We start from the raw sequence: 51,235 nt of genomic DNA, 5'->3' as shown, positions 1-51,235 counted from the left end.
TCATATGGCATTTCGACCTAGCAACAATCAATGGACACTTGACCACCTCTCATTGGATTTGATTGCATAGCATCCAATCTCATTGGCCTTGATTTCCTAAGACATGATCTCATTGGTTATAATATAGTTGGTCAATAGTGAGTGCCATGTCCAACCACTTGATCCCATTGTTTATAATATAATTCTACAATATGTTTTCCTAGCATGCCACCTTATATCATTGATTTATGATTTTCATTGCCACCTAGCAACAAAGTGAGTCGACCCATGTGCCACTTTTGACACTTACCATTTTCACATTGAGACAACAATTTCTCATCAATATCGGGGAATCAACCATTTCTCCCATCAACAAATTTCACATTAGTGGCGATTGCCCAATTGCATATTATTGATTTGGCCAATATCTACTTTTACTTCCACACATATTACTTGAAGCTTAGCAACAAAATGAGCTTACTTTCATAACTCGTGACCCCCCCATCCAACGAATGATATTCTCATCTACATCTATAATCCTATGAAATTTATTGGTAACTCACAATAAGCATGGCAACAATAAACTAACATTATTTGACCACCTGTTAGTGGGTATGGTTTCCCATCTACATGTAGATGTCACCAATATCACAATACAATATGTTTTCATGTTAATACTTAATAGAAAGCATCCATATCACTTAGCTAAAGTTAGTTGACAATCCAAAGCAAGAGTGCAGAAGATATTTTGGGCAATGTTTTGATGCCAATTGACAAAGTGGGAACAAGAACTTATATGCAATGCTGATTTTGGAGTACCACATGTGGTAGAAGAGGAAGAAGCAAGTACACACCACTAGCATGCATCACTCGTGAGATTGTGAGTATTGAAGGGGGATGATGCAAAATATGTTGCGCAAGATCCATGAAGCACAAAGAATAGGAGTCATTTTTAGTTAGTATACTAGGAGAATTATTAACCCTTTAAAATACTAATGGATCAACACATGAGTATTCCAAAGACAATATCATTGCCTTGAGGCAATGCTAACAAATTGCACAAGTTACAAACAACGAGGAGAGTACACCCCAAAATAAATGGTTTTACAAAACCTCACATCCCAACACGTGAAAAGGAACTATAATATACTAGGATTGACATTGCACCATATATAGACCATATATAGACTATGAACCAAAATGGATCAAAGATGAGAGGTAAGTAAACAATAATAAACTTGGAGAACATACTCCAGATGATCGTAGTCTTAAATGCAAAACATGGACAAACACTTTCTTGACCAATGTTTTAATGTTGGTGGACTAACAAACAATCAATAAGGAGAATGGAATTGGAGATGAACACCACCACAAGATTGAATTTTAGCATATCTATTTCAAAATGACGAGCTCTTGAGACATGGTCATATGTGATTTAAGTGTTCCTAATGAACAAAGACTAAAAGGCCTATAGAAAATAGGCGGTGACAAGCTCTTGAAACATGATCATATGCAATTTAAGTTTTCCTAATGAACAAAGACTCAAAGGGCTATCAAAAATAGGTGGTGCAAAAGGAATATTGCTTGATTTGGACTATATGACAAACCTCAAGCACTCTTGGTAAACCCTAGTTAAGCATATGTCTATCGACATAACATAATCAAGGATATTATTTCATTCAAGAGTTCATACTACTTAGAAGTTTGTGGTCCTCTTAATTATCATCAATTTTTATTTCATTTATATACATTACTATACTCCTAGTAGGCATCGACCACAATGTAAAATTACGCATAAGGGTTCCATACCAAGACATCAATAGCAAGAATAGACAATAGAAGTCAAAAGGCATTCATGTTTACCAAGCCGATATACAATTATTATCCATGGGGAATTTTGTACACTTACCATTCTTTTGTAGGTTTTCGACTCATGTCGACTAGTTATTACTAAAACAAAGTCGACAAAATTGAAAAGATACTCAACTTTCACTCGAAGAAAATACCGTATTTTTGAGTGCTTTCACAAAACCCTAAAGTTTTAGCGAAGGCCCATGTTCTTAGTTGTAAGGGATTCCCTTTATGTGAAGTGTACTTAATCTTATAGAAGAAAAGCTAAAAAAAGTATTTCTATAGGAAAAGTTTCACCATGTGTTGCTCACATATGTTATATTGCGTATTGACTTGCATACTTTTATTGTTTTAAGTGTATTTACAAAGCCCATTGTCGAAAGTTATCCTTACCATATACGGAATATATAAGTATTAAAGGTTGTGACCGCCACCACGTCACCTTTGTTCTCGGTACAATATTCGAAGAGGCAAACATGAGAGTTTTATGGTTCCATTGTTGAAAGGATGTGAAAATATGCCTAACAGTCATCATTCTATAATAATTGTTGTCATTGTATGTGCACATGCCACCCAAGCTTGGATATCCTCTCTTGGAAGAAGATAAATTCAAAATGTCCTATCATTCCTTCATCAGGGATATATAGTTCTACACTCTCTTATGTATACATGTATCAAGTCTTCATCTCACTATGATTTTTTTTTCATGTCCAATTGATGTCACAAGAACATGCACATCATTACTCAAGCATTGAGGACACCAAGATAGTGATGATTATTTGCTTCTTAAGGAACAACGAAGAACAAATGCTTTCCATATTCCAATTTACCAATCCAGCGCTAACTCATGTGTGTAAAGGGCATTGGAATACAATAAAAGATTCTCATTTGGTGATTTGCCATCTACACCCAAGTATATTTCTCATCCAAAGCCTAGCCTTCAACTATTATATTAACGCATCTTCTTGTATCGCAAGAAAAACGTGCAACAAGTAGTGCCAATTGAAAATTCATCTTATTTATTGCACACTTGCGATATCAAACTAAACCAGAAAAGAGCTTCACAAGTCGTTACATTACTCATTGTGAAAAAAGGACCTATGTAAGTAGGAACAAATTATTTATTATATGTTCATGTTTGTTCAAAAATACCATACACTTGAATGTGCTAAGATTAATGTTCACTTTATGTTTGTGGTTTGTAAAGAACTTTCAACCCCGTAAACATTGGACACAATTGTGATATAGATCATAGACTTCCCTATTACCAAACATGAAAAAATAAATCAATAATTTTGCACCTTTTTAAGTGTAGCATTTATACAGAGACTACTTACGGGCCACTCATGGGATAATAGTTATGTGCATTATGAGTGCCATGTTCAGATTTCATGTGTTTGAAAAGAAGCAATTGATGCTTCTAGACTCACGTTATTCATGATCTAATGTTCCAAAATACATATTGCATATTTCAATTATCTATACAAACCGGTCATCAAATTGTGATGAGAGATAAAATGTTTACGTTCTTGTATTTTGAATTCCTAAATTTGAGGATAAATTTCGAATACTTTAGCAATGAAACTATATAACGTCATTGCTCATGTAGAGACATCAAATTATCGTTGAAGAATCCACACCTTGGATTCTTTATTGCTTGCTTTAGTAGATATTATATTGGATTCTTAGTTTAGTGTTGCTTTTCAGATTTCTATAATACCTTATTTGACCACTACATCTTTTCATAAAATGTTGAGTTGTTGTTTCTTATATATGTTCTTTTATTCCATACCCAACTTGTTTTTTGTGACAATTGGGAGATAAGAACCTGAGAGAATGAATAGGTGGTTTCATTACATTCAGTAAGCTAGTTGGAGAGACATGAACATACATTCCAACTAGTGTGGGCGCAAATATAAACGCGAAATGTAGGGAGGAGAAAAGGCTAGAGAGAGATGAAATGAAGCATCAAATCCCACATCTAGTATCACAACTGACGACATTGACAATCTTGTGCATGATGTTTAATATACGTATCAAAATATATAACGTGGATTATGAATATGTAGAATATGAGATTTTTTTATTAATGTGAATAACAAAAGGTATAACATTATCTAGAGTGACCATGATAATGAAGTATAGGTATAAACATGCATCGAAATGTATAAGATGCCTTAATCAATATCATTAGTCCAATGGTCGGAGTTCACACCTAATAGAATACACAATGTAGCATTTTCTTTACATCACTCATTGTAGGAGAGTCCATTATGACATTGGGAACAACCCTCTAACAACTTGAAAACTATTATCACATATGTAATTAGGTCAACACTATTTGCGTGACATGTTTGAACTATAATATATTCCACACTCCAAATGACGATAGAAGAATTGCGTGATGAATGTAGTGTCATGAAGAAGGTTCAAATGTAGCCAATATATACATTGCAATTTGCAATATCTCATTGAATAGACAAGGACCTAAATTGTAAGATTATACCATACATTCAAACATATGTGAAGTTCAAGGTCATGCACGTAAAGGTTATGGTTTCAAAATGCCCTTTTAAGGTCTAATTATCCTAATATAGTTACTTTGATCATACATTTGACATATGCCTTGCTAGAAAAGTGTAATTGTGACCTCCCACTAATTATATCAATCATGTCATCAAAAGTATGTGATGAAGAGCACTAAATCTCTATGATGATGTATTGTTAAGCTGAACATAGGCATATGTAGCTCTAAATGATTGAGTTTATGTTCAAACATTGAATTCAATGTGTTGTGCTAATGTTGCATTTGACATTATGCAACCCCACATACTGACTTCCGAGCATATGAAGTCCAATAAGTATACTCCACCCACATTGCATGTTGTGTTCAATCACACATCTTACTCTACCAATTGGGACACTATAATATGACCCAAACAATAGATGTGAATATTTTATGCCTAGACCAAGAATTAATGAACGATGTTGACCTAAGAACTTGGTTTTTATTCTTTACAAAAGTAATGCCAATACCATATGTTAATGAGGTTAATTTTAAAAGACCCGCCGCTTTATATTTAGGAGGAGCACATGTGAAACAATTAACAAACAATAACTTGGTGCATCAATAAACTCGAGATCTTGTGTTTGAAGTTGGGTGTGTGGATAATGGTATCACAGGTCATCGTAAGGATGTAAGGTTCAACGTGCATATGTTAAAAACATTTATCACAAGTATTTGGCAATTGAGGGTGACATAATATTGCTACAATTATTTTTTTAAATGGTGGGATGTGAACTTGACCCTAATTTTCATATCGTTGTGTCAATATGGCTAATAAAAATCATACAACATTTCCTAGATGAAGGTAACCTCAATCTTGCAAAAAATGCCTCATCAAAGTATCAAAGATGTCAACAATGACATTAATTAGCAAATACGGCAAACTAAATTGCACATTCTAGATTACATTCACTCTGAAGACATTGCAACACTTTGTGTCCCAAATTATTGTCAAGTTTTGTAACATTTCTTATTGTGAAACTTATTCTCTATCACCTCCTTGTGGTTTGATCTTTGTGAGTGTTCATCTATCAACACACATGAAGACAAGTGTCTGTCATAATAGGAAATATATGTATTTGAAAAGAATCGCCAATTGAGAAAAACACAGTATATGGCAATATACTTCTGAAGGTTTGCAAAGAACAATAAGATCCAAGATTTACCCGAAATGAATTGATAAATTCCGAGCATGATATGAGGGAATTTCCTTCTTGTATTCATCATTACAATATTCTACCTCATTGAACTCCCAAAGTTTAGAGTAGTATCTTTGTAATTGTTGTGCTCACCTACAATTCTTTTCAATCTAGATTATTGCTCAAGTCCTTCACTATGAATGTTCTTGTCCCTTTCCCAAAGAAAGTTGGGAACTCTAGGCCGAATACAATTTCAATCAAAAGTTACACATAAGAACTAAAAGGCACAACAACAATCTTTGACACTTGGAGTATACCCCAAAGTCTTACATATAATTCACATTCTCGTATAGCCTCCTCGTTGCATGATAATGGACACGCAACTCACATTTCAAAGCATTTACTCCCAATAACGTTCAAAAGGTTTTCAAAACTCTATTAGACAAAAGGTTTTCAAAATTCTATTAGACGGTATCAAGATCCTTTGTGTAACATGGCAAAATGCCATAGACATAAATAAGCAACCCTCTAAAAATGCATATTCATGTGCATACATTCATAAATGCATTGAACTTAACGACCATAAAAGATAAACTCAACATATAACTTCATACTAGCATTAAGCAAAAAACACACTAAAAGTAGAATATAGTTCCTAAATATGCTTCATATATGTTGGTTTATGTTAATGCTCTAGTGGAATACTAGACCATTAGCATAAGCCAAGATATGATATTTTGCATGATCGTCATAAGAGCCTTTTAACAAATCACTACCAGATATAACACACATTTTGAGCCGATAAGAGTCAAAGGTTGCGTACCAGAATGCACAATTGGTTGCCTAACAATTGATGCCACAATTGTGTGAATGGAGATTGTTTTGAACTTTTTACTATAAATATAATAAACATAACACTTAATTCTATGTGTGGATGGAGATTGTTACGAACTTTTACTATAACTATAAATGCCAAATTTGAACATTTTCACCAAATTCAGAAAGGTGCGCAATAAACAATCAGTCCATGTTATTATTAGTTGGGTTTACCCTCCACTGAAGAAACTTTTTTTGACATCAAAGTCAAGACATTGATGTCAAAACATTATACGTGTCAAACATCTTTCCACATGTCTAACAATAGGTTATTTAATGGTGCTTGCATTACCATTGTTTAAGTGTATAATGAATACATAAAACATATGAATTGTTACCCAAGTAGCAACTTTATCACACGTAATACATATCTCTATGTCAACTTGATTATACTACTCCAACCTGTAAATTTCATATGTAGCACTAACATGTTGCACTTCTTAAATTACTTAGACTAATCATCTTTCTAGATTGTGAAGGATCCTTCCTTTTTTTAAGTCTAACATAATTAATTTGCCCATATCATTGCTAGTCAAATCATGTCTTATTTCATGTCAATTATTATCTATCTATCTCATCTTTGAAGTTATGTATACACCCACTACTAATTCATTGCCTCCGTTCGTGCTGAGAAGCCAACATATTTTAAACCCACGCGGAAAGATTACAAAAAGTATTTCTATATATATGTCTCCAAAAAAGATTGGGCTTACAAGGACAAATATTTTTAAGCAACATTTTGATGAACGTTACCATTCTTGGACTTCACATCGTCCACGAACACTCATTGTTTGCCTATTGATAGGAACTACAATTGGACAAAAAAAATAATGCAACATTTCAATGAATGTTACCATTCTTGGACTTCAAATCGTCGCACTCATTGTTTGCCTGGTGATAGGAACTACTATTCTACAATATTGTTGTCTAATTTTCAAACATTTGGCCCTTACTATTGAGGGCAGACTCAATCTGCATCGCTTTGATTTGATGAATTGCCTTCCCAGGGTTAAGATGTTTTGGGCATGTGGCTGCACAATTCATTATAAATTTGCAACGATATGTCGCCCAAAAATCGAATAGTGAATCCAACCTTTCCTTTGTGTAGTTGTCCCTACTGTTCACAACATAGATGAGAAGGTACATTAATGAATATAAATTGATAAATCTAATTGACTGACATGAATTGAAGTGCAATTTGTAGTGAAATGATTAAATATTTCCCTTACCTATCTTGAATCCATCGAGAAGCATTGATCAAAGTTGCTGGCCCTAGAAATCGATCCGAATTCCACCAATATGATGGGCAAGCAGAACTACAACAAAAGCACATATACATTCGTACAAACCATTTAGTTTTCCACGTTGTAGTATGGATTGATTGGACTCCTTCCCATATGAGGGCTTCTTAGTTTTCAACCATGGTTCGATAAGCCCTAAGCCAAACCATTTCACACTTTAGAATACTAGAAATGTAAGAACATAAAAAACTTGATTAGGTAATAGAAACACACTCACATTTTAAACCTAAGTTTAGATTTTTAAAATAGTTATCCCCAATGATAACTTACTTGTATTGTTGATAAAGATGGGTTAAATCAACCACTAAATCTTTGACGACGTAGAGATGGGGAAGTGGCCTCACTACTTGTGGTTTTGTTATGTTTGGATTGATCATACATAGACATGCAAGAGTGTTTACTCCATTGATGTTCATTGAACATGAGCCACAAACCCCTTCTCGACAAGCGTCGAAATGTTAACGAAGCATCATGCTCAGACTTTATCTTGTGAAGAGCATCAAGTACCTGATATTGAATGTATCACAAAATATGTAAATATCAATTACTAATGCCAAGGTCATTATAATAGCAAACACAAATGATTGAAAGGGTTTTTCCTAATTTATTACCAAAACAAACAATTCATAACCCAAACATTTGTTTTAATGCTAGCTAAACATATATGAGTAAACATGGTTCCTTCATGATGTGACATAACATGGTTCCTTCATGGCATGAAATAGACATGTACATACCCATTGAGGGAAACAAATTACATCGGCGAATCTCTCAATCCCTAATAGTAGCCACGATCCATCTGGCCATTTGGCGTAAAACGAAACTATGGTCAAAATGTAAATCTTATGAGAATTATAGCACTGAAATGGCAATGGGGCTCCAACAGCCATCCAAGGGATTCTCTTGGCTTTATAGCAACGTTTATAATAATTGCTATCCTATATGCGCAACATGTAAACTTATCATTTCCCCATATTTGGGAACATGAAAAACAGTTATAGCAAGTAAATTATGTTATATCATCGAACGAATGCGTTTTGAAGCACATATTTGGTCAAAATGTACTTTGTAATATAATATCATCAACAATCCTCTCAATTGGTAATTCATATTTGGGAATAGTCATATGTACGAGGAAAGAGATGCATGGATATTATTTAGCCACCAAAAAACATATAAATTTAGAAAACAAGAGTCATAAAATCCTCTCTTACAAGTTACAACTAGATGAGAGTCCATGTATTTTATCAAATGCCTTACAAAATTAAGAGAAAGATTCTACACCTTGAAATATAATTAATTGACTCAAAATGATGACAAGCTTACCATTGGTCCACATTCACTTACGTCGATTTGGAATGATTGCATGTAAGGTTTGCTTGGGGTCTCGGGATTCCATTGGTAAACTTGGAATTCCTTTACTCTCTTCTAAGAGAGAAGAGAAAGGGTAGATCAGGACACGTCACAGATATTGGCCACCTCTTCCATGTCAGGGCTCACTTTTCTTGAGAATCCTCTAACCAAGGTATGACATTTTATTAAGTTCGATTGCGCACATTGCCAATGCCAACAAGATTTGACGTATACTAGATTATTATTACTTATAGGAGGTTGAAGGAGCATTGCAGACATGTTTACCGATCGCCGAATCAAGGCAACGACATTATTGTTGCAAGGGGGCACCATAGTATGGTATGAATGATTAGGGATGAAATTAATCATTAAATGCTATATGTTAAGAAGCTTGTAATTAATGAGTGAAATGAGAAGGATTAACAATTAACAATATGATGTGAGTAGAGAGACAAGAGAGAAGGGGGAGGGAAATAGTGATTCATGTAACCCATGCATTAGGTATTTAATTTTCATTAATTTGACACGTGGTAGTTAGGAAAAAAAACATGTCATTAGCCTGGTATTTGCTTTTTTAAGAGAAACGCACATTTTTTGTTGTTTTGATTTTTATCTTCTTTCATCATTTGTTTTAACATCTATATATAAAGCTCTAGAGATGGTTTGTGTTTCCTGGTGGGTTCTCGGCTCAAATCCACAAAGTTTTGAAGGAGCATGCTTGCTTACTTCCGGAAACCACCAAGCACATTCGTTATGAACGATGATCGTTAACTTTTATATAGCATGTTTGCGAACGAATATTGGATTCGAGAGAAGTACGCACTCCTTTGATTCATGTTGGTTGATCTGATGTGGATGGAGGTGGTATGTAATGTAAACACAACAACGGGGATTATTGTGACCCAAACTATAGGCACTTGTTTCTATTTCCACAATGCTACAATTATAAAGGTTTCTAGTTTGCTCCTCGACATTCTACATTTCGTAAAACATTTTTTTTTATGCCCATGATTGAACAAAGGCACGAAAACTCCAATAATTGATGATGATCCATAAAAACAAGAAGCCTTACTACTCTAGCTTGCTACATGTGTGACACATGTCCCATTGTTCAATCTAGGAGTCGGCAACAACTAGGTTCAAGCCTCAACTGAGCCATTAAACCGTTTATCAAAATGGTTTGGTGGTTCGGTTCAGCTCGGTTTAGGCTTGAGCTTCACAAACCGGTTTGGCCGAATAGAATCGGATATGCCCAAACCAGTTAAGGCTAAACCTGTTTAGAAAGGAACCGGTTTGGTTCAAGTTTGAAAGCTTCCAAACCGATTAAGGTTTAATCGGTTTGGTTTGGAAAAGGCCAAGCCAGTTACGGCGAAACCGTTGCCGATTCTTGGTTCACTCGATAAAAGACTATGCCATTGATTCTAAGGGTGAATCTTGCCCGCCCGTTACCCCCGCCCAGCCGAACGACCCACAGGGATCGAAAACCCTAATTGCAAACCTAAATCAGATCAAAACCCTAAATAAAATCACAAAACAAAAAAAAACCCTAAAACATAATTGAACAAAAGTATAAGGCCTTGGTCTCAGACACAGAGATTCAGACACCCATCACACACAGAGAAACAGGGTCACAGAGAAACAGAGAAACAGAGAGACAGAGAAACAGAGACGGGGATTGAGATAGAGCGCTATGGCGGGAGGTAAGATGAAGAAGACTAGACCGCAGAGGCACGTGGGCATGGGCGGCATTGAGTTCCAGAAGTCCAAGGGGCAGCACATCCTGAAGAACCCCCTGGTTGTGCAGAGCATCGTCCAGAAATCAGGCCTGAAATCCACGGACATTGTCCTGGAGATCGGCCCCGGCACAGGTAACTTGACCGTGAAGCTTCTCGACATCGCCAAGAGAGTGATCGCTGTGGAGATCGACCCTCGCATGGTCCTCGAGCTTCAGAGGCGTGTCCAGGGAACTCCCTCCGCTCATAAGCTACAGGTAAAGCTTCAGAGGGAGGCGCTCTTCTCTGTCTCTTATCTCTCTTTTCCTGTTCTTTTGCCACTTCTCTAGATAGATTATGGTGATGGAAACATGCCCTATGATATCTAGAATAGAATGCGATAAATAGTCTGAGCATAGTCCAGGTATAGACCTGCCTGCTACAGGGATCAAACTTGGTTCTTCTCATGGGCTAGCTTCAGTGGGAGGATTAAACCTGGGCCCTCTCAAATTTATACCTTTGGTGCCTGTGGAAAGAGGGAGAGAGTGAGGGTTTTAATGTCCCCAGAATCTTAGAAACCTAATGTTTTTAGAGATTCTTGAATTTGGTATGCCTTCTATTATCCGCATCGGCAGTAGAGTATGGCCATCATCAGTGGCAAAATGGCTTGTACTGTGATGGTTTTGCCCCATAGATATGTGCACGTCTTTTGTTTTCTGGTTCCCATGGTATTTTTACTCTTGTCTTGATCAGGTTATCCAAGGCGATATTCTGAAGACAGAATTACCATATTTCGATGTATGTGTCGCCAACATCCCTTACCAGATATCATCTCCGATCACATTCAAGCTTCTGTCACATAGGCCGGTGTTCCGTTGTGCTGTTATCATGTTCCAACGAGAGTTTGCAATGCGTCTTGTGGCCAAGCCCGGTGACTCTCACTATTGCCGACTCTCTGTGAACACACAAATTCTGTCTCGAGTCTTTCATCTTCTCAAGGTGAACAAGAATAACTTCAGGCCTCCTCCAAAGGTAGATTCTTCAGTTGTCCGCATTGAACCACGGAACCCTCTTCCTCCTATCAGCTTCAAGGAGTGGGATGGCTTGATTCGTCTATGCTTTAGCCGCAAGAACAAGACTTTGGGTGCAATTTTCAGACAGAAGAATGTACTTGCTCTGATTGAGAAGAATTTCAAGACCTTTCAAGCTTTAAAAGGGTCTACCCAATCAAGTGACATCGATGATGCCATGATGCTAGCTGATAATAATATTGGTGATGATATGATGGATGTAGGGGAAGATCGAGAGGATGAATTTGTGGAAGATAGAGAGATGGAATTACATGAAGATAACAGTGATGATGAGATGCACGGGCCTTCACTGTTTAAGGAGAAGGTAGTGAACGTGCTGAAGGCAGGGAACTTTGAGGATAAACGCTCGTCAAAGCTTGGGCAAGAGGATTTCTTAACACTCCTTTCCATGTTCAACAAGGAAGGGTTCCATTTTGCTTAAATGTGTTCATGTTGCAATGAAGTTTTGAATACTCACAGGAACCAAGCAATTGCTTCCTTTTCAGACAAAGAAAGGATGTTTCTCCCATTGTATATTGGAGATGGAATGTACGCATAGCCTCTGATGCGTACATGAAACATGGTATATCAAAATGTACGCTTCTCGTTTTGATTTGGATTATGGGTGAACAGCAGCATAATACATTTTTTTCATTTACATTAGAATAGATACATTATTTTGGTCGGCATGATGTACATTTGAGTGCAATTAGAAATGTTTGTTCAATTTTGGGAACATATCCTCGTCTTTGTTTTCAGCAACATGAATCTTATTTTGCTTTCTCTTTAGAATGACTTTGTTTTCAGTTAGAAAACATTAAATAAAGCAGTTCTGCTGGAAAATCACCTACAAATGCCTGTACTTGCTATATGTTTGAGGTCATGATTTGAATGGTGAGGATGTTACTTCCTTTTGAGGAATATTTAAAGATAGCAAACTGTGTTTTTCATGGAAGTAACTTGTCTAACAAAGTTTACTAGTCTTTGCTGTTAAAATTGAAATGATTAGAATGTTGTAATAAAAAGCGAAAAAATTCCTGTGGTGTTCCCTCTTAAGAACATGATGCTCTTGGTCATCGACATTTAATGCTATTGGAACCAAATTGAAACATGTTAATCATGAATATCTAGTTATTGAATTTATATCGTACTAGTCCAAGAACTACACAGACTGTTGAACCATGTTAAAAGACATGAATTTATCCCAAGATTTATGTAGACTTTACAACACAATTGCAACATGGAAACATATTCCCATTAGTGATTTGGTAGCATTTTTTGCAAAAGTTTGAAGATTGGATTAGGAAGAAGAGTATAAATTACCACCATCTAAGATGACTCAACAGCACAAAACATAACTTGGTCTGGACTTACAGAAATCTACAGAGCGGGCTTCTATTTTGGTGCATGAAAACCCCTTTGAAATGAGTTTTCTCACAAGTAATTTCAAGTTTCATTTAATCACTTCCATATAGTTTTTGAGCTCTTGTGGTATTGGGGGATTATGAGATTGTATCTTATGTACAATTTTACACTACAAGAAGCAAAACTTGTAAAGCAATTGTTATTCATGATTGAGTAGTGTCTTGTTATTAGTGATTGTGTAGAGAAAGACTGAACACAACTCGTAAGTTACAGGTTGATATGCTATAATACATATGAATAGTTTTAACAGTTGTAAACAAATTGCAAGGACAAGCCTCTCTCTCTTTCTCTCTCTCTCATGTTATCAATAAAATTTTGTACTGACTGTGTGGTATATACTGTTGCTTGTAAAATTGATCCAATAACATTTCTTTTTTATCTAAATTTCAAAAATATTCATGTAGATCCCACCTATGCAATAGTAAATTGCATCTTCTCCCCTCTTGATATATTGTGTTGATTGTAATCCTCATGCTTAAACAGTATATTTAGCAAGAGCATCCTTTAGCTTTTGCAACTAGAAGATCAAAGGAAAACTTGGTAAATATAAGTTGGAAAAACTTCAGAAAAAATATTATTGTTTTTGAGGACAACAATGAGATTTCTAACCTTTGAAAGGTTGCAAGAGAATGAATCTACTTGTTCGAATGTTCCTTGATAGAAGTGGAAGTATGGAAGCACTTTTATCTTTAGGCTCTTACAAAGTGGTTTACTCTCATCAAAGTTTACTTTAGCAAAGACGACGTCTTTGTGCTCAATTGCAAGTTTGCATAACTGGCAAAAAAACAGTACAATATGTCTTTATTCAAACTTCCATTAACATTGAAAAGTCAAGATTGATAATTATAGCCATAGTACCTTTGGATACAAAGCCCTACAAGAACCACACCAACTCGCAAAAAACTCTACTACTACAAGTTTTCCTTCAGCTTCCATGATCATCTCCTCCAGCTCTTGGGTAGAATGCACATCTTTCAAGGTAATACCTAAATCTCTTTCCCACCATTTGGGAGAATGGTCATCATCATCGCATGCGGATACGGGTGCCGTTTGATCCTGATAACAATGCATTATAAAATTTCATCCAATCTATATAGCCAAATCATAGAATTTATTTTATCTGCATGACTTTAACTTAGTAGCACATTTGAAGGATGTTTTTTTACAAGCCACCACTGTGACCTTCAATGGCAGCTTATGAAAATTGACACTCGGTCTTGTTAATAGCATGCACATAACCTCGTCAAGTAGATGAAGGCAGGTTTCATGGCTATAAGGGTAAGCTATCCTATCTGAGCTCTCTTATTCTTTAGTTAAGGTAATTACTAGTTATTATTCAATCCTGATGCTAATGTTCACCTAGCACCACCACCAACAAGGAAGACAAATTTCTATTCAAATACATTTACTCTTCATTGGTAAGTTCCTAGCTAGCCACTCCATGTCTGAGCATATTCTCTTGTTTCCACTTAACAAGCCCCCTTTCGATGATTCCATCTCTGAATCCAAATGATCATGTAGAAACCCACTTCTCACGTTGTAAAACACATCTTCATAACGATACCACCGCATATTCTCACTGGTTTTCATGCTGACTCCCATCTGTAATGATACTGGAATCATGGTCCCCAGCAATATCAAATTCACATACCATTATTCTCGAGTTGTAAAACACATCATCTAATGATGCCAGAAGCATCATCACATACATAACCAATCGTTCTCATGTTATAGAACGCATCTATAGTCATACCTCTCATGTTGTAAAACAAGTTATTTAATCATCACAAACATATCCCATCACTCTCATGTTGTAAAACACATTTTCTGTTCTGGTATCATCACATACATCTTTGATGCCTATCATGCCATAAAACACATCCAAACTAACACCAAAGACGTGATTCCATACACAACTGATTGATCAAACTACATGTGCACATCAATAGCATGAAAAATACGTATACCTAAATATATGAGACGAAAAAATGGTTAAGATTGTTCATACCTGGATTTCAGCTGATTGGGCATGTGGAAGAAGAAGAGATTTCTTCTGGATTTTAAAGAACTCATCTCTATCAAAGGAGAATCTTTCAACCATTCTGAGATGATGAGATCTATAAGAATTCCTAGATCTGAACTTCTCGACGAACAAATTAGAGGTATTTCTTTGGCTCGTAGTATGATTCGGATGAGATGACTTTGGAAAAGAAGAGATATTGCATAAGGTTCTTTGAAGGTTCTGTGCCATCGATTCACACAATAAGGGCTACCTGTTACTTGTGTATTTATTATTTTTGTTGTTATTATTAAGAAAACAGGGTTTTGCAGAGTTCGGGTTTTTTCTTATTATCAAATAACCCAAGAATATGTAGGATTAGAGTTTTCTGATGAGCAACTTAGAATTATAGTTTCTTACAATATGCAGAAGAGGTAACGGAAGAATACACAGAATCAGGGCTTTGTTTAATAAAATTAGAGTTTTTTTAGGAGAACCTATGAATATTCAGAATCAGGATTTGAATGGGGCAAGCCGCCAATCTTCAAAAATAGGGTCTTGATCAGAAAACCCAGAATGAGGGTTTTCTCTGGCAACTCAAACAATTAGGGTTTTACCTGGCAACCCAGGAACTAGGGCTTTTATCTGGAAACCAAACACAGTGGGGTTTTTGTCTATCAAGTAGACCAAGAAAAAATCTACAGAGCCTGGGTTTTAATCAGGAAACCCAAGAATTATGGGTCTTCTTTGATCGGGAAACCCAAGAATCAAGGGGGTCTTCTTTGATCAGGAAACCCAAGAATTAGGGTTCCTTTTTTTTTTTTTTAATCCAAGAAATCCAAGGCTCTTGAGAATCAGAGTGTTCTTTCCCGTATAAAAAAAAACAACCCAAAGAATCAACAGGAATAAACAAGTGGGAAAAGGTAATGTAGAATTAGGGTTTGGGATGGAAAAGAAGAAGAAGAAGAAGAAGAAGAGGAAGATGATGAGGTTGGATGAAGACTCGGTATGATTTTATACACTAGATTTGAAGAGAAGACCATTCTACAGTATTGTTATAAAAGATACATACATGTGAATGCAGAGGTAGTGGTAGTGAGGAAGGCTTTGTTCTGTGTGCTTTCTTCTTGCACACTCACCCGGACCTATTCTTTCTTCATTGCTTTCCAAACTCTGTTCCTTCACGGTGGTGTTTCTTTTAGGGTTCTGAATGAAATCAAACACGAAAAGAGCATTTTTCTCGTGTAGGGTCCTGCCTTACACAACACTGCAAACTTAAAAGAAGAAGAGTGTATGTTATAGAACTTGACTCTCCTCATGTATCATTGTATGTATGTATGTATGCATGCATGTATGTATCTATGTATGTATGCATGTATGTATGTATTCCACACAAGAACAATGAGAAAGAGAGGGAGTGACCAATGGAGACTTGACTCTCCTCATGTAATGTATGTATATATGTATGTATGTATGTATGTATGCATGTATGTATGTATTCCACACAAGAACAATGAGAGAGAGAGAGAGAGGGAGGGAGTGACCAATAGAAACTTGACTCTCCTCATGTAATGTATGTATGTATTCCACACAAGAACAATGAGAGAGAGAGGGAGTGACCAATGGAGACTTGACTCTCCTCATGTATGTATGTATGTATGTATGCATTCCACACAACAACAATGAGAGAGAGAGACCAATGGAGACTTGACTCTCCTCATGTACTGTATGTATGCATTCCACACAAGAACTATGAGAGAGAGAGAGAGGAGAGAGAGAGACCAATGGAGACTTGACTCTCCTCATGTATTGTATGTATGCATTCCACACAAGAACAATGAGAGAGAGAGAGAGAGAGTGTGTGTGTGTGTGTGTGTGTGTGTGTGACCAATGGAGACTCTACTCTCCTCATGTAATGTATGTATGTATGCATTCCACACAAGAACAATGAGTGTGTGTGTGTGTGTGTGACGACCAATGGAGACTCGACTCTCCTCATGTAATGTATGTATCATTGTATGTATGCATTCCACACAAGAACATTAAGAGAGAGAGACCAAAGAAGAGAGCAAATGGATGTAGCTTAGTTGGTAAGGTTGCCCAATGGAGACTAGGAGATCATGAGTTCAACCCCTACATTCCACGACAATATCTAGTATATGAGTTTTGAACCCAAGACATAGTCCTAATAGTAAGATAGAGAGAAAGAGGTTTAGGTTTAATTGATATTTTGCTCGGTTGGTAAGGTTGTCAAATTTCAATTTCCATTGGAAACCCAGAAGGTAATGGGTTCAACCCCTGACATTCCACAATGGCATCTAGTAAATTACAACATTTTGTAGTCGCATCTAACCAATTCCCATCATCAAATTTTGGAAAATAAAATAAAATTCCCATCATCAATATATTGATTGCAATACACCTTAATAGCTACACCTCGCACCCAAATCCGTCAACACACGATGAGATATTGTTCAAAATAGATTCTCTTCTTTCCTCAGTGAGATTAAAAGCAATGCTTCTAATAGTTTCACGCACAGACGATGTGTTGAACAACAACTTCAACGAGCCTATGTGTCATATATCCAGCATCCGAAGTTTGTACCTCCTAATAGGTATGGTAGTTTCCCTTTCAGACTCTTAAGGGAGGTTGTCATACCCGATCAATTTTGTGATGAGTTGATAGGATATCATATTTCCATAGATTGTAATTTAAGTTTCATAATTGATGCGTTACTATTTATGCAAAAAGAAGAAGTAGCTAGAACTTAAGAATGTCCTAAATTCTAATCTCTATCTCCTCCTAAACTTAGATATTAATCTATGTCTTCTTATCTATTCCAAGCCTCAAACTTAAACTTCAATTTTAGTGTTTGGGCCCATTGTATTTTGTTGGAGGAGATTCCTTAATACCATTCTTAGTGCTTTATTTCTTGAATCTCATGTATTTCTTTAATGATTAACATCAAGTATCTTAATAGTTGACATTTAAACGATTAAAAATGGTTTAAGTTGGGCTTGGCCCTTTTGTGCATATTAAGGTATTACATTGAGCGCTCACTTTCTCATTATCTTGTCTTTGCTCATAGGCTTATGAGTAGTTTCACATTCCCTTCTCATCTTGCCAACAATTGATTAAATGTTTTCCCACATCTTGTAGATCATCCTTCTTGAATAGTCAGGAGTCAGGACTAACGAAAGTGTGGTTATGCACGGACCCAAAAGCTTCACCAAAGCACCTTGTGATTCACTTTAGGCAAGCTCTCAACAACAACTTTATGTCAGTTCTCATCTCATCTTGGCCACACAAGAAGGTCATCCTATGTATACAAGTCTATAAGGTGAAGTATAACTTTGATAGACTATCAATCATTAAAAAGCTCAGGTATGAAGACAATGTAGATGATATTAGTGCTTACCATGGTGAATGGGTGGCACCTCCATCAAAGGATGCTAGGAATATGATGAGACCTTTGTTCCCATGGTGATGACGACAATGTAGACAATATCAATGCTTACCATTGGCACCTCCATCAAAAGATGTTAGGAAATCAAAGAGCTTGAGGAAGAGGTCTACATGCAACAAGGATCCCAATTCAAGTTGGGGGCCCACTTATGGATTGTGCAACTTCAAGCAAGCACCTGCCACCAAGGATGTGGCACTCTAAGATCACATAGTACCTACATAACATTGTCTTTGGCATGTCCAAGTTGGAAAACCTCCTCTATGTGTGACTTGACCCTCGTTATACCACATGCATCCTCTTGTATGTTGATGACCTAGTAATCAAAGGAGGACATGTGATATCCATCAAGAAAGTGAAGTCTATACTCAACACCAAGCTTGAAATGAAGGATACGGATCAGCTTCACTACTTTCTTGACATCAAGATCATCCCCACACTTTTGTGGAATCTTGTTGACCAAATCACCACAATATATTGAACTTCTTGTTCAAAGTCAATATGGTGGATTGCAAGCCTATCATGACCTTGTTCGATTGACAATCAAATATGCAAGTCGCCTCCAATCCATTTTTCGAGGTTCCTTAGGCTATTAATAAGTAACTAGATGCATTATCCATAAAATAATTACCATCAACCTACATTTACTTAGTGGATTTCGCTTGGATGGGAAATAAAAAAGAAAACCAAGCTTGTTTTTCACTTGATGATATGACATGGTTGAGATTGAAGAGGCTTGTGGAGATAATAAGCTCCACTACACACCTTGTGTATGAACACACTCCTTGAGGCATCTCTGTGTCAAAGTCCACCATTGACTAGCATATGCCTTTGTGTTAAATGAAGTGGGTACCCACTACTATCATTGCCAGACCATTCCTAACTTCTATTTGTACTTCCATAAAAGCTCTATCTAAATGAAGCCCCTTCTTTTGTATAAAGTCTTTATTCACATTTAAAGTAGTTATTATCATAATCTTGGCCCATCTAGTAATACGAGTTTTAAATTGATCTTTAGAATGCTCTCCCTCCCTCCCTCCATCTCCCTCCCTCTCTCTCTCTCAAAACTATCATAGATTAATCTATCAAACCACCTTTAGAATATTAGCTAATGAATTAGGTTAAACAAATCCATAAAGGTGGAGGCAAAAAATTGTTGGGAAACTATTAAACTATCATGGTTAGCTCAATGATGTCCATGTTAAATAACGTTATCATGGAACAAAATATTAAATCATGTGCTAAACATCATCACAAATGACCACTAGGTCAAGCATGCTCAAGACCAAAACAATCCACTATTAATTTGATTGCACTAAGAGTAATTAAGGAAGAAAGTGGACTTGAAGAGAAAACATCATATTGTTCTTTTGCCAACTTCAAGAAAGCCGTTGACATCATAGCAAGAAGTTAGCTTTAGAGATGAGTGACAAAGATGAGAATGTCATTAGTGTATAAAGTAAATATAGCATGATTGTATGAGCTAGTTAGATGTTGATTAAAAATGGGTAATGGTTTCTTAGGCAACACATGGGACATCCTCTCTCTCCCAATACTCTTGTCTCTATGCATTAATATAGTAGAAGAAATAGTAAACAAGGCTACAAAAGGAGAAGGATTGGATGACCCAAAGCTCATGCAAGAGCTTATTTTTATACTCTTGTTTGTTGATGATGTGTTATTCTTATAAAATGTGGATGTTATGCACCACTAGGTGTATTTTGGCAAAATGTTAATATGGGCAAAACAAAAATGATGGCAATAAAGACAATACAACCAAGAAACTACCCACTCCTACATAAAAGGGAGAACCAATACAAGTGATGCAAATATTAAAATAACTTTGTATTAATGGCCCATCGGCAAATAGTTGGAATGTATGCTATGAATCTAACATCAAGTGGGTTGGAATAACTATTAGATCCTTGAGAATTGATGCAACAAAGTGATACTCAAGGATGAGAATTGAGATTGATGTTATTCAATGCTATGGCGGTCCAAGTGTTTCTTTATAGAGTGGATGTGTTGAATGAAACTATCACACTTAGTGCATGCAAATAAATCGAGAAAATTCAGCAATGGTTATGAAGTAGACAATTAGGAGTTAAATCTATAGGTGTTTGGCCTATACATGTATTAGCTATGTAAAGGGTATACAAGTATATCACAAAAGTCAAGAATATGCATGATCACACATTGTTAAAACATGTTTGGAATGTAGGATGCAAGGTACAAAAAAAATAATAATAATAAATAAAATTCCTCTTGTATGATTGTGTGCTTGACATTATAAATTGGTTTGAATGATGGGGGATAAAAGATCTATTGGAGTTCTCAAGTAATGTAAAGTATTTGATCATCTAGGATAGATTACTAGCGGCACCAAGTATGAAGTGGAAAGAGGCTAAAACATCGAACTTGAAATACATACATTGCAAGTGTTAACCCTTGATGTTGGTCCTATACAAGGTAAAAGTTATACAACATATCTAATTGCATCTTCCTACGGACACAAGCCTCGGTTCTTAAAGAGGAATTGCACGTCTTTGAAATCTCTTGTACAAGTTAGTCGTTGAGGTACCATCACGACATCATCACCCAAGTATGAAGATATGAAAGGTATACAATATAAACCTAGTGGGGGACGAATACCACTTACTTTTCATGAGAATTACAATTTGTTAGAAACTTAGAGGAACATAATAATTTAAGTGCCATACTAAAATCTCCATTAAGAAAGGTGAGCACATGTAGAGAGTTTTTAGAAACTTAGAGGAACATAATAATTTAAGTGCCATACTAAAATCTCCACTACGAAAGGTGACCACATGTAGAGAGTTTTACTACAAAGTAGTAATCCCCTTCTTAAGCAATCATATACAAAATTATATGTTTATTCAATCCTATAAGTCAAAATTGGACTGCTTGTGGATGGTAAAATCTCTCTCTCTCTCTATCTCTCTCTCTCATTGATGGTGGATGTTTGATCCTCACCATGATGGGTTAGGCCCTTCACAAACAGACACAACATAATAAACAAAAGTATATGTTCATTCTATTCCATTGAATAGAATAATATTCTTTGGTTCTTTAGGAGCAAGGGCTTCAAAGTATGTAGTCACTTAGGGTATAGTTTTCATCATCAAAACCAACATAGAGAGTGGGAAGCTCTTCATATAATATTAACTTAGCTAAACCTTTCGAATATCTTGAAGGACTATGTCAATTGGTGCACATTTTGTGGCGGTATGAAGAGCAAGAGGTTCCTCAATGTCATCTAGACAATGAACATGGTCCACTATTACGTGTTTAGGGGTTCAAATTCACATTCGACTATGAACATTTTGCCCTTTTCTATATTGTGGCCAGAGTAACACTATTATGCAAAGTCACCTATTAGATGTTGTTCCTACACAATTTTGAGTTCACAATTTTTCACATGCTAGGAACACAACATGTGATCTTGGACTCCCTATCATGATTAGAGTCGGGGGATAAGAGCACAAGAGTCTAGGACAATTTTCGTTGATGGATGCATACTTCAAAAACAATACAAGAACAACCCATAGTGTGATGCCATTGAGTTGTGTAATAAAGACGAAGTTGGGTTTTCAACAATGAATGGAATTTGCTACATCTACTAGATCCAACAACAAAAACCGAGCAACATTATATCAAAAAAGACAAAGATCCATACTCCTTGGGGGGAAAGAAGCAACATATATGAGATTGATGAGCATCTACCTTTTTTTATCTTTTCCCACATAAAACTAAAAAGCCCCACTTAAAGAGCAAGAGCTCGTTTGTAGCATGAGAACCTAATTAATGTAAGGGGGAGGACCACATGTGGGAGACCTCGGGAGGGCATATATATATATATATATATATATAAGAGGCATCAAGTTGAGTGCACTATGTGATGCCATGAGATGCATCACGGATCGGTTGGGGAGGTGAGTGGTAGGAATCAACAATGGCTCGGTAGAATAAATTGAACCGTTAAACTATTTTTAAATGGTTTGGCGGGTTGGTTCGGTTTAGGCTTGAATTGGTTTGGGATGGCCCAAGCCGAACCGCACCGATTTGGGCCAAAATAGTTTCCAAACCAGTTAAGATTTAATTGGCTTCGTTAAACCGGTTAGGAACCGGTTCTATTCAAGTTTGGAAAATGCCAAGCCGGTAAGGCTTAACCGGTTCGGTTTGGACAAGGCCAAGTCAGTTAAACTAAAACCAAACCGTTGCCAATTCCTAGTGAGTGGTATGTGGGTGGGTTAACAGGTTTGGTTTGGACAAGGCCAAGCCGGTTAAGCTGAAACCAAACCATTGTTGATTCCTAAGCGAGTGGTATGTGGTTGGGATTAGATGCTAGCGTTGGGCGAGAAGGGTACAGGACGTGGAATTTCCAAAAAGCTTGCCTTCTTATCAATGAATGAATGGGGTTACTACATACTTATGCATGCATGCATACCCAAAGAATGTATATGAATGAAATGAAATGGAAATGAATGAATGAATGTATGTAATGTATTGTCTGTACTTGAAGGGCATCTTTGAGAATTTCCCTAAACCCAAAGAATGAAAGTATGACCATGTATGTTTTGGAAGGGCATTTCTGAGAATTTCACTAAACCCAAACAATAATATGCATAAGACTTCAGTTTTGTTTGTTAAGCAGAGAGAGAGAGAGAGAGAGAGAGAGAGAGAGAGAGAGAGAGAGAGAGAGACTACAGACAGAGACAGACAGCCCTGTTTTCATTTATGAATCCTCTCTCAACGGTAACATTCAAATACTTCATAGCAAAGAAGAGGTTAACGGTTCAAATCCTCCTCCTCTTCTTCTCCATATAATTGGCTCATTATTATGATGTTCCTCTCTCTGTCTTTATCTCTCTCTCTCTCTAAATGTATTATATATCTATATCTAACTATCTATCTGTATACATATATATATATATACATATATACACACACACACCACATCATAAATCAATAAAAATAACCTTTTGATCGAAGAATGAATCGAATGGACTTTTATTTGTTTTTAATTCATCTGTTTAAGAGAAAATTCAAGACCTCAGAGGTGCATGAATGGAACGGGGTTTAAATCAGTAAAGGCATAGATGTAGAGTTTCCTCTTTGTTCATGATTTGTTTTCCCCCGAAATAAATGAAATGAATAAATCAACCTCATTTATGAGCTGCTCAACAGCAGATGATTTTGGGTGGAGATCATTGTTTGTTTCTTTTTTACTTAAACTAAACTAGACAAGAAAACCCACAGACAAACAAACAATGATGATTTTGTGATTTTCCAGTGAGGGGAGAGAGAGAGAGATTTTTAGGGCCCAAAGTGTTTGGGAGTTTTTTAGGGTTCTTCTGTAGTTTTGGACAGATATTTAGGTTTTTAGAGTTGATTGGGTTTAGGGGTGGGGGGGATTATAAGTTGTGGTTGGTTTGAAATGGAAAAGACATGGAATGAAGACATGGAACAGAGTAAGAAGAGGAAAAGAGAATGGAGATCTTCTTCTTCTTCTTCTTCTGCTGGTGGAGGTATTCAGAACATATACTCACAACATCAGCAGCAGCAGCAGCAACAGCAACAGCAACAGCAACAGCAACAGCAACAGCAACAGCCACAACAGGATATGATCCTACAACCTCAAAGAAGTCAATGGATTGATCTTACCACATCTCAAATACCACTTCCCCCTGGATGGGAGCAGTGCCTAGATCTCCAAGTGAGTCCACCTATATACCTGTCTCTTTATGTCATGCTCATATTTATCCGATTAAATCTACCTTCAAGTTAATCCACTTAATCCATATTCATATCTATTCATTTAATACCTGTTTCATTACTCCTTTCTTTAATCCATGCTCATATTAATCCACTTAATCCATGCTCATTGGTCCCCTTCTATGTTCGTTTCTAGTATTTCCTATATTAATGTTCATATCATTAAGTCCCCTTTATTTATGTTGATAATCAATCATTAGTCCATTTAACCTATACTCATTTGTCTATGTTGATTATTCCACCTTATCAACGTTCTTTCGTGCTCTTAACCTACGTTCATTTGTTCATCCTCAGTCTCTGTTAATAGTTGTCCACTTAACCCACCGTTCATTAGTCTGCTCTTAATCTATGTTCAATAGTAGTCCTTTCTTAATCTATTTTCATTAGACATCTTAATTATTACACCTCTTAATCTATGTCTATATTAGTCCACTTAATCCATGTTCATGACTGGTCCTTTCTTAATCAATACTCATGTTAATCCACGTAGTTCAAACCTTAATCTTTGCTAGACAAATATCCTAAATTTGAGGTTTTTTCTATGACTTGTAGCCCATAATCAGTATGTCACTTCACCCAAACAAAAAAATCACAATTGTTTTGCTATTGGTCAAAAGATCAATACAATCAAATCCTGAAATGCTAGACTTTTAACATGATTTTTCTTTGGATTGTTTTTGTTTTTGTTATTCAGACTGGCGAGATGTATTTTGTGAATTGGGCAACTCAAACAAAGACTCTTCAAGACCCTAGAAAGCCACAAATTGTCAATAACTACATGGAACAAAACCACACACCTAGTAATAATAATAATCATGAGTCAATATATGGCATCATGATGCAACCTAATGTTGGTTATCATCAACCCCCTCATTCTTCCTCCCTTATTGCTAATGAAAGTATTGCTAGATTGCAAAATCCGGTGGATATGCCTCCCAATTCAAACATGACCACAACGATTTGTCTCCACTGTTATACATTCGTCATGATCCCTCAATCGTCTCCCCAATGCCCTAATTGCAAGAATGCGTGCAACATTGGTCTTAATTCAACTCCATTGATCAAATAGTTGGAGTAGAGGTTTCTACAATCATGATAATAATTTGGATATGGAAAAAGGCTGACAAAACATATGATTGGTGGATATTGTGCCATGATATATTCATTGATTTTATATGATTTAGTTTTGAGAGGATGGATCCCCAACAGGAAAAGAAAGTGGATCTTGTACAATCAATTCATTCTTTTTGCTACCAAAAATTGTTAGTAATGTGATAGTAAAGGAAAAAAATATAAATCATGATTTACTCTTTGGTTATGCAAAGTTGATGACGTTGTTGACCATAATGTTGGTTATTAATGTGTTAAAAAATAATGGGTGCATTTGGGAAGGTGTATTTGTGAGATTGCCTTTCTCAAAAGTATGTTATCAGACAAATTGGGGGTAAGAAATTCTTTTTGCTATTTTTTTACATTGAGAAGATTGTGTAATTTTGTGAAACTTGTGAAAAGAGGCCATTAATGGTTCTTGCTTTTGTCAGCTATATATTCATTAATGGTCTCTTGCATCAAGTGGGAGAGTTGGATTTGTCAAAGGACCAGTTAGATATTGTATGCCAATGCATGTCTCTCTACCTTTACGTGCTTTATTTCGTTTTGCCTACTGTGTTCTGTTGGAGTTGATTCAAAAGTTGGTACATCCTACAGTGTTCAACAGTGAAATCATTCTATAGGACGTTTGCCTATTGAATTATAATGTCGGAATTATCAAATTGGCTATACGAAAGAATGGATGTTTGCTGGAAAGTGTTTCCCATAGGGATCCAAGATGTCTACCAGTTTTGGGTATCTCAGCCATCTAGTGGATAGCAAAAAGGCTGGATCTTTTTTTTGTTAAAAATGAATAATGGATTGATTCCCAAGGATTCTGGTCTTATGGGGAGTTACTTGTGGGTAGTTAAGTTTCCACATTTGATAAGAAGACTAGTGTACAGCCTTTTGCAATTCTTTATAACTTTTCTTATGAATATATCTGTGATAAAAATTAAACGGGAGGAGTAATTTACTAGCCTCCCAATGTAGCAAACTGTTGCAGGTCTTGTAGTAAAAATAATGTACCCTCTCTGAGCATGCAATTAAATTTCAACTAATTCATAACTTGTAGGATAAAATGTACAATAAATTAACATTAAAAACAAGCTATCACTAGTAACAGTTCTTCGGTAACAATGGCTTTTTAAGTTTGTTGCTAGGCTTGGACATAAAAACATCTTTGATGGAACATCCTTATATAAATCTCGTGGATGTTGAGTTTAGATAATTAATAAGAACTTCATGTCTGCAATACATTTAGTTATGCGATTCTATGGGACGTTATCACAATCTTGTCAATAATTTGTATATCAAGATTGCCTCTCAAAAACCATAATACACATGCAATGCAACTCATGTGTGTAGATATATTCAATCAATCTCTTCGCATTCAATCTAACATTAAATAATTATTATATGTTGCAAATTGATGAAATCCAAGTGAGATCTGAGCATCTAGTTAATCCATAATCTTTATCAAGCATTGCAATTAAAACCCATAATTATCACCATATAAACAACTCCATATTCTCTTTCTATTGCCTTTATAAATAGGCAATGATAATCAACTAGTATATCTTGTGTTAGTTAAAATGAAACTATGTACGAGATTAAAATGAAAGTCATTCAAATACACAACAAAACAAAACACAATTAAAATGGAACTTATAACAATTCTATTATACTAGAAAGTTGCATCACTGAGTGCCCATGAAGACCGGAATAAGGTCTACGAAATACAATATGGTGACCATAACCATGGATTCACATCACCCTTTTATATCGTTTGTCCACAAATGCTATGCGGCTATTTGTGTAATCGAATACAATAGTGAAATATTTGAGCATCTCAGCACACACCACACCGGCACAATATTCTGAAAGACCCATTTGTTGACCAGTTTTGTTGGGAACAAGCGCTGTGAAGTCTGTGAAGGTGCACCCAGCTATTTCAAAGCTCTGAACATTTCCATATTCGGCCTGTAAATAAGAATGTGAAAGCACGTTTTACTTTTAACTTTTACCATCAATTCATGCTTTATGTGTGTGTCTGTGTTTTATTAGGATTGCCTTTTAATGCTATCATTTTCACTCTTTATATTGTGAAAATATTATGAAGTCAATGTTGCAACAAGCATTGTTTATAGAGCAATGCTATCTATTAGTGTGCACAATATCATTGACTTGAACCAAGTACCTCAATGCTGTAAAGTAGAAGACAAGACAACAATATATTTGATGTGATCGAGTTTTAGAGTTTAAAGAGGTAACCTTCATGAATCTCTGTTGCAATAAATTTGATGGAGATGTCCAAGTTTCTTGTATATTTTACATAATTGCGGCAATGCTTTCACATTGCACTTTTCCAGGTAATGTCTTGTTAGCATTTTCTTTACAGGGACATTCTCTTGTTTTAAAACCCTCAGGTTATCCAAAATCAGTTTGCAAACCCTTTTTTTTAGGAGCAAACTGTTAAAAGGCATGATCTCAAACTAAATCAATTTAAGATTACAGAGCACAGCATCAGAATCATTGCCTAAACTTTCAACCTTGAGGTTGCAAAGCACTAGTGTGCAATTATACCATCGCGTTATATATTAAAACTAGGCTTATGAATCCATAGACAGATAATTTGTTTAGATAAAATTTCTGTGAATGTCTAAAGCCTTGATATTATTTCTTTACTTATGTACCTATTTAAAATACTACTTAGCTGACAGGCTTCTTGGAGATGATATACATGAGAAAACAAATAGTTTCTTGTGAAAGCATTCAAGGATTTGTTTAGTCTTTTTCAATGCTTAAACTGATTATCTTTTTGTTTTGTTATTACACAAGAAAACAATGTGAGCAAAGATCAAAACCACTACCTGAGAAACATAGAGCTGTCTTCCACGCCCGAGTGTCGCTGGGGTGTCTATAGCTGATTGATCATCAAAACCATGCACAGCACTACTTGGGAACATCAATCCAGGACCCGCAGCCCCTGTATCAAGCATCAACAAAACTTCTCTCCCATTCACTTTCCCGAGTATATGAGGAACTCTGTCATACAAATACATTCTCTGCGATCGAAAAAATCGTTTTGTGTCAGAATTTTTACATGGCATCCATCAAAACAAGAAAAATTACATTTACATCCCTTGGTAATCTATTATTACTTCTCCATCCATAAATAGAGTATGTATTGAACCGTCTAACCATGAAATTCTATGGACTTATAGCATCCATAAAAAATAAGCAAAATATGTAAATTTTATTACAAAGAGATATATGTATAAGCACCTGCCATGGGATCCTCTGGGCTCGAGGTTGAGCTTCATATGCTGATGGATCATATAATGATAAGATTCGGTCACTGTGTGACATCTCCACAATAGAGTTATAAAAGATATCAAACCCACAGAGTCCTTCCGCACCTTTTAGCAATTTGTCAATACCAATCTGCATCAACATAATTCAACTTCTAAGAACTGTACGAAACCACATATCTCTAATGAAGAAAAGATCCATTCACTAGAACAAATTGAAGTTAACAACGGAAAAAATCAAAGGTAGAAATAAAGTTGTCTGTCAATCTAACCTGCACAAAAACTGGATCTTTAATCTTAAGAGGTCCAAGATGAAAGCTAGATCCCCGAGAAAATCTTGTAGACAGCTGTAAAAACTCCAGCATGTTTAACTAAAGGCTATAATATTTTGAATTTTACAATAGCACCAGTAAATGTGATTGTATCAATCGTATCCTGTTATAAAATGAATTAAAAACAATGAAGGTTATGCCAACATAAAGTTGAATAGTCTTACTGTATGACCACCAGAGATACTGGTAGCGTTAACCTCCCCAAAAACAGATAGACCAAGCTGTCTGGCCTGCGATAAAGATACAGATCTGTATCAAACTTGCTGAACATATTGATAACATATAAAACTACCGAACAGGAATAAGCTCTTTCTGCACCATTCTTTGAGTGATTGCTAGTGTGCCTGTTCCTGTATCAACGATAAAATTTCCAGCCTCCCTCCCATTGATAAGAGGGCGGACAACATAGTGGCCTGTCTTCATCTTGATCATCTGCATCCAATTCATGAATAAAATATATCACGCGTTTGAGGAATTCACTACTACCTACAGTTCCAAATCAAATGATTTGAGTTTTACCTGCATTGAGGGTGAGCATAATCTATCAAATTCAGTCCGTGGATATCGACTATTGTTCCGTGGAACCAGCAAAGAATCTGGAAATGAATACGGTAGTGTTTTACCATCCTCCTTTTCAAATGCACCTTTGACAACCTCAAAACTTTCTCGTGACGTAGGTGAAGTCCGAATTGATAGAAATGGTTGTTGGATATCACAGTTCGGCTGTAAGTTGTAACCACTAGTTAGTGAAACATGGCAAAAAAGTACAAAACATTGAGATTTTTTTCATTGCAAGCGTAGGATCAACTATTATATACCACAAGCTTTTGCCAATTCAAGAAATTCCAGCCTCGTCCTTGTCGGCATTGCCCAAAAGACACACACACCGGTAGCCAAGTGTTCCGATTGACCGTTACATGTGCCATCACCTACAGAGAGCAGTTACGAGCCAAATTGGTAGACACCAGAGGACCATTTGTATGCTGAGCAACTGGGAAAGACATTACACAACTCATATTTTATATAACCTTCTCTCTCAATGAGAACTTTTCAAGAAACAACAGAACCAAGTCTTGTGGTCTACCACTGTGAACAAACAAGAAGTTAAAGTCGTCAAATCTTCTAAAAAATAGTTCTTCTGAAGAATGAGTCCGATATTTTGTGGATTAACTGAAGAGGGTTTAGAAGAATGAAAGATGTACAGATGCGCAACACACCCAAACAACACAAGTCCACTTGCAAGAAAAACTAGAGTAAAGGATAATGCCTTAGTGATACTGCCCAAATAACAAAAAACTACAGTTCAAGCAGTCCAAACTTTCACTTGTGACTCAGATACCTTAATATTAAGAGATAGTTTAGAACTTATTTCTCTATTTGAACCCATTACCTCTTTTTTCTTCATGCGGACCATAAAAATTGTTTCAGTTGTAGACGAAGGCTTCTCTTTGTAATTTTTTATTTCCAAAATGTTTTGGGCTTCAGTAGTCACCCAAAAGCCTGAGCGAATCCATGCCATAAGCAAGCACGCCTGAATAAATGCATAGCAACTGGCGACTATTTATTTCTCCTCGTTTTCCATTCCACATCCTCTTTTGAGAAAAACAATTCTATGAATAATATTTTGAAATCTCAGTACCTCTGCCTCATCCATTCCAAGCTTTAACACTCTACCCGCAATATCTGCATACCATGTAGTTTTGCCATCATGGCCCCATTCTTGGGTTATTTCTGCATTTGAATACCTCTCATAAAATTGTCCGTCCATGCACCACTTCATGTACCAATCACTTGGCATTCCCCATGTTGTGGTTTTACCTATTACACGAAGTATTGCGTGAAGCACCTAATTTTATATAATAAGAACCCTCAATACTGAGTAAGTATCTTCTAACCTGAAAGACTTAAATGTTCTCCTGGTCTATATTCATGTAAACCCATTGCAGTAAAGATGCGATGCAGATCCTCTTGCACAATTAAACTGCAAAGCGGTCCTTGTTAGAATATGAAAGCACACAATGAATTCATCCATGTGATAAAAGATTACCCTGATAACCTTGAGATCATTAATAATACCTTATCAACCAGAAAAAATGGAAACCATGAAATTATAGAATTGAAGGAAGTCATGGAAAAGTGTGGAAAAGAAAGTGCATTTGTTTGAGCAATCATAAAGTTCAGAGTTTTTCTTTAAGATATACTCATATTAATACAGTGATTAGGAAGCTACTGTCAGAAGGATTATCATAAAGTGCCATCACAGGATTCAGGTAAAAATTCCCCTCAACTGAAAATTTTCCATTAACCTGCTCAATTAAACAAATGAATACCAAAACAATTTCATAATCTCAGATGATCACAATAGATTTCGTGATCTGCTATGTTAAAAAGCATAGGGGAATAACCTGAGAAGCATCAATATTCCATAAATCCATTATAACCATAGAAGACCACATTTTTCATGTAGCTTTTTATGATAGATGGAGATTGATGAAGATACCTTCTCTAACCTTGATCTCTCACATGATTAGGGCACTGTCAGTGCCACATGAAATAACCATAGCAGAGACTAGTGCATGTGGCATGTGGCATGGTAGGAAACTTATCTCCATTCATTTCCAGACTTGGGAATGGTTTTAACCAAATTCAATGTGAGCTTGCTAATGATCCCCTCGCCCTTTTTCTACCATGATGAAGCAAAACCTCTGGTTGTAGCACATAATTCTTAGGCTATTTCTGGTCCACACCTCTGCATCCAGGCTGGATGGATGGTTCACAGTTTCCATGGAATACGCATTTGTTGAAGCAGAGTGCACAAGGTTTTCCAACACATCATCATATGTATCAATTTGTGATCTCTCTTCTTCATTTCCTAGTTGATGAATGCGTTCCATGTGGGTGTATGTAGCTATGTAACCTTAGAAAGGGTTCGGCATTTTTGTTTCGTTTCCGAGGCTCAAGATTGTGTCTCAATCAGTGTTGCAACTATGATTATCAGAATTGGAAGATGGATTTCAATCGAGAATATCTTTTCCTACTGTTAGCACTAGCTGTCCAGCAAAATATAAATGTTTATACATACATAACATACAATTTTTACACACATATACATGTAGATAAATACATTACATAATAATAGCATATAAAATACAGACATAATATAGATATTAAGATACATTCATATGTGCTTAATAGACATATTTACATACCACACACACGGTCCTACAAGGTTGGGACCTAGGTGCTAGAATAGACTATATTTAAGTAGGTTTGTAAATATTCCTAGATGAATACCTGGGAGAAGCCCCTGTTGCTGCCTCGTTTGGCAATTCTAAATTACCTGCCATACAATTTGTACCATCTTCATTAACTCAAGCACTAAAATACAGGAAATCTTGAGATAAAGAAAATGATCCTAAATTGTCTATTTTTCTTGTTCTTTTATTTTTATTTTATTTGTTACTATTATTATTTTCTTTCGTGAAGGATGTACTTGTACCTGTAGCAGAAAGGGGGATAACGGTTCCATGCATTCTGTTGATAAGAGGTCTCCAGCTATAACTACCTGCTCCTCCTCTGCCTCTGCTGCTTCTTCCTCTTCTTCCTCCTCCTCCTCTTTCAACAGAAACAGGGGAAGAGAGATGGAAGAACTGTTGATGGGTTGTGAAGATGGGTGAATTGTTGTGAAAATAAGAGAGGGTTGTACTTCTCATAGCCATGGCCCTCAAAGAGCAACACAAGGCCATTAGCATGTATGCTAATGCTCAGAAATCTGTTAATGGTAGGTATATCAACCCCCTGTTGTGGAAAGGGGGGGGGCTAACTTGAAGGGTTTGAGCTCTTTGAGCTTGATTAGGTTTTGAGGTATTTATTTCTCAGATGGGGTTGGGATTTGTTTCTATCAGAATCTATATATGTACCCTTTCCTTTGGCTCCTTCCTTATTCTCCCCTGGAGTGCCCCTAACAGTTCTCTCAAATACATCCCGCCCACATCCCTCATGGGCCTCCCGACATAGCGCGATTATATACATGTGTTTTGCCTTCACTTCTTCATGATCTCCGTTGTTATTGAGAATGGTACATGATTCTAAGCATGGACATAGCGCAATTATATATATACATGTGTTTTGCCTTCACTTCTTCATGATCTCCGTTGTTATTGAGAATGGTACATGATTCTAAAAGCATGGACATAGCGCGATTATATACATGTGTTTTGCCTTCACTTCTTGATGATGTGTGTTGTTGTTGAGAATGGTACATGATTCTAAGCATTGATTGATTTCATTGAACGTATCGTTATTAATTCCATGAGTTAGCGATCCCACAATAGTCATGACAATTAACATCATTGTTCTGAAATATATACATACAACAATCAGCAACGGTTCAGGTCGAGAGTGTCAAAACCAAACCATTTATAAATTTCAAAGCTTGAACCGAACCACGGAACCATTTAAACCAAAACTGTTACGAAAAATCTAAACCGTAGTTTCATGGTTTGGTTTCAGTTTTCAAGTTAGGTCAAAATTCAAAATTTTAAACTTTTAAATTCCAAAACAGGCACATGGGAAATGAACCATCACAAGATCCTTTAGCCAACCATATATATAGCCACGACACTAGTTGGAACCTTGCAATTCAATCAACCAAAAGTCTTCCCCCAAACCCTAAACCCTAAAACCCTAAAACCCTAAAACCCTAAAACCCTACTACTCTCTTCCATTGCCCCGTGGTCTCCGGCAATATCATCGAGACATGAACAAAATCCATTTTATTTGCTCCCCTGGGTGAAAACTAGATTAGATAGAATTTAGACTGAATATGAAGGTCTTTTATTTTTCTTTAAATGACCTAATGGATAATAGATTAAAATCCCGAAAGGAACTGTAATGAAACCTATCACCAATTCCTTCACTATGCTCTCTTCCTCTCTCCTCTTGTGAAGCAAAACAATGGCCATCCTTCAATTGGCCATATCCATAACTTGCACTCCTTTCCCTTCTTCTTCTTCTTCTTGTGCGGATTCTCTCTGTGCAAGATTAGGGCTTCCTTATGCCTCTTCAGATAGCAATGTTACTATATCTTCTACACCTGATTCGACCCAAAGAAACCCTTTATCTTTCCTTTCTTCTTCTTCTTCTTCTTCTTCTCGGAAAGGTAAAGAAAAGGACAAACGAGCTTTCATGGACATCTCTATGCCTCTTCCTCCTCCTTCATCTCCTCTGCGTCGCCCCGACCTCTTCTCTGTTAAATCTCCCCATGAAGAAGAGGAATATGGAAGAGACATTGATTGTGGTTTGGAAGTGTCGAATTGGGTTTCTGAAATGCCTCAAAGTGAAGAAGAATCTGAAGTAAAAGAAAACCAGAGAGAATCTCTAGGTAATGTTCTTTTCGAGGATGTGGATACTGGTCCTAAGAATGGTAAGATTTTAATAAAAAATCTCAATGGAGATCCCGAGGAAGGAATTCATGTCGTGGGCTCTGAGCAAGGTAAGAGTTTTGTTGAGAATCTTGATGTGGGTCTCGAACCCAGTAAGGATTTTGTGAAGAATCTTGATATGAGTCCTGAGTGCAGTAAGCATTTTGTGGAAAAACCCAACAATAATGTTGATATGGATCAAAAGCCTGGGAATCTTTTTGACGAGAATCTCAGTGAAAATCTTGATGATGTGGGTCCTGAGCCCGGCAAAATTTTTGTTGCCAACATACCCCCTCTAATACCAAAGGGCATCATTGCTGAGCATTTTCGACAGTTCGGTCCATTGAAGGATCTCATCCTAATAAAAGATCATTCTGACCCTGAGAAGAACAAAGGTTATTGCTTTGTGATATATGGAGGGCCTAGTGCTACTAATTCAGCCTTGAAAGCTGCTGAGCTCAATGGAACGTTGTTCCATGGTAGAAAGCTCACTGTGAAACTAGATGATGGAAGGAGATCAAGAAAGAAAATCGAGAGTAGAAAGCAATGGCTTGAAGATGGAAAAATGAGTTTTTTGTCAGAATGGCATTCCAATCGTGAGGAAGCTTCTAGGAACTTCCGGAATTTCATTGAAGGAAACCCGACAAGTAGGAGATTGGTTGTAGAGGCATTCAACAAAATTGAAAAGGTGTGGTTTCTTTATTAGATTGGCTATACAAAATTTCAACAAAATTCAAGAATTTTTACTTTGATTGCTTGAATGGTTGTAGAGGCTTCCAACAAAATTGGAATGGTTGATGTTTTCAATTATTAATTTGGATTTAGGTGTGTACAACATAGTCTCAAATTAATGATGTGTTTTTATCAATGACTCTGTGTGCACGTTTGGCATGTTTTTGTATTTATTCACATAATTTATGATCCTTTAGATCAATCATCTCAACAACCATGTAACAATATGGTTTGGTGCTTTTCCCCCCCTCAAATGATGTATAGAAAATCTGGAATGACCATGACAAAGCATAACTATAGTGTGCTTGATGGAGCCTTCAAGAATTCCTAAATTCTTTTCATATAGGTTTATGGTAGGTTGAAACCAAATAAGCTCTTGTAAATCTCCTTTAATCCTCTCATTTTTCTTCCCACAATGTTGCTTGCTGTTTAAAGAATTTGCAAACTCACCAATATGACTTCACAAGGGTTTACAACTGGAATATAACTTTCCAGATGGGTAAAGAATGTTCTCTTTGGATGTTACAGGCATGACCATATAATATCCCGTGGTGAGAATTTACCATAGTATTCTATACACGTGGATAAATGTGAGGGTTAAACGAGAGTGTAAAGAAGGGGAATATTACTTTTAATCGTCAGGATTGAGACAACCCATTAGGCCAAGTGTAAACTTGCTTGGGGGCCTTGGGTCTCGCTATAAATATGAGGCCTAGCTACCCTCATTTCATCATCTCTTGACTACGTCGAGACTCTGTTTCATGGTGGGTCAACTCTTGTAGCGAGCGTGCCAGCACCAAGTACGACTCGATGCTACGGCGGTGGTATGGGACGCTGATTGAGGCTGGAGTCCGTCTCGATCCCTTCGCTCGGGGGTGGTCGGGTGGATCGGCACCCTTCTTTCTCTCTCTCCTTTCTTATTTCATATATATTATATCCTTATCATATGCTTACATTAGATCGTCACTCTAACATTGGATGGCCAGAAATATCTGAGATTGCCTTAGTTATATTCATTATTTACCACTACAAGGTCATTATTAATCTTACATAATCTCTAAAGCAATAAAATAACACTTTTTATTTGTAGCCAAAAAGGAGAGATTTTTGCCTTCTTGTTGGTTATTATGCTAAACGCGGAGACAAGCACAGCGCACGTGCAACATTTGAGAGCATGAGAGGAATAGGAATTGACCCAAGTTCATATGCTTTTACAAGGTTAGTGAAAACATTGTGGTGGGGTTATCATCTCGTAAAACATGTTAAAATTTTCCCTGCACTTGGTTCTTGATTTTTAATTTGTTTGCTACTCTTTTACTCATATGTTGTATATTTCAATGTTGTATGCTCAATTTACAGTCTAATACATGCTTATGCTGTCGCACGAGACATGAAAGGGGCGATCTCTTGTTTCACCGAAATGGTTGATGAAGGCATCAAACCGACGATTGCAACCTATTGCATCCTTATCTCAGGCTTCGGAAAGGAGGGCAATGCTGAGTAAATTTCAGTTCCCATTCCTAATGCTTTAGATGAAACGATGTCTGATATTACCCTGTCTTATGGTGAAGTTTCCCTTTATACGTTCTTGTGTGTGTGAAGGTTATTCTTCAATCACAACTGACTTGTCTTTCTCCAATATTCTTGGAAGATCTGCAGAATTCTGGTTCAAAGAGTTGAAAAAGTCTGGGATCCCATTGAATGATGTTGCCTTCAACTCAATAATCCATGCTCAATGGTAAGCAACTACAAAGGAATTTAGAAATCTCATTCCCCTCAGATGGATGCCTATAGTGTCGAAGGTGATGGATTCATAAAAAAGTTAAAAGACGAAACATCTGCATTCCTATGTAAATATTTATTATTTTATATTTTGAATGATGAGGTTTGATGTTGTTTAGGAACTGGTACATGAGAATTTCCCGAAAGGTTTCAGTTTGATAATAGGTTTCTTTTGCCTCCCTTCCTTCAGCAAATCTGGCAATATGAAGGAAGCCGAAGCCCTTTTAACTGAAATGGAGAGTGAAGGTATTGAGCTGAAGGGGTTAACGTTTGACACACTGATAGATGGATATGCTAACCTTCAGGATGAGTCAAAGTGCCTTTATTTCTTTGAGAAACTTAAGGTAAATGTTTTTGGTTCCAAATTGTGCATAAATCATTGTTTGAAGCAATACCAAATGTGATATGAAATCAGTGCACCTTAATGCTCTTCTGTTTAGAAAAGCAAAAAAATGATTGAATTTTTTTATTATGTACCCCCTTCTTATCAGTTGCTTTTCTTTCGTTTAATTAGGAAGCTGGATTCAAACCATCTGTGTACAGCTTTGGGTCTTTGATCAATTTGTATTGTAAGGTATATCTTCTCAGTTATTCTTCAATCTCTTGTAGTAAAATGCTTTCTTTAATTGTGAACAAGAGGCTTTGCAAAACCAATACAATATACTTCACAAATTGAACTTAAGATGCTTCACAAACATCACTTGCATTGTCATGCTCAAAATTTATTCTTAATTATCAATATTGAAGTTGACTTGCTAATCAAATTTCAGTTAGTATCAGTCTGAACTTCATTAAATCAAGTTTAGTTCATCTGGAGATGAGTTTGAAAAGCTTTACCATGCTAACCCGAATTTTATTTCTCATCCAATTGCCATACTGGGTGGGTGCATATAATCATACACCGCATATTCCTCAGGCAGCTTCAGATTGGTTGGGATTATTGCCCTCATTTTGCACATCGCCATGCTATTGTACCTGCATGTTCTCAATGTACTATCTTGTAAAATAACAATTGTATAGTACAAAAAACCTCAAAGCAATTCCTGCATGTTCTCAATGGACCATCTTGTAAATAAGGAGTGTAAAGTTCAAAAAAGCTCAAAACAAGTGTATAGTTCAAATATTTCCGTCCTTGATTTGGAAAATTTATGCTAAGAGGCATTCACCCTAGCTGACTGGATCAAGTCCAATATGGATAATCTGTGGACAGGTCATTAGGAAATCATAACCCTTCATCTATTTCCGTTTTATTTAGTGCATGCTCAAAACTCTTGACATGAGTGAAAACAATCATGACACTACCCATTAGAGTGGTAATGTTTATCTTGCTATTTTTCATTATGTGCAGTCTGGGAAGATGCCAAAGGCATTGGAAGTTGTGCAGATGATGGAGGATAATGGAGTACCTCAAAACAGATTAACATACACAATGCTGATCAATGGATATGTACATAAAGATGACAGTGCAAATGCATTCAAATTGTTTGAGGAAATGACTAAGGCCAGGTTGAAGCCAGATGTAATAACTTACAATGTCCTTATCAATGCATTCTGCAAAAACAAACAGATTGATCGTGCACTTGGCCTTTTGAGTAGAATGGCAAAAGAGGGTTTGAAACCTACCCCTGAAAGCTTTACTATCATCATGGATGCTTTTGTGAAATCCGGTGACTTGCAGATGGCATTGAAGATGATCAATGATATGAGAAAGGCTGGATGTCCACCAAGCCGGGTGACCTACAATGTGTTAATTAACGGTCTCATGCAAGAGGGAAAGGTTTGTTGAAGTTTTATGTCTTGTGAGTTCATGTTTTTTGAGATTTTATTAGATGCATATGATACCCTTACACAAATAAAGTTATCCTGCCATCATGCACAGAAATAACTTTCTCGTGAATGTTCTTGATTACCTTGTGAAATAGGTAATTTCGCTTAGGCATGAAATCATATTGGTTATGACAATTGTGTGCATATAACCAGCCTTCTTAGCAAAATAGATCAACTCCATACATTAGAAATCTTGGATAGTACTCTTACAGCATGAAACCCAAGTAGTAACTGATTTTCCATACATTTTGATTTGTCACCTGAGAGGCATGTTTGTTTGGTACATACTAGTGGATTCTTGACTCTGGAAAGAGCCCAGCTTTAATGCCCAAGATGGGGTGAATTTGTTTTTTTACTAGGCTTGGGAAAACAAAACTTTTACAAGAGATAGCCAAACTTTTGTCGGAACCATAGAGGGGATGTGTTGTGCTCTCTGTGCTTTAGCACATGGTTCATAGATGATATTTATATTCTGTTTTTTATTCACATTAAAATTGATCATATTCATAGATGACGACATGCTTGTCATTGGGATGATGTTATTGGAGACACTTTCCCAACCAGCACGTTCTGAGTGCGTTCTTTGTTGCTGGATTCTAGCTTAGATCTTGGCATGAAAGTTGCCTCTCAAATTTGTGTCAAACGTAACCTCTACAAAAAACCAGTTATGTGTAAGACATATTTCATATGTTGTGTAAATTCTTGAATTCTATCTTTTGGTTTAGGTGAAAAAGGGTGCATCAATTGTCGATCAAATGATTTTGGCGGGGATTCCACCAGATGAGCGTACATATACTACTATAATGGAAGGATATGCGCAGGCAGGGGAAGTTGGAACTGCATTTGAATACTTCCAAAAGCTCAAGCAAGAGGGTCTGAAACCTGATATTCTCACATATGGAGCATTGCTCAAGGGTTGTTGCAAATCTGGACGCATGCAAAGCGCATTAGCTGTGACAAAAGAGATGGCTAATGCTGGTTTGACAAGGAATGCTTACATCTATAATATCTTGCTGGATGGGTAACAATAAATACTGTTAAAACTGTACTCCAAGTTTTTATCTTGCCAATATGACTCTATTTACAGATTATTATATGGGTTCCCTTAAACGCAATGCACTTATGCTCTAAAAAGAGAGGGTTTTAGATCAGACGATCTAGTCTGATGATCATTGTATTGTTTTCCATCGCTCCTTCTAATCAGGTGGGCTCAGAGAGGTGATATGTGGGAAGCAGGAGATGTACTGCAGCAAATGAAGAAGGATGGTATTGAGCCTGATGTCCGCACTTACACAACATTTATAAATGCATGCTGTAAAGCAGGAAACATGGAGGTAAACATCTCTGATTTCTAGTGTTTGTGCAATATGAGAGAGAATTTTGCGTAGTAGTCTTCTCCATGGTAAAACCTTCATGTGGTTTATGCAGAAAGCTATGGAAACTTTCCATGAGATGGTTGATGCTGGGGTGAAACCTAATATCTTAACATACACCACACTAGTGAAAGGCTGGGCGTCAGCTTCATTTCCAGAAAAGGCTGTTCTGTGCTTTGAACAGATGAAGGCTGACGGCATAGTGCCAGATTATGCTGTGTATCATTGTCTATTGAACTCGTTGTTATCAAGGGCGTCTGTTGCTCGGGATAGTGTTGTATCGAGCATTTCGAATGTATGTGAAGAAATGGCCAGCCAAGGGTTTTGTGTGGATACTGATACAGCGGTGACTTGGGAGAAGTACCTTAAGAGAGCCGAGCATCATCCGGGTGAATTGACAAGGGCGGTTGAAACGGTATTCCCGCCTGATTGGACCATGAAAGGGAAGAAATCAGAAAGTGCTCTTTGATATGCTCATTTGAATGCTGATGTGAGACAAAACATAATGAAATGATGATGAAGGGAAAGGGTATCATGGTGATATGGAAGGTGCTTCTCATATAAAAAGAGGTTGTATTTATTAAGGGGTATGTCAGGATATCACTCTCATGATGAAAAAGTGTACCATATTAAATGGGTACGAAAGGATAATTGTGATATAAATATTGATGGCGCAAATTGGATCAAATTAAGAAGCCCTTGGCTCAGCTTGTGATTCATTTACAACCTAGATTGTCGATGCTTGTAAATATATGTTACAATGTCTCTGTGCAGTGTTATGAATAGACATAAGATTATGTGGATAGCCATGACCATCATGCAACTTTGATGTAACCATGTGAACAAAGATTATCTTCAGTAAAACCACTACATGAGTTTTGACATATGGTTAAACCAATACTCATCTCATAGTTTTTCTTAAAATATCTTAAACCTTGAACTAATTACAGTTCAATTTTGGCATGCACATGCATGCCCACATATGTCCCTCATTGCCCTCGATAGTTATGGAAAAGACTAACCTGTAACAATCAGCAACGGTTCAGTTTGGTTTGGTTTGGTTTGAGAGGGTCCAAACCGAACCTTTAAAATTTTTTTAAACCTGAACCAAACCGCTAAACCGTAAAAACCACGTTTTTGTGGTTCGGTTTCGGTTTTCAAAATAGGTCAAATTTTGTATTTTTTAAAATTTATAATATTTCATTATTTAGCATTTTTTTTATTTTTTTAGATGTTCCTAAAATGTGAGAATAAGGTGTAAAAATGAAAAGATTGTTTAAATACAATTTGAAATTTTTTTAGAATTTGTTTTAAATTATTTTTTTTAAAAATTAAAAACCGTTTTAATCACTTAAACCGCGGTTTTTGGTTGTTGAAACCAAACTGAACTGAACCGTTTAAAAAAACCTAAACCTGAACTAAACCGTTAAATCGTTAAACCGTAATTTCGCAGTTCGGTTCAGTTCAAACCGAACCATTGTCGATTGTTACTAACCCGTATCACGATAGCGAAGGTTTGCTCATGATTTATAAGCTTGGGCAGTCAACCCTATAGTAGCACAAGGGATGCAACAATGATAACACATTATTCATTTCTTCCATGTGTCCACATGTCCACCAATAACTTCTTGAAATGTCATCTTTGCGTAGATAGAGTGTTGATTATAAGGGAGCTTTCATTGGGTTACTATTCACATTGCCATTAGAAACAATGTATTGGGTCATCAAGTGAGTAGAGGAATGTTGATGAATATTGGCCATGTCAACAACCAACAATGGAAATAATTGTTTCCATGTTTGGACCACCGAGGACATCAAATGCAGTCAATGGGCTTCATCATCACCTTAAATTATATGTACCATGATTAACATTCACGCATTCATAATAGTTTAGCTCTTTGCGCTTTTACAACTATGTCTAGATTTGTCATTAATTGTAAAATTGCATCATTCAAGTAGACATTTCTCCTGTTAGCGATGAAGCGATTCGTGTGAGATCTAATGGATGTTCAAACATCCTTTCCTTAAAGGCATTCAAGCGATCCAAAGAGGCCCAATCATTAGTGATGGAACCTCTCTAGGACGCTATCTCTAGGTGCCCATTTCCCCCTAGAGCTATATTCTCCTTACTATATGTTGTTCACTACCTATTTTTGGTTTCTCTAACCACCACAACACGAAACATGTACTCAGGTTGTTTTTGTATTGGTGCCACCTGGTGCGTCATATAACTTTTTCCAAAGAGCATTGTCCACATTTGTGGAGTAATGTGGGGTCAAAATCAAAAAGTGTGTGTTGAAATTCTTAAAAAGAATTGCAACTTATCACAATATCTAAACCATACACAAATAGAACTATCTCAAATCAGTGGTGCAATGTGAATGTTAGTTGTTGATCTTGTAGAGAGAATTTACACATGCTATTTCAAGGAGTTATTGAAACTTAGTAGGATTTGAGTGATGCAACCACAATTGTTATAAAAAATAGCGTCATGGTAAAGTTTGTTGATCAATTCTAAATCATCATGATATATAAGTATTGCTTTTTCTAAATTATCATGAGGTATATATGTTCTCCATGGCAAGAACTTTTGCAAGGTAGATAGCAACTTTGTGCGTAGTTCCATGAAGTGTATTGTTGTCTAGCGAAATACTACATAAGTATATGTTCTCCAATAGTGGTGGGGCATTGTAACGAAAATGTGGGTACCGTCTTTTCTCAAAGAAAACAATCGGTGGCAATTCCATCCAAGCACCATATGCTTGTGTTGTTACTTTAGAGGAAATATGTTATCTATAATGTCATAGCTTCATGGATGCATCATATACTTACGAACATAGAGGGACGATACAAGTCACCAACAATGATAATTGATAATAATTAAAAGGCATGGGATCATCTTTATAGAACCATACCAACTCCCAACACTTGTTTGAACCTAGTCTAATGGAGAGGTAGAAGATTTTTTGATTGATTTAAACCAATACCTTGCAAATTAGGATGCCCAAGATTTTAGGACACTTAGACACTAGACATTACTTAAGTATACTTGGATTGAAACTATGGTTTCTCAACTAGGCATGCACAAACACATACACATCACATCCATAGACATGTTTTTGTGACACGAGCCATCTATCGAAGAAGAGTCACAAATACACAAATCATTGTTTTGTCATGAAATATGACGCAATATTAAGAGCTTGTCTTGTATAGCACAAAGAATGACATGACTAAATGCATGTATCATATATATTCTTGTTTTCTACGAAACCTAGGGTATATTCATTTGATCTTTCCTTATGATAGTTGCATAATCCAAATTCAATCATTAAATGTTGTTACAAGTTGGAGAATCGAAATCTCTATGCTTCGAGTTTCTAACGTGGTTTAAAGTATGGCATCATTGTCAAACGATAAAACAAATAAAGCAGCATCCATAACAATATGGCTTTTCCTAGAACATTTCATCACAAACGAGATACACATGTAACTTTAGAGACAAATCATTTAAATGTAATTCGTCATTTCTCAAGAAATGCAAAAGTGAAAATTTTATCCGATTTGTGTAGGGGGAAGTTTGTTTTTTCAATACAATTATAGATTAATATTCAAAGCCACAAAAAATATGAACATGTGTATGTTTATGGAAGAATTTAATAGCATGTACCTATGACTACTATTATGTGACGTAATACAGTATCCTTAAGTCTTGATTGTATTATCACTATTATGTGTCTCCATAGACTATCTTCAAAAGTCTTTATCTTCTTTGTGTGGTTACTAAGCATATATGACCTCTACCTTATGAACTTGACCAATATGGTTGTTTATTTGGTGTTGTTACATGGTGGTTCTTCTCAAAAAAACTCACAAATCTAAAGTGTGAAGCAAATGAACAATATAAGGGACTTCCGAGAGACAACATCGAGGATCCAAATTATGTTGATTAGGGAACCTTGTCGGAAAGTTATAAACTTTGAAACATACATACATACATACATACATACATACATATATATATTAGACATGAGGGTGTAATGATAAATTGGTTGCTTGTGCTATTTTTACATGAATGTCATGGGGTTCAAGTAAGTGATACAAGGAAAGGCTAGATATTGTATGTATATATTAGTTACAACCAACAACTAGTGCTAGAGCTAGTTCATGCAATATATATGACCAAAGTGCAAAAAAAGAGGGTGACAAAGGCTACATATATCTAGGGTTTTTTTTTTTTTTAAAAGGACACTCTCTAGATAGATGTTGTTGGAGGCATGTAGACCTTGTTCTTGCACTTGCATTTCCACCTCTCGGGGTAGTACTCCATGAGGCCATTGGAGGCACGTGGATGCCGATGACCCCGATGACGCCTACCATGCTTGTGATCGCGCCGGTTCCCATAATTCCAACACCCCCCATGCCTAGTGTCATTGTCATTAATGTCACCCATGGCCATGGCCTGGTGTCGAGCCCTCACTGGCACGTGCACTGCCAAGCACGGCTTGCAAGCCCCGCAACCGCCCATGCAATTGGGCGGGCCCGACCCTAGCGGCCCCCGCTTTGTGTTGTTGCCCGATGCGTACAAAGCCCGATCCTTGTTTATACGATCCGAGCGGGTGTACCCAAGTCTAGTCCCACGGCTTGCCCATCCTCCATGTTGACCTACCACACTAATGTTGCCATTCTCCTCTAAATAAGAATTACAAAAGAAACATGTCAATCTCATGAGCATATAATCCCTAAATTTGGTCCTAATTATAAAATTGCTCATGCATACATACATACATACATACATACATACATACATACATACATAGATACACACATACATACATATATACATACATACATACATACATACATATGAGCATATAAACCCTAAATTTGGTCCCAATTATAAAATTGCTCATGCATACATACATATATAGATACATACATACATATATCGATACATACATACATACATATATAACTCTTATTTTATCGCATTCATGAATTTCACATCAAATCACATAAACCCTAATGATTTGTTCCTAGATTAAAAGCATATCTTAACCTCTAAGTGGATCCAGCTAGCGCGCGCGCACACACACATACATTATTTATTGCAACAGTATTTTGCAAAGCCTAAAGTTTTTGATACTGATCATTACTTTGTACTAGTGCAGCTGTAGTCGCAGAAGTTATGGGGAAACTGATTACAAGGAATATTATGCAGATAAGTGGATTAAGTGTCATCAAATGATTTAAATGTAGACTCATCATTATAAGTTATAACTACATGTGAGGAATTAGAACATTAAGACAATTCATGGCATGCATCCCCTGATGATAATGGATGGGTGACAAATGAGAAATTATAATGATGACTGATGAATGATGGTTGATGATGGATGATGGATGATGAATGAATGATGAATGATGAAAAATCTATATATATGAGAACATATTTATTGATCCATATACAATGTGAAAGGAATCTATATTCTCTCTCTCTCTCTCTCTCTCTCTCTCTCTCTCTCTCTCTCTCTCTCTATAAGATTCCACAAGTCCCTTTGTCCCACGGTTTCGATATGCCCCTCTCGAATGGCGCCAACCAACCCTCATTTGTTTGTTCGCGGAAACTTCATCTTTGTCAATCACAAGTAATGAGCGCACCACTGTATGCTCGACAATTTCGCTAGTCCTTTACTGATTCATATGCTTCTTGGTCGATCTATATGAGCCTCGTGTCTTTGGGGGAATTCCTAATTTGCCGACCAATGAGGGCATCATGTGTTCTCCGCAAGGCGTATAATCATCGCAAATATGTCACATATCAAGAAGTTTATATATGGTTATGTTGAATATGAAATGTTATCAAACGTTATGGCTGAATTTAGTAAATCATCCAAAAGTTTGTAAAACCTAAATCGATATTTCACTGAATCTCAAGGGTAAGGGTTCTCCCCTCCCCTTAGAAAATTGATAATTGTCATCTTGTCGCTAAGCTCATTTTAAAAGTACACCCGGAACTTCAAGATGATCTAAATAATGTGGCATCAATGGTAGCACATCTCAATATGACCTTGTCGACACGCTATACTAATCTCAATCATGTATATTAATCGAGCTCCGAGATACGTACTTGGGAAACAATGGAGATCTTGATGAAATTCATTGGCAAAGTCAATATCGTCCTTGTATACATGTGTACCATGATTCAAAGCCTAGCAAGCTAATAAAAAGGATCAATTTGCAAAGGTTCTTTAAGGGTTTGATGTATGCCTTGGCTTGAATACAACTAACAAAACAAATGTGCTATTATTCTATCAATCATACTAGATTCTAGAAATTTTGACTAAAGCCATGCATAGAGTTCTATTCCACTTGTTCAAAAACATGTTTTTTTAGAAAATTGATTTGATCATCCCAAAAAAGAATAAAAGTTGTACTCTATTGAGTACTCATTCCTTTTCAAGTATTTCAATATTTTGATATTCCAACAACTACTTAAAGATGCTTTGACATTTTTGTTATGTTGCTTTGTTTAGATTATTAAGAGATTTGTAATCAATTATAATACGTATCAAGTACATGTAACAACCCCAATTTTATTCTACATTCCCAATTGATTTTGACTACACTTTCTTGTTGATAGTAACACTACTTATATTGATATCATTAGTGATGCATTGAACTTTTGAATACCTAGCATGGATTAATTAGCTACCATGCACCAATGTAAATCCTGCACACTTGAAATAAAAAAGAACCAAAATCAAAGTTACCTTAAAGGTAAAAGTAAACTCTTGAGATATTGGAAGAAAAGGCAAAAATAATCTAGCAAAATACATAAGGATGCTTCAAGACTCGGCTAGTTGAGTGACCACCGGAACTAACCAAATAACATATGATTGTATATGTGCTTGAATGAGACTGATGGGATGTATGGGTGGATTGATTGATTTATGGGTTATGTCCAGAATGAGCGATCGTACGAATATGGTCTTACGCAAATCACATGACAATAAACAAGTAAAATGATAGAGCCATTTCATCCCACCATTTTGAGGTTATGTTTTTCTTAGAGTTTTCTCAAGTACCCTATAAATATAGGGTTTCTAATAAATAGATTTACATCACTACTTAGATATCCTAACCTCTACTAAACCTTTCCAAATATGTATATCACACCTCGTTTAACACCAAATCACATTTTTTCTATAAACTTGGTGCGCAAAAAAACATTGTTCCTATCCAAAAGGATGTGGTCATCCCAAGAATCAAATGTATTTTAAAGTTGAGTATGTACAAAGCATGAAAGGCTACAATTAATTATTGTGTTACTAGCCACCATGCCTAATGGGGGAGTCTATAAGCTAAATTTGGGGCTCCAATGATTGTTTTGTCTTTATAATTCAATTCAAAACCTTGTGTTTTTGGGGGCATCAATAAACACTTTGTCTTTATAATGTGGTTGAGAACCTTCTGGACTGGATGAGGAAAAGAGGAAGGAAAGTAAAATGATAACATAGCTAGCCTTGTTTCCTTAAGACCCATTGGCATCTGAAGGTGTGGATCAACATCATCTATACAATGGCTAAAGTCTCATATGTAGACTTTGTGTGTGTGTAATTAATAACGTGTTAATTACGAGAGTCAAATTACAATAATATATGGACTATGGTATCCTATTGGCTCACCACATAATCAAAGAGGGTTCCCATGACATCCTTCATCTCTATGTAGATGCATTCATCATTATGGGGCTATATAGTCCCAATTGGTAAAGGCCAATGCAAATGACGGGCACAATGCATTGCCAACCTACAGATCGCTAATTTGTCCCCTGACAACCACCTAGAAATTTCCAATAATGAAAGTTGTCATAAGCATTATGCCTTTTAATCATGGAATGTTATTTTTTCAACCCCATATTGAGCATAAAAACAAAGGGATTCCGCATCCACCAAATATGCAGTAATTCTCGTACCTTAGATACTAAAATACTATCTCAAAATGTGACGAGGGCATTCTTGATTCCACACAATCAATCACCAATTGAAACAAAGATTTTGATACTCCACCTATTATTGAAGTTGGCCACACTATAGATATAAATTTCTTGATAGCATTTGCCAATGGATAACTGAGACATCAATATTGACAATGTTCCTCTTAGATACTAAAATACTATCTCAAAATGTGAAGAGGGCATTCTCGATTCCACACAATCAATCACCAATCGAAACAAAGATTTTGATACTCCACCTATTATTGAAGTTGGCCACACTATAGATATAAATTTCTAGATAGCATTTGCCAATGGATAACTGAGACATCAATATTGACAATGTTCCTCTAAATTTGTGCAAAACAAACACATTTGAGAAACAATACTTTCTCTTTGCAAAGCCTCTCGAAGAGGTAATTTACCTACCATGACCCTCAAAATAAATACCTTAGCTTTTAAAGGAAGACGAGATTGTTGTTGGGCTAAAAGTCCCACTCTACCCATTGTACTCTCAGTGTGAACATGTCCTCAATGTTAGGGCTTAGTTACCCTAACTATAAACAATAGGAACTGTATCTTGTAAAAAAGAGGTTCGTGGGATTAGTAATATAATAGTCTTCTTGAGCTACTACTGTGTAACTGTCTATTTCTCTATGTGCATATCTTCTTGATTGAACAATACACCATTCTACCTCCCTATTGATTCATGCTTGCTTGTTCCCACTAACAACAAGATCCTCATACACGTCCGCATAAGTCGACCAACCTCACACAGTAATCGACTAAGACAACACACACATTGTCTTCAATTGCCACCCCATTTGCACCACGCTTTGCCACCACCTATTGGATCTTGTTATTCCCCAATCTTTATAATTTAACTCATTCTACTATCCATGCATACTTATCAATTAGTTTATGATATACATCATTTGCTTTTCCTTTGGCAAGTGTTTTATGACCATCAAATCTCCAATCTACCTCAAGTGTAACTATAGTTCAATTTTGAATTGGATATTGCAAAATTGACATTTCTAGCAACTAAGACTTTGTCCTAGCTTTCTAAAATAGCCATTTGTTTTACGGTTTGCAATATGGCATCTTGTATACAAGCCGAAATGTGCCATACAGACGTTAAACTGGGGTAGAAGATAGTGTTAACCTTCCTATACCAAAAGAAGGGATGCTCTCTTTCTATCACACTCTCTCTCTCATGCACGATATGAAACAATGGTTTGGAAGATGGTATGCAATACACATCACCCTTCACACATTATACCACATTCGCACCTAACAATTACAACAAAACGACATTCTTCATTGAATGGGAAACCACCTTCACCAATACATTTTAGTGCCCATCCTTATTTATCCACCATCTGAACCATTGCTTGCATACAACTTAGTTCACACTCACTTCAACATCACATTTTGATAAATGTGCTACCTTTGACCATCTTTGACTATGCTTTCCACAAATCTTTGACCCAACATAATCCTCGTATGAATTTCTCTTAGAGTCATAATACTTAGTCTCAATGGAAACAGTCACCATGTAAAGTTCTTGAATATTTAGATTTTCGATTGACTTTCACATGTATTACATGAAAACTTTGTATTTGTCTCATAGGTTATATTTGACCTTCAAAGGTGACATTAAAACCTCTCGCTCTCTCTCTCCTCACTCTCTCTCTCTCTCTAGTGGTATGTACTATATTAAAAGGAAGAAACCAAAAAACAAAACCCTTGGTGACCCTATAAAATACAATCATGAGGATCCTTGGGGCAACTAAACCTTGAAATCTACCGTGAAAGTTATTTCTCATAAAGATAGACACCAATGGGGAAGGTTCCTCAAACTGCCAAATTAACGACAATCTTATAATTCAAATTACCTTCATTGCATGCTTATTAGTTTCATGTTAAAACTTAAAAGTATACACTTTATGATTAGTAGGTTGGCTTGCATTAGCTGTATTCTCATTGTACCTCATCAATTTTTCACTACGAGGCATCACCTAAGAATTGGCTAGATTTAAGGCTTGCAATACTTCTTCATCATCCTTGTCTTATGAGATCATATGAATATCTCACATTCCATTGTTTGGTCATGGCCCATTAAAAAATCAATATCTCTCTCTTTCTTTACACACTACCTTACTAGATCGCATTGCAATTGTAAGGGTCTAGTATATGACCTTTTGGTCTCCTATAATAACCCCATCACTTAAAGATACATATATATGGTTGATGGAGTGTGTGTGTGGAATGCAAGAACTTCTTATCTCTATATGACAACACCCTTATAAACCAAACTTAGCTCTCTCCTTTGGACCATGAATAGGAGATAATGGACTACGATCCAAGTTAAATATCTTCGAATTTGATATGCTTAGCTGCCAAATATTTTATTAGGATTCATATATTGAGGTGAACGTAAATCATTATTGTGAAATTGCTATAGAAAGACTAACAAGCATATCGTTACATGATTGAGGGCCCATCCATGGCCTATAAACATTTGGGGGAATTATGCATGTTTGCAATTGGCATTTATGCATATACTTCTAGTAGCATCTAAATGGAGTCATTTACATTGTGAAAAGGAAGACTTAAAACATGTATAATATGGTAATGTTAAATAGAACCTAGTGATAAGGTCAACATGTTAGATTGAATGGGAGCAAGTGATAAACTTATACTATTTTATGGAACATTAACATAGATGAGGTTCTTATTTATGTGAAGAGTTTGCATTTGGAACTCAATGTTTTAAGCTAAATCTCATGACACTACCTTCTGGGCACTCATATTTGCTCTTTGTTTGAGCATA

The 51,235-nt window shown here is 36.4% G+C and overlaps 5 protein-coding genes and 1 pseudogene across 6 annotated transcripts; 3 read left to right on the top strand and 3 right to left on the bottom strand.

Moving 5' to 3' along the window:
- Window positions 1–7,294: 7,294 nt before the first annotated feature.
- Window positions 7,295–9,344, bottom strand: LOC147867815 (uncharacterized; annotated as a pseudogene).
- Window positions 9,345–10,715: 1,371 nt separating this feature from the next.
- LOC147867814 (ribosomal RNA small subunit methyltransferase-like) lies at window positions 10,716–12,505 on the top strand. The gene is made up of 2 exons (XM_087315625.1): window positions 10,716–11,055; window positions 11,531–12,505. Exons 1-2 carry the CDS (start codon window positions 10,756–10,758, stop codon window positions 12,287–12,289), a joined length of 1,059 nt encoding a protein of 352 aa, XP_087171751.1. The 5' UTR covers window positions 10,716–10,755; the 3' UTR covers window positions 12,290–12,505.
- An 883-nt stretch (window positions 12,506–13,388) lies between these two features.
- LOC147867813 (thioredoxin-like 2, chloroplastic) lies at window positions 13,389–15,940 on the bottom strand. Its single transcript, XM_087315628.1, has 4 exons — window positions 15,281–15,940; window positions 14,131–14,328; window positions 13,882–14,046; window positions 13,389–13,789 (listed from the first exon to the last, which is right to left on the bottom strand). Exons 1-4 carry the CDS (start codon window positions 15,521–15,523, stop codon window positions 13,748–13,750), a joined length of 648 nt encoding a protein of 215 aa, XP_087171754.1. The 5' UTR covers window positions 15,524–15,940; the 3' UTR covers window positions 13,389–13,747.
- A 7,755-nt stretch (window positions 15,941–23,695) lies between these two features.
- LOC147867812 (uncharacterized) lies at window positions 23,696–26,340 on the top strand. Of its 2 annotated transcripts, none has more exons than XM_087315627.1 (2): window positions 23,696–24,472; window positions 26,239–26,340. In XM_087315627.1, exons 1-2 carry the CDS (start codon window positions 24,194–24,196, stop codon window positions 26,278–26,280), a joined length of 321 nt encoding a protein of 106 aa, XP_087171753.1. In that variant the 5' UTR covers window positions 23,696–24,193; the 3' UTR covers window positions 26,281–26,340. The 2 variants fall into 2 exon arrangements, with proteins under 2 accessions (XP_087171753.1, XP_087171752.1); XM_087315626.1 differs by lacking the exon at window positions 26,239–26,340 and adding an exon at window positions 25,226–25,849 and having other exon boundaries at window positions 23,705–24,472.
- A 914-nt stretch (window positions 26,341–27,254) lies between these two features.
- Window positions 27,255–33,039, bottom strand: LOC147867811 (uncharacterized). The gene is made up of 13 exons (XM_087315624.1): window positions 32,766–33,039; window positions 32,561–32,606; window positions 31,162–31,247; window positions 30,906–31,084; window positions 30,657–30,797; window positions 30,085–30,195; window positions 29,786–29,989; window positions 29,585–29,698; window positions 29,431–29,496; window positions 29,207–29,281; window positions 28,909–29,067; window positions 28,494–28,688; window positions 27,255–27,603 (listed from the first exon to the last, which is right to left on the bottom strand). Exons 1-13 carry the CDS (start codon window positions 33,016–33,018, stop codon window positions 27,388–27,390), a joined length of 1,845 nt encoding a protein of 614 aa, XP_087171750.1. The 5' UTR covers window positions 33,019–33,039; the 3' UTR covers window positions 27,255–27,387.
- Window positions 33,040–34,185: 1,146 nt separating this feature from the next.
- On the top strand, window positions 34,186–41,122 carry LOC147867810 (uncharacterized). The gene is made up of 10 exons (XM_087315621.1): window positions 34,186–35,377; window positions 36,512–36,639; window positions 36,781–36,921; window positions 37,073–37,159; window positions 37,394–37,547; window positions 37,718–37,777; window positions 38,552–38,980; window positions 39,756–40,051; window positions 40,235–40,364; window positions 40,459–41,122. The coding sequence occupies exons 1-10, from the start codon at window positions 34,223–34,225 to the stop codon at window positions 40,870–40,872; spliced, it is 2,994 nt and encodes a 997-aa protein (XP_087171747.1). The 5' UTR covers window positions 34,186–34,222; the 3' UTR covers window positions 40,873–41,122.
- Window positions 41,123–51,235: the final 10,113 nt, after the last annotated feature.

This window comes from Azolla caroliniana, unplaced genomic scaffold (assembly GCF_043228905.1).
Source record: "Azolla caroliniana isolate FFs.n. ecotype wild unplaced genomic scaffold, voAzoCaro1.0.p SCAF_2, whole genome shotgun sequence".
In the NCBI taxonomy this organism is placed as follows: Eukaryota; Viridiplantae; Streptophyta; class Polypodiopsida; order Salviniales; family Salviniaceae; genus Azolla; species Azolla caroliniana.
Note: the sequence above shows the minus strand (reverse complement) of the source record. Positions and strands in the feature narration are given on the sequence as shown.

Bases quoted from the DNA above. Each gene is read 5' to 3' on its own strand.
- LOC147867814 (XM_087315625.1), top strand. From the start codon at position 10,756: ATGGCGGGAGGTAAGATGAAGAAGACTAGACCGCAGAGGCACGTGGGC. The intron at 11,056-11,530 runs GTAAAGCTTCAG...TGTCTTGATCAG, and splicing joins CCTCCGCTCATAAGCTACAG to GTTATCCAAGGCGATATTCT.
- LOC147867813 (XM_087315628.1), bottom strand. From the start codon at position 15,523: ATGGCACAGAACCTTCAAAGAACCTTATGCAATATCTCTTCTTTTCCA. The intron at 14,329-15,280 runs GTATGAACAATC...CATTGTTATCAG, and splicing joins CCCAATCAGCTGAAATCCAG to GATCAAACGGCACCCGTATC. The intron at 13,790-13,881 runs GTTAGAAATCTC...TTGATCTTCTAG, and splicing joins TCTCTTGCAACCTTTCAAAG to TTGCAAAAGCTAAAGGATGC.
- LOC147867812 (XM_087315626.1), top strand. From the start codon at position 24,194: ATGGAAAAGACATGGAATGAAGACATGGAACAGAGTAAGAAGAGGAAA. The intron at 24,473-25,225 runs GTGAGTCCACCT...TTTGTTATTCAG, and splicing joins AGCAGTGCCTAGATCTCCAA to ACTGGCGAGATGTATTTTGT.
- LOC147867811 (XM_087315624.1), bottom strand. From the start codon at position 33,018: ATGCTAATGGCCTTGTGTTGCTCTTTGAGGGCCATGGCTATGAGAAGT. The intron at 31,248-32,560 runs GTATTCATCTAG...ACCGCTTTGCAG, and splicing joins GCAACAGGGGCTTCTCCCAG to TTTAATTGTGCAAGAGGATC. The intron at 29,497-29,584 runs GTGCAGAAAGAG...TCTTTATCGCAG, and splicing joins TAGCAATCACTCAAAGAATG to GCCAGACAGCTTGGTCTATC.
- LOC147867810 (XM_087315621.1), top strand. From the start codon at position 34,223: ATGGCCATCCTTCAATTGGCCATATCCATAACTTGCACTCCTTTCCCT. The intron at 37,160-37,393 runs GTAAGCAACTAC...CCCTTCCTTCAG, and splicing joins TCAATAATCCATGCTCAATG to CAAATCTGGCAATATGAAGG. The intron at 37,778-38,551 runs GTATATCTTCTC...CATTATGTGCAG, and splicing joins TGATCAATTTGTATTGTAAG to TCTGGGAAGATGCCAAAGGC.